Genomic DNA, 72089 nt, shown 5'->3' with positions numbered 1-72089 from the left:
CGTTCCTTTTTCCTTTTAACTTATCCTTATCATAATAACTCAAGTGCAAAAGTGTATTTGATGCAAAAAATGTGTTCGTGTAATTTTACTAATTACTAGTATACGTGCCCGCGCGTTGCGCGGATATTTTTAAATTAAGAATAATTTATAAAATTTCTTATGGTAATTTTTTTTAAAAAAAAATTATAATAATACATTATTACTATTTATATGCTCATATTAACTTAATGTTATATGCAATAATATTTAGAAATATTTTCTCTATCTAAAATTGTCGTCAGATTCTATGTTATATGCAATAATATTCAAAATTTACTGATGAATTCGTATATTTTTTTTTCAAGAATTGATTTCGTAAACTACTCATTAATTATTTTTTTTTGCTATTTTTACATATAAAATAAATGACCAAACAATCAATTTAGTGATATATTCTTAAAGAAAAGACATTCAAACTGTTATCTTTATGATATTTTAAAAAATAGCTTAGAGATAAAAGTTTCTGTAAAAATTAGTCCATCCTTTTTTATTAATATCTTAAAATTGTCTATCAAGTACTAAATTACTTTTTTTCTTTTCCAATCTTCGAAAAAAAACTAACCACCTGTAAGCGTCTAAAGTTTCAATCCTGAAATACAGTAAACATGAAAGGAAAAATAGCAAGCAAACAATAATATTTGTATTTGAATTAATGCGAAGGTTACAATCTTTATAAAATCTCTTAAAGAGATATGCAATCCCCTAATTCTTCTCTACACATATGTTCTTGATTTGGCGGAATACTTGCGGCTCAACACTTGGAGCGAAGTCTTCTTTGTATGCGGAAGACTTGCAGATCACCAATGAAGAGCAACTATGTATTTCTGTGTGTATGTATGTGTGTGTATCTCCTCTTTTGGTCTTATGAAGACCTCTTTATATAGGCTTGAGCTAGGGCTTTAGGGGTATTTTGGTCCGAGCAATTTTGACCCCTGGGCTTGAAGAACATGAGTTGGGCTCATCTTGTCAACTTATGGACTGACCCAAATGTAATTTGGACTTGATTTAAGTCATATAATTTTGACTTAAATATTAATTCGACTTTATTAACCAGTAATTTGACTTGGTCAACGTATCATCAATTTAAGATTTAATCCAAATTTAGTATGGATTTATCAATAAAATTTCACTGTATGCAAATGCCCCCTGCTTCGAGGCTTGTTACGGTGTCCAACTTGTCAAACCTATAAAAACAAGGCTTGAAGTACTCGTGAATTATACATATATGTTTTTTTTGAAGTCTTTCAAAACTTTCCATATTTGATTCCAATGGAATTTTTCATAACTTGATTCCAATGGAATTTTCCATAACTTGATTCCTATAGAAACTTACCATAATTAGGTTCCTAGGAAAATTTACCATAATTTTATTTCAAATATGGTTTTTTCATAATTTGTAGGAATACAATTTATGTACTTTTGATTTCTACAAATACACATGCTCTAACAAGGGTTGATTGTCAACTTGACGCATATCAAACTCAATTTCGTCACTATTTTTCAGTACAACAGACCTGCGCTAGAAAATTCATAACCAGTTGTAGAAATGTCGAAATCATGATTCGTTTGATGTTCCAGAAACTAGAATCAGAGGACTACAACATATCCGAAATTCAAAATCAAAACCCTTCTGAATTGATGGGAATTAATTTTTGAAGTTTGCTATCAATCTGTCTTTTTTTTTTTATAGCTCTATGCAGTCTAGCCAAACCATCTCTATCTTGGTGCAGATGATTCTAAATGACAAACAACTTGATCTATATAAACTAGACATCAAAGTCTACAACATATCCAACAATCAAGGTAAAACTCTTCATGGATTGGCGAGAATTAATTTTTGAAGTTGGTCTTCAATTCTGTCATTATTGTTTTGCAGATTTGTGGAGTCTCACCAAAACATTTGTATCTTGGCGTAGGAGAGCTCGAATGGAGAGCGACTTGATTCTATAGAAAATAGATTCTTAAGTCTTCATGAGTTTACTTCTCTGCATCTTCGCTGAAGAGCCACATATTGATTTTCGTATTGATTGAGAATTTTGTCATCATCTACATGGAGAAAGAACAAAAATCTCTTAAGTCAATATATGACTACATTCATCATGATGATTGCGAGAGCATATGCCACAATTTTCCCCATGCTGTTTTGAAGCTTCGTTCAATTGGCACCGTGAGACACATAATTTTTCCTTTTTTTTTTGTAGGTTTACGATGGATCAAAAATAACATGAATATCATACCATAAAAAATGAGGGGTAATCCATAATTGACGAGAAACCACTTGATGCATCTTTGTTTTGTAGTTGTGATTTTGACGACGAATCATACTTGGTGTAATATTTTAGCTATTGTGGCTTTGGTGGAGATGAACCACACTTCGTGCATCTTCTTTTGTAACTGCGGCTTTGACAACGAACCACACTTGGTGCATTTTATTTTGCATTTGCAGCCACACACGATGCATCTACTTTTGTAATTTCTACTTTGATGATGAACCATGCTTGGTGCCTCTTCTTTTGCAATTGCGGCTTTAGCGATGAACCACTCTTAGTACATATTCTTCTACAATTGCGGCTTAACTTGATGACGAATCATACGTGGATCTCTTCTTTTAAAGTTGTGGCTTTGATGACGAACCACACATGAAATATCCTTCATTTTTTTTGTAGTTATGGTTTCGACGACAAACCACACTTGATATCTCTTCTTTTGTAGTTTCAACTTTGATGATGAACCAGACTTGGTGCCTCTTCTTTTCCAATTGTGACTTTAGCGATGAACCACACTTAGTACATCTTCTTCACAATTGCATCGTGGAACATATTCTTTTAGAGTTGTGGCCTTGATGAAGAACCACACATGAAATATCTTCCTTTTTTTTTTGCAGATTGCGGCTTCGACGACGAACCACACTTGATATCTCTTCTTTTGTAGTTTCAACTTTGATGACGAACCACACTTGGTGTCTCTTCTTTTGCAATTGCGGCTTTAGCGATGAACCACACTTAGTACATCTTCTTCTACAATTGCAGTTTGGATCATCTTCTTTTAGAGTTGTGACTTTGATGAAGAATCACACATGATATATCCTTCTTCTTCTTTTTGCAGTTGTGGCTTCGACGACGAACCACACTTGATATCTCTTCTTTGGAGGATCTTGTTGAGAATTTCTTCAAGTCGTACACAGAGTATGATACTTTAAGATCATCAAAGATGACTAAAGAATCACATGAAAAGGCACTCTCTGATGCGCAATGCCATCTCGATGGCGCAAGTTGTCACATGAAAAGTTGGATGGATCCATGGATAAACTTCAAGCAACTCTAGCAAATGTGGAGAAAGACTTAAAAGCCTTGACTTCCAAGAAAAAGAAGGTCACCGCGCTCATTAACAAGTATCAAGAAAAGCAAGCTAGAAGGGGCAGTTGAGAAAAGTCGCCAGGAAATCATAAGCTTTAAAACTTTTTCCGTAGTTAGATTTTTTTTTTATCTATTTATTTATTTGCTTAGGATTTTCTAATTCTCTCATTATGGTGTAATGGTTCTTCTTTTTTTGAAGCAATAAAATAGTGACTTATATTTCAATAAGAAACTCCTCGTCTTGAACTTTAATTGTTTCTTTCCACGAGCCCCCTTTCCTTATTGAAAATAAAAAGACTCCCCAAGCTAGCATTTATATGAGGATAGCAATAAAACGTTAACTTTTCAGCTTTCTTCAGCTTTGCACACATGAGGAAGAAAATTCATAACGTGGAGTAGGAGCGCCGGAATAATGAGCTTCTTGTTTTGTTGGAAAGATAACTTTGAGATCTTCAATACATATAAAAATCACATCCATAGGATTTACGGATTAATACAGATTTGTCTCCAAATTCAGCTCGAAATCTGTGTGCTTGAATTTTCAGCTTTGCGCACATGAGGAAGAAAATACATAACGTGGAGTAGGAGCGCCGGAATAATGAGATTCTTTTTTTTTTGGAAAGATAACTTCGAGATCTTCAATCTATATAAAAATCACGCCCATAGAATTTACGGATTAATATAGATTTGTCTTCAAAGTCAGCTCAAAATCTGTGTGCTTGAATCTTCAGCTTTCTTCAGCTTTGCGCACATGTGGAAGAAAATTCATAACGTGGAGTAGGGGCATCGGAATAATGAGCTTCTTTTTTTGTTGGAAGATAACTTCGAGATCTTCAATCTATATAAAATCACGTCCATGGGATTTACGGATTAGTACAGATTTGTGTTCGAAGTTGGCTCAAAATTTGCGAGCTTGAATCTTCATTTGAAAGAATTAGCATGATATTCACATGGAGACGTTTTTTTTTTTTATTCTTATGACTGAACCTAGAGTAATAATACTCTAAGCTGCCTACGTACCTCATTGAAGAGGATCAAGTCATTACGTAGTTCAGAGAGTGAACTTTTTTTCTTTCTTTTTTTTGTATCCTAAATTTTGCCTTGGCCGCCTGATCTTAGGCATATTTATATTCCTAAGTGGTCAATATTTGCCCACGAATCGATTAGATTGAAGAATGATCTCTAGTCATTAGCTCAATTTTTGGTGTAACTTGTGATGATTCTGCACTTACACACATAATTAGTTGTTTCAGGAACTCTCAAAGGAATTGGAGTCAACTTGAAGAAAAGAGATGCAAAAGAGCATGAAAAGTGGCTAAGGATGAAGGTCCCCTGGCCAGGCGCACTGCTAGGCACGGCGCGCCAAGGGCCAACATTCTGGGGACTTTCTCAGGCACGCTGAGAGGCGCGACGCGCCAAGACCCAACATTCTAGGGCCTTTCTCAGGCGCCCTGAGAGGTGTGGTGCGCCAACACTGATACAACTAGAGCATGTTCGTGGGGCGATAGAAGGCACGACACGCCAAGGGAATCTCGATTTTTCAAGCTTAAGTTGTGTTAAAAAGGATTCCTAGTTGAAGTAGATTTTGTCTCCAATTCTCCTAAACTTATAAATAGACCCCTTGGGTTCTATTGTAGGGTATTCGACTTTTATTGGGTGTGCAAGAGAAAGTATTCACTTTTGTAATAGGGTTTGATCTTTTAACTCTTCTATTTTTCCGGAAATTGCATGAACTATTGTATTTTCTTATTTTCTAATAGCATGAGTAGCTAAAAGCCTAATTCTGGGGCGTAGCTACAGATTAAATGTTGATTATTTAAGGCTTTATGAATTAATTCTTGGTTGTCATTATAAGTTACTTCTATATTCTTGTTTTAGTATTTTATGCTTGATCACCATAAGATAAATACATTGTCTAATCTTAAAATCGAGAGAGGAGGGATTAGATAGACCAGAGAATATAGAGAGCTCGGTCCACCCATTAGATTGAGGTGATTAGTATTTAGGAGTGACGCCCAGACGAACACCTTGCTTGGTTACGAAATAGGATGAAATATAAATGCTCGCCAGTTAGTCTATTTATCTCCGCTCAACGATGTAGTTAGATAGCTAACTGGGGTAGGCGACGAGAGGCAGATAACCCGGATCATATCATCAACCCTATAAACCAGTAACTTGACAACTGAGATTAATTCTAAGACAATAATATGATACATGATATTCAGTATATGCTGCAGCCCTGAAATTTCTTTAACTTGCTTGAAACATCATATTAAAGTTGTTCACAATTAGTTACCTTCATTTAGTGCATAATTATTAGTAGATAAACAATAAATCATCAACTCTTGAAAAGATTACTTTTTGGATTTTAGTTGTAGAGTTAAGTGAATATATATTGATCATAAGTCCCTTGGGAACAATAACTCATTTCTTAAAGAATCTATATTACTTGCACGGCCGCGTACACTTGTGTGTGCAATTAGGAGCAACAAGTTTTTGGCGCCGCTGCCGGGGACTTAGAAATTAATGCATATTCAATCTTCTTAAGTCTACAATTAGATTATTTGGATATTAATTACTTGATCTTAGCTTGTTTATTATAGGCACTTGATTTTCAGGTCTGGCTCGAAAAGGAGATCTTGTCGATCCCTACAACGAACCTGAAAAAGTTTTACGCCAGCGCAGGAAAATGGCGAATCAAGGACGACATAAAGAATTGGGGTTAGTTCTTCTGGGAAACTTGATGATGATGATCGAGATAACTTGAATAACCCGGAAAACGAAAATAACCAAATGAACCTGAATAACCAAGGAGTACCGCCTGTCGTACCCGTAAGACCAATCCATGATGTGGCAGTCCCACTCACAGCCAATTTGGCATCTAGTATTAGGAAACCTTCACCAGGGGGTAGATTTGAACTAAAGCAGAGCATGGTACAGATCCTCCATTCTAATGGGCAATTCACTGGTCTCCCCCATGAGGATCCTCAAATACATCTTAGGACTTTCAGAGACATTACCAATACATACATCCCAATTGGAGTCTCATCAGACTATGTAAGGTTGACTTTGTTCCCATACTCATTGTTAGGAGTTGCAAGGCGTTGGTTAGACTCTGAGCCACAAAACTCCATCACTACTTGGGATGATCTAGCAAAGAAGTTCCTGAGTCGATTCTTCCCATCCAAGAAAACCGCTAAGCTGAGGGGTGAGATAATAAACTTTTTTCAAAAGCAAGGGGAGGATATGTATCAAACATGGGCGCGTTTCAAGCAAATGTTGAATGCTTGCCCACACCACATGCAAACCAATGAGGTATTTGCTCACACTTTCTTTGAGGGTTTAGACTATAATGCTTGTGCTTTTCTTAATAGTGCAGCAGGTGGACAAGCCCTATCCATAACAAGTGAAGAGTTCTTCGCCTTACTCGATAAACTTTATGAAGGGAACCAAGGGTATGAGGGGGAAATGTCTAGAACCCCAACCCAAAAGGCTACCGGGATCTTAGATATAGACCAAGCTACTGCCATAAATACCAAATTAGATGCAATGAAACATAGCATGGCCTTACATTTTAAACAAATGGCTCTAAATCAGGCACCGATAAACATGGTATAACAGGCAGCAAATTGGTGTGAGGTATGTGGTAGTGGAACTCATGAAATCAAGCAATGTGAGACAAACTTGGATTTCGTAAATTATGTGGGTAATGCGCAAAGGGGTGGAGTGCAACAAAATTATGGTAATACTTACAACCCTAGTTGGAAAAACCATCCTAACTTCTCATAGGGTGGTAACCAAAATCAAAATTAGGCGTAAGAGGTTAACCAATACCGTTCTCAAGGGTCTGGGCAACAATACTACAATCCTAACCAATGCTCAAATCCTAGTGCACCAAAAGGGAGGATGACCAATGAAGAGCTACTCCAAAAGCTCATGACTGAAATAGGGACCAAATTAATTGCTAGAATAGATAAGCAGGATGAGAACATTAGAAACATCCAGATGTCCCAAATGAGTTTAGAGAAACAAGTTGCGCAAGTGGCTAATTCTTTGAACTTGCGTCCCCAAGGTGGGCTGTCTGGTGATACTGAGCCCAACCCAAAGCAATTGCATGCGGTAAGTACTAGAAGTGGGCTGCAATTAGAGGAACTAGCTCCAAAGAAGAGAGACATTGAGGTAAGTCACAAAGAAAAGAAGGTGAAAGAGGTAGTCAAAAGCTCCAATGTTGAGGTACCCGTTCCTCAAACAAAATTACCACCTCCATTTCCACAAAGGCTGAAAAAGTAGAATGAAGATGAATGCTTTGGTAAGTTTCTCTCTCTCCTTAAACAGGTTCACATTAATCTACCTTTGGTTGACATTTTGCAGGGTATCCCGAAGTATGTTAAATATGTGAAGGACATTGTGGCTAGTAAGAGAAGGCTCACAGAATATGAAACTCTAGCCCTTACTGAGGAGTGCAGCTCAAGGATCCAAAACAGACTGCCCAAAAAGTTAAAAGATCTGGGTAGTTTTACTATGCAGATTACAATTGGGCAGAGTGTTCATACCCGGGGGTTGTGTGATTTGGGGGCAAGTATAAATTTGATGCCCTTATCTTTGTATCAAAAGCTTGGATTGGGTAGTCCAAAATGAACCACTGTTATTCTCCAACTTGCTGATAGATCCATTGTTAGGCTAGAGGGGGGTGGTAGAAGATGTGTTAGTGCAAGTAGGTTCATTGATTTTTCCGGTAGATTTTGTGGTCTTAGACTTTGAACCCGATTCTGAAGCTCCATTCATTTTGGGACGACCTTTCTTGGCTATAGGTAGGGCATTGATTGATGTAGCAGCTGGTCAACTAACTACGAGGGCACATGATAAGGATGAGGTATTTGATGTTTACCGCGCTTTAAAATTGCCTTCTATTTATGAAGAGTTATTTGCTATTACTGTGGTTGATCGCATAGTAGAATCACAAGTAGTTGTGCCTGAAAATCCTTTAGAAAGAGTGTTAGTGGATCATGAGATAGAGGGAGACACTGAAGCTCAAGAGATTGAATCATGCTTAAATTTAGCACTAGTAGACACTCGTAGGACTCAAGTGGAGTCACTAGATCGCGAGTTGGGCCCCCCACCAAAGCCATCAATAGAAGAAGCCCCTACGTTAGAACTAAAAACTCTGTCGGCTCACCTAAGGTATGCTTATTTGGGTAGTAATGAAACTTTGCCTATTATACTTTATGCAGAATTGTCTGATTTACAGATTAATGCAACATTAAGGATCTTAAAGTGGAGGAGGAAAGCAATTGGATGGCAGATGGCTGATATTCAATGGATCAGTTCGACGTTATGCATGCACAAAATTTTCATGGAACAGGATCACAAACCCAAAGCACAACATCAATGTCGACTAAATCATGTGATGAAAGAAGTGGGTAAGTCCGGTACAATGTGTTCCCAAGAAGGGAGGTATGACAGTGGTAAGGAATGAAAATAATGAGTTGATTCCTACTAGAACAGTGACCGGGTGGAGAATTTGCATGGATTACGGGAAACTAAATTATGCTACAAGGAAAGATCACTACCCCGCTCCTTTCATTGATCAAATTTGACCGACTAGTAGGGCAGGATTATTGTTTCTTAGATGGATATTCCGGTTACAACCAGATCTTGATTGCACCCGAGGATCAGGAAAAGACCACGTTCACTTGTCCTTATGGCACATATGCTTTCAAATGCATGGCATTCGGACTTTGCAATGCACCGGCAACTTTTCAAAGGTGTATGATGGCTATTTTTCATGATATGGTGGAAGACTTTGTTGAGGTGTTCATGGATGATTTTTCCGTCTTTGGGAAGTCTTTTGAGGTATGTCTTCGAAATCTTAATAAAATACTTGCTAGATGTGAAGACACTAAATTAGTTCTAAACTGGGAAAAGTGTCATTGTTTGGTAAGAGAGGTGATAGTGTTGGGATACAAGGTGCCTAAATCTGGTTTGGAGGTTGATAAGGCTAAGGTAGAAGTTATTGAGAAATTGCCCCCTCCCATTTCTGTAAAAGGTATGCGTAGTTTTCTTGGTTATGCGGGTTTTTACAGGTGATTCATCAAGGATTTTTCCAAGATTTCCAGACCTATGTGCAGTCTTTTGGAGAAGGAGGTGAAGTTCAACTTTGATGATAGATGTTTGAAAGTTTTTGAGATGTTGAAGAGGTAGTTAATTGAGGCTCCCATCTTAATTGTTCCTGATTAGGGATTACCATTTGAACGAATGTGCGATGCAAGCGACGTAGCAGTGGGTGTAGTGTTGGGACAAAGAAAGAATAAAGTGTTCCACTCGATCTATTATGCAAGCAAGACCCTTGACTCTACACAAACTAATTACACAATGACTGATAAGGAGATGCTGGCTCTAGTGTTCGCCTTCGACAAGTTCAGATCGTATTTGGTAGGTACTAAAGTGATTGCTTTTACTGACCATGCAGCTATTAGGTACCTATTCAACAAGAAGGATGCTAAACCAAGGCTGATTCGATGGATATTGCTTCTACAAGAATTTGACCTTGAGATCAAAGATAGGAAGGGTACTGAAAATTAGATAGCAGATCACTTGTCTAGGTTCGAGGATTTTTCCCATGTGAATAAAGGTAAGCAAATCCGGGAAGAGTTTTCGGATGAACAATTAATGGCATTAGATATCTCTCAAGTGCCATGGTATGCAGACATTGTGAATTTGATAGTGAGTGGAGAGTATCCCCCGGGTACAACCAATCAGCAAAAGAAAATGCTTAATCATGATGCCAAGTTCTATATCTGGGATGAGCCATTCTTGTTCAAGCAAGGTGTAGACCAGGTAGTGAGAAGGTGCATTCTGGAATCTGAGGTTCACAAAGTGCTCGAAAGTTGTCATGCTAGCCCATATGGAGGTCACCAAGGAGGAGAGCGCACTGCTCATAAGGTACTACAATTTGGTTTCTTTTGGCCCTCATTATTTAAAGATTTTATTTCTTTTGTGAAGGGCTGTGACAAATGCCAAAGGTTGGGTACTATTTCAAGAAGACATGAGATGCCGCTAAGTAACATTTTGGAGGTGGAAATCTTTGATGTGTGGGGTATTGACTTCATGGGTCCATTCCCACCATCGAGTGGAAACCAATACATTCTTGTGGCTATGGATTATGTCAATAAATGGGTTGAGGCGGTCGCTCTTCCTTCCAATGATTCAAGTGTGGTGATAAAGTTCATAAAGAAGCACATTTTCACTCCAAGGGCATTTATAAGTGATGGAGGTAATCATTTCATTAACCATCTTATTAAAAACTTTCTTACTAAGTATAGTATTCGTCATAAGGTTGCTACAGCTTACCATCCTCAAACGAGTGGCCAAGTGAAGGCGTCAAATAGAGAGGTGAAGCAAATTTTGCAGAAAACGGTGAATGCGCATTGGAAAGATTGGTCTGAGAAATTAGATGATGCGTTGTGGGCATATAGGACTGCGTATAAGACACCAATAGGGACTTCTCCCTATCATATAGTGTTTGGTAAAGCATGTCATCTTTCGACAGAATTAGAACATCAAGCTTATTGGGCAATTAAGAGGTTGAACTTGGACCCCAAACTGACCGGTAAAAAGAGAGTGAATCAGATGCATGAACTTGAAGAGTTTAGGCTCCACGCTTATGAGAATGCCAAGCTTTAGAAAGAAAAGACGAAGAGGTGGCATGACAAGTACATAGTAGCTCGTACTTTCAATCCGAGAGATAATGTACTACTCTTTAACTCTAGACTAAGGTTATTCCCCGAAAAACTAAGGTCAAAGTGGAGTGGTCCTTTCGAAGTGGTCAGAATGACACAACATGGGGCTGTTGAACTTAAAGATAAGACTGGCCTTACGTTCTTGGTCAATGGGCAAAGGGTGAAACAGTACTTTGGTGAGGATTCAGATCGTGATCGGGAGGCTCTTGAGCTAAATGATGAATGATCCAAGTTGCATCGTGCCGCGATGTTAAAGCAAACGCTACATGGGAGGCAACCCATGAACAATATGTAATAGATAGGTAGTTCGTGTTTGAAATTTTGATTTTTATTGTTTTAGCATAGTTTAAATTCATAGAATCTAGGAAGTTCTTTCAGTTCTTAGTTTTAGTTAAATAGGATTTTTCATTATTTGTGACTTAGCTTGTAATAGTGAAAAATGAAAAAAATAGAAAAAAAATTGAAAACACTGAAGCCAGGCGCACTGGCTGGCGCGCCGTGCCTGGAACGAATATTCAGCACCGGTGTTGGGGCGCTACGCTGGCGCGTCGCCCCTCCATCACGCCACCACCCAGATTTTTAAAATCTGGGTTTTCACCTGGATCCAACCCGACCCATTCCCCTAGAATCCCTAAAACTCCCATTCCACCCCATTCTCACCAAATTAAACCACCCACACCTCCCCCATATACTCTCAAATTCCTCTTCTTCCTCCTCCACTCCCTAACTTCCTCCATTAATACCCACTCAAATCTCCTCACTTCCCCAAAACAACTCCTACTCTTCCATAATCCCCTATAAATACCCATCTCTCTCCACTCTTTCTTCCTCCCAACTCCTTTTCCATCTTCTCTTTAACCCACTACCGTACGACCCCTTCACATTTTTCTAAGTTTTTTTTTCTTTTCTCCATTTTTCTCTTCTTAACAGGTTACAATGGCTCCAAAAGCAAAGAGTGTGCCGGGTTCTAAGCGCAGTAGAAAGGGTGAAACATTCAGGTCTAGGAATCGAGAACCAGTTGGAAAATTTGGGAAAAAAGTAGTGGAGCGGTATGGTTGGGAATGGTTTGAGTGTCAGCACGAACCGAAGTATATGGGCGACGAATACGTCCATGAGGTAAGGTTGTTTCCCGTTATTTATCGGACTGTGCTTTAGTTGGGACTGAGATTTATTTTTTATCATCCGGGAGATTGTAATTTGCCTTAATTCGTGAGTTTTATGCAAATTGGCTCACTGAAACTAAATATAAAATTGTTCCTATTAGAGGTAAGGATGTGAAGTTCAATGCTGCGATACTAAATGAAATTTTGGGGACCCCAAATTGTGATTCTGATGTCTTTAATAATTGAAGGATAAACCTCCTTATACGGATATCCGACATACTTTATGTGGGGTAGAGTCCACGGCTAGGTGGGAGCGTAGCAAGGATATTGGGAGGCATAATACCCTTCATTTTGCTAATTTCAATCAAGTTGCTAGGGTGTGGTTAAACATAGTGTGTAGTGTGCTACTACCCACAAAACATCTGACAGAGGTAATAAGGGATAGGGTGGTGTTGGTTTATATGCTGATGAAGGGGATGTCCTAATATGTAGGGGTGATTCTTAGACAAAACATGATGAAATTTAGGAATAATATGAGGTGGCGGTTTTGCTATGGGGTTTGATCACCCGATTTCTGAGGGCCCAGGGTATTGAGGAAGAGGTTGTGGACCTGACCATTGCTTTTCACCCGGATCTAACGGGTAAGCTAGTTGATGTGACGAGGACTAAAGCACTTGACACATCCCATGGACCGGTTCTGTCTGCTCAAGAGAGGCAAGCCCGTGACGATAATGTCATGGCTAGGATGTTTTGGATGGCAGAGTTGCAATTACGGATCGGTGGACGTCCGGTTACTGATGCTGAGATGGAAACAATGGCAGAACGCTATCCTTTGTCTAAGAGTGCTGCGTTTTTGTGCAAGACTAGTCCTGCATTTTTGGAATATTCTCTGTTGTATATAGTTGTTTACTGTTTTATCGAGTCTAGTGTTAGTTTTTAGTGAAATTTTTAAATTGTTTTTTGGGTTCCTCAGCATTTGTTTTCGGTACTTTTACTGAGGATTGTCCCTTTGAACCGAATAGGACTAGTTTTTACTTTATTGAGTCTTAGAGTCGTCTAAGGAGTGACAGTTCCCAATGATGGATGGATGACGACCCTCTTAAGGGCAAATTAGTCACATAGAAGAGTAGGATTGGTAAACTAACTTTGGTCTTTTGAAGCTATGTCCGAATAAGTTAGCCAAGCGTCATGGGTAGTCATATTTGGAAAAATGCAATAGATTGTTGACCTTGTAACTAGCATGTGTTCTTAATTTTTGACTCAAAACAATATGAAAATGGGCTTAATTGTGTAGTAATACCGTAATGCAAATTATATGAGCATCTTAATTGATATATCCTTATATTTGTCATGATGCCATGTGTGGTGAAAATTGATTGGTTCTTGCTTTACTTGATATCTAGAACTTGCCTTATGTGTGTTGAATTAGTTGCTTGTATGACTTAAGGAATGTGATTGAGGCGTTTTTTTTAATAATCAACCAATTCTTGTCTCTACTTCTACACCTACCATTGAAATTATCCCTAGTGAAGCCCCATTGAGCCTTTAGCCTTATTTATTGATAAACCACATGATAAGCCGAAGCCCATTTGTTTGATACCAAGCCTTTTGATCCTATGAAAATCCTTAATGCACTATGTTAAGAAGAAGGGTTGAAAATTGTTGGTTGATATAGTAAGGGTGAAATGCTACATTGTGTGGAAAAGAAACTTCTGTTTTGGCCCTGGTCCTTAGGGACAATGTGCACCTCGACTAAAATTGAGGGTGGCTAATTTAGAACTATGCTCGAAACATTGGCCCTGATCCTATCAAGGATAATGTGTACCTTACTTGGATGTTAAAATCTAGAGTTTGGATGGCTAGTGCAAAGGCATGAAAAAAAATAAAAAAAAAGTATGATGAAAAAGAAATAAAGGGCAAATATGGAGCAACAAAGGGGTATATAGTCATGAAGTGTATGCTAGGAGGAAGGAAAAGCTATGAAGGAGATTGTTGGAAAAATAATAACATGTGCATTAGGGAGGTGTAGTCACTAAAATGATTCTCAAATATTCCATCCTTTACCTTAAGCCGACATTACAACCAAATGAAAGTCATCTTGATTCCTAGAGAAGTATAATGCGAAAGTAAGAACACACTATGGGAAAGCTTATGGTATGTTGAGGAAAGTAAGAATTTCTTTTGTGAGAGTAAGTTGATTGTTTAAAAAAAATAGGCCTTGTCGAGTTTGAAATTGTTGAGTGAAAGGCTTTACTAAACATAAACAAGTGAGGGCATTCGTGGCATGTGTAAGATTATCTAATTGATGTGTTTGTATGAGTTTGCATTAGCTCGAAAAAATAATAAAAGGGTCATACACAATTTATACTATGACGCTGCTTCAAGGATAGTACTTCTTCAAAAAATTTCCATTTATGGGACCAATCCACAAGCCGTCTGCATCCACAATTTTGTAAGCTCCGCTTGAATAGACTTCTTGAATGATATATGGTCCATCCCATTTTGATGTGAACTTGCTTTTCGATTTATGAGATATGATAATTGGTCTTCTTACTGCAAGGACTTGATCACCGACTTGGAAAGACCTTAGGCGAACCCTTTTATTGAAATCACAAGAAAGACAAGCTTGATAGCACTCAAGACTTTGTTGAGCTTCCAACCTTTTCTCATCGAGAGATTCTAACTCTTCAAGGTGCAAACAAGCATTTATTCTTCAGTAAGTCCCTCTTAGATGGCAAGCCTCAATGACGATATTTGTCATTCAAGTGGAAGGACTGCTTCAGTTCCAAAAATAAGAGAATAAAGAGTTGTTTGGGTCGGCGTGCGATGAGTCGTCTGGTATGCCCAAAGAGCTTCTTCCATTCTATAATGCCAATCCCTTTTAGATTTGGAGACGACTTTCTTTAATAAGTTGCACAAGGTCTTGTTAAATGCTTCAGCTAGTCCATTTGTAGCAGCATAATACATTGATGAATTATGTTGCTTGAAGCCAAAAAGGTCGCAGATCTTATCCATCAATTTATTGGTGAATCGCTTTCCATTATCTGTTAGTATATAACTAGGACTGCCAAAACGATAGATGATGATCACCCTGATGAACTTTGCAACATTTTCCTTCTTTACTTCTTTGAGGGCTACAACCTCATCCCATTTTGAGAAGTAATCTATCGCAACCAAGATGTACAGAAGATTTAGGTAGTGGTCCAACCACGTCTAACCCCCAAGCATCAAATGGCCAAGATGCAACAGTCGGATGTAACACATCAGGAGGTTGGTGCATAAAGTTTGCATGAAATTGGCCTGCTTGACATCTTCGAGCATAATCCAAGCAATCATTTATCATTGTTGGCCAATAATACCCCATTCTTTTAATATGGAAGTGTAACTTGGGACTAGATTGATGTGATCGTCCACAATGTGCTTCTTGTATAGCTTGAATCGCTTCTTCTTCCCCCAAACAATGCAAGAGGACTCCCTCAAATGATCTTCGATATAGAGTATCTTTGTAGTAAAGAAACCTAGGAGCACGACGACAAATTTCGGTCTTTATCTTTGGATCTTCTGGAAGTATATTGTAACACAAGTAATCAATCAGAGCATGTCTCCAATAGACTATCTTAGCTTGTGAGATAGCTATAAGATGTTCAAATTTGCTTTCTTCATCCACATCCGGTAGTACTATCCATTTTTGGCAGATAGTGATTTGCACTTGATCATGCAGAGTTAAAATTGAAGCTAAAGCGGCTAAAGCATCAGCTTTCTTATTCTCCTTTCTTAGAACATGTTAAAGAGGTACATATCCGAGCCATCTAATCATTTTTTGTGCATAGTCATGATAGAGACGCAATTTTGGCTTTTTGACTTCATAGCTACCCAACAATTGATTGATCACTAATTCAGAGTCTCCAAAAACTTGTAATTGCAATTGTTTCATATCAACCGCCATTTCAAGCCCAAGTATTAAGGCTTGATATTCTGCAACATTATTGGAGCAACATTGCGTTAAGGTGAAGGAATACGGCAAAATCTCTTCTCGAGAAGTGACAAATATCACCCCAGTGCCAGCTCCTTCGCGATGAGAGACCCCATCAAAATACATCTTCCAAGGCTGTTGAACTTCAACAACCATTGCATCTTCATAAGGTAATCCATCAGTGAGTTCTCAATCATCAGGTATCGGGTGGTCTGCTAAGAAGTCTGCCAGTGCTTGCCCTTTCACTGCCTTTTGAGGAACATACACAATTTCAAATTGCTGAAACTGGAGATCTTGCTAGTCGATCATTGAGGACACGTTTCAACATCACAAATTTGATGGGGTTGGCTTTAGAAATAAGACAGACGACGTGAGCTTGAAAGTAGTGTTTCATCTTCTGAATTGAGAAGACTAAGGCCAAACATAGCTTTTCGATTGGCGAGTACTTCAACTCATTTGGTGTCATCATCCTGCTCAAGTAGTAAAGGGAATTTTATTTCCCTTTGCCATTCTCTTGGGCTAAGAGTTCTCCCACTGATCTTTCTTGAGATGATATGTAAATCATCAATGGCTTTCCAGGAACAGGAGCTGCTAAAACTGGTGATTTTTTCAAATAAGACTTGATGCTCTCAAAGGCATTACTACAAGTTTGGTCTCATTCGAAAAAAGTGCCCTTTTTCAAATGACGGCTGAATGGTTGACACTTTCCTGCTAAATTCGAGATGAATCTCCTAAAATATGCTAGCTTCCCTTGCAGACTCTTCAATTCATGGATGTTTCTTGGCTCTACCATCTTCAGAATTGCATCTATTTTTACTTCATCAATTTCTATTCCTCGATGTCGTACAATAAAGCCAAGGAATTTTCCAGAGGTAACTCCAAACGCACATTTCAAAGGATTCATTCTAAGGTGATACCTTCGTAGTAGATCAAACTCCATCCTCAAGTCTTGCAAGTGTCACATTTTTTTCTTGATTTCACTACTAAATCATCCACATAACATTCAACATTTTTGTGAAGAATGTTATCAAAGATGTTTTGCACAGCTCTTTGGTATGTTGCTCCTGCTTTCTTCAAACCGGAAGGCATTACTTTGTAGCAATAAATGCCCTTAGGAGTGCGGAATGCGGTCAACTCTTCATCCTTTGGCGACATGCGGATCTGATTGTAGCTGGATGAACCATCCATAAAAAGACATCGCCTCATACTAGTAGCGGCATCAATCATAAGCTTAAGGATAGGAAGTGAAAATTCATCTTTGGGACATGCAATATTGAGATCCCTAAAGTCAACGCAAACTCAAATTTGACCATTCTTCTTCCTTACGGGGACAATACTTGAAACCCATGTGGGGTACTTAACTTTATGGATAAAGCCAGCCTCAATAAGCTTGTTAACTTGAGTTTCGATCACGAGAACCAATTCAGGCCTAAAATGCCGTTGAGCTTGCTTGATGGGACGTGCACCGCTTTTCACAGCAAGATGATGGACTGCTACCTTCCGATCTAACTCACGCATTTCTTTGTAACTCCAGGCAAATACATCTTTATACTCTTTAAGTAAGTCAACGTAGGCCTTTTCCTCATCACTCGCCAGTGAAGCATTCACATAAGTGGGTTTTGGATCTTCATCAGTTCCAAGGTTGATTTCTTTCAATGCATCAACTGTCACCTTTACTCCTTCTTCAAGTACGGGTGGTGTATCTTTAGCATCTTCATCTTCTTGAGGTTCTCCATCGTTGAAATATATATGGTAATGCCATGAAACATTCTCCAACTCTCCATCAATTTTAATTGGAGAAAAATATGCCTTTCATCTTGTGTAGTGACATGATATGAAGAGCTAACACTTTCTTCATCTTCATCACGTTGCTTGGTGTAGACCACAACATGTGACTTTGCCTTTAGTACTTCTCCACATGAGACCACAATGTTTGTCTGCCACCTTATTCTAGAAGGGATCAGACTTTGAAATTCTTTAGGAGCATTTTGAGATTTTGGTAAAGCAGATGCTTGCATACTCTTGCTATTTCTCCAAACCTTGTTTTTCTTCCTCAATGGCCCTAACCTCTCAAATACAGAAATCCTCTTCGTTGAGCTTCCACGTGGATCAAAGGCAAAAGGCCATTTGTTAGAATTAGTAGACTCATCTTCCACAGTTATGTAGTTGTTGCTTACCCTTTTTATGGAGATGCGGATAGGTGGAGGTTGTTTGTAGCCCAACCTTTCACATTGTTGCCTCATAGCAGGTTCTGATGGAAGCTTCCCCAATTTTGACGGTTCGTTAAGATCGAATCCAGGTTTTGCTAGCAGCCTGTAAACATTAGGATCAAAACCTTCTTCTGTACGCTTCATTGGGAGTGCTTCATATTGGGGTGATTTAGGGCCCACAAATTTTTCGTGAAGTAATGACTTAGGAGCCACAGACTTCCCAAGCAATTTTGTGGATGACTTCATCATATCAATTCGCCTTACAGGAAGGGTCAAACCTTCCAGCACATTTTCTAGCAACTCGAGAGAGTGTCCCTTGTCCTCTTTTGCCTTTGGGACATAATGAAGAATGGGTGTGACTTTTTTACTTGAAAAAGCACCAATCATGTTAGGCATCTTGTTTGGATTGCCACGCTTTGGATCTTCCTTGTTTGTGACTTTTACCTTACCGATCGCTACCTTAGCCATCTTGTTAAGGATTCCGACATCTCTGGATGCAATGTTATCAACTTTTGTGGAATATTTCTTCAAGTAAAACTTTGCGTTAGCAAAGTGAGCTTCAGCTTCAGTGAATGGATTATCATCTACAATAATCATTTTTGCAACTCCATCCTCATAATACTTCAACATTGGTGGTATGTAGATGGGATTACTTTGTTCTTATGTACCCACGACCGACCAAGAAAAATGTTATATGAAGTCTTTGCATCAATTACATGTAACCACACGCTTGATTGCAACTCTCCGATGGTGAGGTCTATTTTGACGGTCCCTATGGGACCTTTGTCCTCCTTGATTGAATCCTTGGATCATCAAACGACTATCAGTAAGATCTTCTATTGATATCCCAAGCTCTTTCATTGTGCGAATTGGAAGGATGTTGATTCCAGATCCTCCATCGACTAGGATTCTATTCACCCTTTTCTCACGTGCAAAACCAACCACGAATAAAGGGCAATTATGAAATGTGTCACCAAACAGAAAATCATAATCAGAGAATGTGATTTTGGCCATACATGTATTTTCTACTCCAGGAGATGGTTGTGGAGCATCTTTTGGTGATGGACATGATGTATTTTCAACTTCAGGAAACGACTTTGCAGCATCTTTTGGTGATGGACATGATGGAGTTGCATCTTTCGCTTCCTTTTCATCGACATTACAACATAGATCTTTTGTGCCATCGTATGTGAACTTGGTGTAACACCAAATTGGCAAATATTCTCCTAATGTAATGGGTCACCGCAACTCTTGGTAGTGGTGCACCTTTATTTCCTTCTTCTTTGAATGCACGATCAAAGTTTTGGTTTTGGGTCTCCTTACCATCTTTTCCCTGACGTGTTGTTTTGTTGACTCCTTATGCGAACTCACTTTTCTGCGTCTACGGCGAGTCACAAGAGTACAGCCCCAATCATCAAGATCATCTACTGGGTCTTCATCTTGTCTTGTCGATCCCTCTGCTACAAAAGCCACATCACTTAGTATTGGAAAAGATAACAAATTATTTATATCGATGGGCTTGAAGTCTCCAAACTTAATCATTCTTGTCTGATTGGTGTTTGGAATGTCTTGATCCATATTTCCTTCAACAAAATTGCAGGTCATGACTGGATTGGGTAAGTCAGAAGCGACACTGACTTGGTTTGAACTCAATTTCTCATCTTCAAGTTCAATCTTCCCTTCGCGAGCTAAGTCCATGATTTTATCCTTGAAGACGAAGCATTTCTCGATAGGGTGTCCAACCAGCCAGTGATATTTGCAGTATTTTTGATCATCACTCCTCCCTACTTCATCTGGTCGTTTCATCTCTGGTAACTCAAAAAGTTTCATTTCAAGGGGTTCATCAAAGATTGCGGAAACATCTGAGTCAAGAAATGGGTAGCCCTTCCGCTACATTTCCTTCAAGGTGAGCTTTTGATTTGTCCTTCCTTCAAAAGAATTCGCTTTTGCGCTCTGCGTATTGCCCGCCTTTGTGGTGAATTTCACATGAGAGGCATTGACGTTCATGGATTCTTTGTTTTTAGTCTTTGGCAAATATTTTCCCACTTTCTTGAATACTTGCCTTTCTTTGACTTTGCAGAGTTCGTGGATAGGTGGTGCTTCAGTTTCGACCGACGACATGCTCAACTCCATATCATGAGCGCGAGTGGCCAACTCTTCAAAAGTTTTAGGCTTTATGCCTTGCAAAATATAGCGGAGACCCCAATGCATACCTTGAATGCACATCTCTATGCCCAAAGCTTCACTATGTCTATCTTTACAGTTTAGACTTGCATGCCTCCATCGGCTGATAAAGTCAAAGACTGGCTCTTCATTTCGCTGACGTGTGTTTGTAAGTTCCACCATACTTACAGTACGTCTTGTGCTATAGAAGCGGTTGAGAAATTCTTGCTCCATTTGTTCCCAACTATCAATGGAACCAGACTCAAGCTCTGTGTACCAATCGAAAGCATTGCCCTTAAGGGAGCGGACAAATTGTTTGACGAGGTAATCACCGTATGCTCCAGCATTGTTGCAGGTTTCGATGAAGTGCGCAACATGTTGCTTTAGGCTTCCCTTACCATCGAACTGCTGAAACTTTGGAGGTTGATAACCAGCAGGCATTTTCAAACTATCAATCCTTGCAGTGTATGGCCTTGCATATGTCAAGAAGGATTTTGTAGCAACCTCGTACTTGTCTTTAATAGTCCCCATGATGAACTCCCTAATTTGGTTGATCGGGATCGTTCCCTCCGAAGAAACTTGGATCTCTTTAGCATATTCAACTTGTTTTGTGGGGCGATCGAGTACTGTCTCCTGTACTTGCGGACGTTTTCCAGGTGCATGACTTGATTCTTCATCCGTCATGCCCTCCACCCTATCAGTTAGCTTAAAAATTCGAGCATCTTGATCTTGAACATACTTGGTCAAGCCTTCAATAGCTCTTGTCAAACTCACAAGTTGTTCTTCTACAGATGAAGCGTTAGTCACCATTGCGTGCATTACCATAGTAGGTGGCGGAGAGTAGCGTTGATTTTTCCAATGAGATGCAAACATGTTATGTGGGGTAGATCTCATGCTTAAGACATTATTGTCGGCCGAAGCGAAGGACTTCTCGTATGCAGATAGGCTCAATTGGGCAAGAACCCTCTCAACCATTTCGGCGATGTCTTCTTTTGTAGCTTTTGCAGGAGACTTCACATGTTTTGGAGACAAACCAAAGACAACAGCAAATTCGGACGGCACTCATGAGGCTTGTTGTCCTAGAAATTTGGCTTGGTTCCTTGTGATAGGTCTCATGCTTCCCGTAGTAACATCGAGGATGTTTTTGACATCGATGCAGAACTTGGATCCATTAGTTTTTGCAGATGCAGATGCGAATTCAGATGTGAATACAGATGCAGATGCTGATTTCAACACCGATGCAGATTTTGATGCCGATGGAGATTTCGATGCAGATGCGGATATGGATGTAGATCTAGATTTGGATGCAAATGCAGATTTCGAGTTGATCTTCTTGGAAGCCATCTCAGTGTTCTTGAACTTTAACTTTCGAAGAAAAAAGGTGAGAGGTAAAGATTGTCCCACTGGGCGTGCCAATTTGTAAGCGTCTAAAGTTTCAATCCTGAAATACAGTAAACAGGAAAGGAAAAATAGCAAGCAAACAATAATATTTGTATTTGAATTAATGCGAAGGTTACAATCTTTATTAAATCTCTTAAAGAGATATGTAATCCCCTGATTCTTCTCGTCACAGATGTTCTTGATTTGGCGGAATACTTGCGGCACAACACTTGGAGCAAAGACTTTTTTGTATGCGGAAGACTTGCAGATCACCAATGAAGAGCAACTATGTATTTCTGTGTGTATTTAGGTGTGTGTATCTCCTCTTTTGGTCTTATGAGCTAGGGCTTTAGGGGTATTTTGGTCCGAGCATGAGTTGGGCTCATCTTGTCAACTTAATGAACTGAACCAAATGTAATTTGGACTTTATTTAAGTCATATAGTTTTGACTTAAATATTAATCCGACTTTATTAACCAGTAATTTGACTTGATCAACGCATCATGAATCTAAGATTTAATCCAAATTTAGTATGAATTTATCAATAAAATTTCATTGTCTACACCACCCACATATGTTATTTGTTATTTTAATTAACTTAAAAATATTTCCTCATCTCCAATTGAAATAAAAATATTTTTTATCCTTTTTATATTAAAAATAAAGTTATGCACTTTATGTACTATAATAATTATAAATTCTCACAAAAATAAAAGTAAACTACAAATCTAATGACAATAGATTTTATGTCGATAATTTTCTTTGTTTTCTTGAAGTATTTAAAGTTGTGTCATGTACGTCCTCTCACATATTAAGTGAAACTAAAGAGCACTCTATTCTAATTGATTCCTAGCATCAATTTATTTTAAAATCTTGTTAATCAAGTAATACTAGAATTTGGGGAAAAGGTATGATATACCCCTCAAATTTGTCATTTAGAGTTGATATATGCCTCGTTATGAAAGTGACTCATATATACCCCTACTATATACAAATGGCTCACATATATCCTTTTCCTCTAACGAAAATGAAAAACATTAATTTTGTTTAATTTTTAATTATTTTAAAAAATATATATATATATATATAATCCCATCTGGGTATAATTTTATTCAATAGCTACATCAAATAAATGCATTTATCATTGAAATTCATAAATAACCATTAGTAAATTAGTACTTTTCATGTACTCCCATTTTTCTTTCATTTTTGGCATATAAATCACAAAGGGAAGTTGTAATCATTTAAAAAATTAGCTAATATTAAACAAAATACACCCAAGCAGATATCTTGATGAAATTTTAAAAAATACCTTAGAAATAGAAATTTTGGTAAAAGTTAATTCATTTTCTATTAATTTCTTAAAATTGTCTATTAAGTGTTGAGTTGTTTCTTTTACCTTTCCAATCTTCAGGAAAAAAAAATTATGATATTATAAAAACCCAATTTGAAGATGTAATGAGGATTGATATATTTTAAATGAGCGTGACACTTATCACATTACTATTTGCTAAAAATCTACATTATAGAAAGTGTGAAGTTATAACCATCTTCAAAACTTAAATTTTAAATCTTCATCTTTTAATTAATCGTATATGTTTTATAAATAAATTAAAAAAAGTCAACATTGCACATACAAATATATATATATATATACATATATATAAAACTAACCGCGAACATATAACTTTTATATTTTAATTAACTAAAAAAAAATACCTCATCTCCAATTCAAATAAAAATAATTCTTATCTTTTTATATTATAAGGATAAAAGAAATTATGCAGTTTATGTACTATAATATTTATAAGATCTCACAAAAATAATAATTTACTACTAATTTAATGACAATAGATTTTATACCAATACTTTTTGTCATTTCTTGATAGATTTTCTGTTATTTCATAAGTCCTTTGACATACTAAATAAAAATAAAGAGTACTTGACTAAAATTGATTCATAACATCATTTTATTTGGAAATCTTATGGATAAAGTCATATTAAGAGTTTTAAAGATAATTTGATTCCATAATCACATCAAATAAATGCATTTATTATCAAAATACATAAATAATTAACACTAATAGCTATTGATCAGACCTATAGTCGTTATTGGTCATGCTTCACAATAAAGATGATTTAAAAATTTAACATTATTAACACTAAGCACATTGTACTTTCTTATTTATTAGTAAATATTTTTATATTTATATGATTTATGACATCTATATTAAAATCATGTGCTAAATTATCTAATTCAATTGATATGCATAAAGACGCCAACTGCAACAACAATAACAACATACTCAGTGAAATCTCACAACTATTCGATAATATTTGCTTCAAAAATGTTCAAATAGAAAAAGAAGAAAAAATCTTATACGAAACTACATGATATGAAAAGTAAAATTACAAAGTGATTTTTCTCTTACCATCGCAATCAAAGAGAAAGACATCCACAAATTTGAGAAGATCTTTAGAGTTCTCAATAAAAAATGGTTGAGCACTTGATTTTGAGATTTTCCCAATCATTCTTTATCTTTGATAAAATCAGATAAAAAATAAATCAAATTAACACAAAATACAAAATCAATCACTAATTGCCAATTCTTAAATTTTTCAAATAAAAAATAAAATGCAGATTTTATGCATATTATTGGTGTGGAAACATTGTCTACGAATGGACAAATTGTTTGGATCGTTATGATATATATAAATGTATATCAGTGGAGAAAGGGTAGGAAAAAAATCTTTTATGAGAGAGGAAATAAGGGAAGTGGGGGAGTTATGGTGGTTTTCTAATTGTCTTATATTTTTATTTTGTAATTCATTTTATTTTATTTTAATAATTTAAAATTCTTTTTTTTTTTCTATTTGTAACTGCATTACCCTATTTTAAATCTTTTTTATTATATAATCTTAGTATATTTCATATTTAATTAGGAGTAATTAATTTGATAAAATATTTTGTATTTGAAAAATTTAAAACTAAAGAAAAAAATTTAAATGTGACAACAATCTACATAAAAGTATGAAATAAATAATTTTAGTCTATCAAAAAAAAATTGCATTATAAAATGAGTCTGATACTTGCTATTAATTTATTTGTATGCTTAAGGAATTAGTATAAGCAATTTGCATTCTGTTTGCTACAAAGGAGTAGTTGTGGAAAATTATTTTAAATATTTAGTATAAGACATTTGATAATTTCCCACAAAAATAGGATCCCTAACGTACTTACCAAAATTTTTAGTTTACTTTTTTTATCACTTTAATTTTTTTTATTTCAAAACAGTAATTTAAAATTTAAATTCAAATTCAAAGAATAGTAACCAATTTCTAATTTTAGGGAAAAAAAGATTTTTTTTTAAATTATTTCTCATTTATTTGTAAAAACTACTTCAAAATTATTTTTAAAAATAATTAAAATATTTTACTATTTAATGAAATGATTTTTAAAAAATTTAAAATTTATTATTATTATCATCTACATTTTTTTGCTATAAATAAGGAGGTTGTGGAAAGATAGTTAAAAAATTTAAAAAAAAAAAAAAAAAAAAAAGGGAATCACACACGTTATATCACCATATTTTTAGAAAGTTTTTAGAATTATTTATCCTTTAATTGTAAAAAATGATTTAAAATCATTTTAAAAATAAAATGAGTAGTAATTTTATGAAATAAAATGGTGTTGACATGTGTCATAACATAACCGTCTTCATAATACATTTTAACTAATTAAAGTGAATAGAGATCAACATATATCCGTCGTTATATTTATAGGGGATACAGTCCCAGACAGTTCGGACACACGATCACAGGGGAAAAAGAAGAATGAAAAATCAGTTGATACACATGTGGGCATGGATGAGTAAACTATGAAAAAAACAAAAATGAATGCTAAAACAAGAACTGGTTATATTATTAAGAATAGAGCTAAGCTGCAGCAAATAGAAACGAGAGAGCGGAGATACTGAAAGCTCACACGAAACCGTGCTAGCGCCAAAGTAGGCAAGATTTTTCAACGCCAGTGAACAAGAATCTGACTGCAAAAAATTGAAGGAAGACCAAAGTCAGCACATGAAGACATAGTATGCAAAAAAGTGTAAGAATATCGATCATGAAAGAATAAGCATAGTGTAAACCTCATGAAGATGATAGACCTGACTATGATAATGGATAGTGTTGCACTAATTCCAAATACACTGCCAATAGGAGATGGCACAACGAGAAGTTTATATGCCTCATGAGGGAGATTCTGGAGAACGGAAAGTAAAAACAGTCCATGTAGGAAATATATACAAGGCCATAATTCTGCCTACATTGCACTGGTCATTTAATAAATCAAAATCACTTAATAACAGTATCCTAGAAATTACTCAATAAGTTCTTCCGCGTCTGCTGGTAGCAGGCATGGCTAACAGTATCTGCAACACGGTTACATTTTCACTAATTAAAGTAGCTAGAAACTAGTAAAACAGATAGTCCCAGACACATTTGGACACACAACAATCATATTTATACGGAGAAACGAAGTGCGAAAAAATTCAGGAATATTCATTAGATACACATGTGAGAAAATGAATTCTACTAGTCTTTCACTCATTATAAACAAATACAGACTAACAAAAATGACTGACTCAAATGAATTCTACAGAATTACAAAACCTATATCAGTCAAATTTCTTAGAAACCCCAAGTATATATGACTACCCTAATATAAGAAAATTCTTGGATTTCAAAGAAAAAAATATCAACAACGCTTCAACTTTTGCATAATCAGCAATTCAAGCTATGATCCTCAAAATCCGGTATAGAAAGCCCAGATATACATTACAATGTATTATTCTTCAAAGTTAAAATTCCGCGAAATGACAAAAATTTTATAACAAATTACCTTGTTTGTACATTGGCAAACAAAAATATATAAACAGAGTTCTGAAAAATTCCTAAATATATAATTTGTATATACTTATCATGTTTGTGAAAGTCAAGAAGGGGGGTGAATTAAAATTTAATTTAGTCGACTTCCTGTAATGGTCAGTCGACTCACCTGCACGTTAGTAGAATAAATAAATAGTAATAATAACTTGCAGTAAGTAAATAACACAGAGAATTTTTATACTGGTTCGGACTACCGATGTGGTGCCTAGTCCAGTCCCCTTGGGTTACAAGGGTTTTCTTAAGAGCTTGTTGAGAACTTGGGTGTTACAGAATGTTACAATTAAGAGCCCCGTCTGATATGCAAATCAGATCATCTTCTTCGATACAACCTCTACCTGTATAACCTACACTCAGATCTTTCTTTCTCTTTTCTTTTCAATTGTTCACTCAAGTGTGTACACAGTTTTATGAAAGATAAAAGAAGATTACAATATAAGTTCAAGTGAAGTGCGTACTTTACAACTAAGGCTAGGAGAGGATTATATAGTGTTTGAGGACTGCTCTTGTTAAAGAATAACCCAAGGGTATTTCAAATCAAGGATCCTAGTTGAGTCCTTGATTTCGGCTGGTTGATTCATGTCCATATGATCTAGCCGATTCCTTCCTTCTTTGGAGATCTTCTGGTGATCTTGATTCTCTTCCTTCTCTTGAAGATATTTATGTGATCTTGATACTTTGCTAATTTTCCTTCTTTAGAGATCTTCTTATAATCTTGATTCTCTTCCTTCTCTTGAAGATATTTGTGTGATCTTGATACTTTGCTGATTTTCCTTCTTTGGAGATCTTCTTGTAATCTTGATTCTCTTCCTTCTCTTGAAGATATTTGTGTGATCTTACTATTCTTCCTTCTTTTGAGGATCTTCTTGTAGTCTTGATACTTGGCTGATTTGAGTGCCTATCTTCCAGATTACTTCATCCTAGTCAGACGCTAGGATTGTGATTGCTTCAATTTTGTATCCCTTGAATGATGGAGGAGTTGCTTCAGTGAGGGCAACTTGTTTATTTCCTTCTTTAGCATTCTTCCTTTTTGATTCCCATGCTTGATTTAATATAAATCTTCTTTGATTGAGTTCCAGCAATGACATATCTTCTTTGAAAGGCATTGTTATCTTGCAAGATTTGATTTGATTCCTTGAGTTCAGATTGATTTAAATGAATCAATCTTTGGTTAGATTGATTTGAGTGAATCAATCTTCTCCTTAATTGATTGTTGCTGATTTGATTCTTAAAGCATCAATCTGTAGAATTTTGTGTATCTAACACAGATACACTAGTCTTGATTTTCCTGCGACACAAGGTAGTTTGTCATTAGACAAAACATTATATGTTAACAATCTCCCCCTTTTTTATAATGACAAATTTAACTATACGATTTAGTTTAACTTCCCTGTTTATCAATTTTTTGACTCCTCCTTTCTGTATGCTCCCCCTTTATGTATGCTTCTAGATTTTTGTACTCTTCCAGTATAGTTATCTAAATTCTCCCCCTTTGACATAATCAAAAAGGAAAACAAAATAGACAAGAACAACTAGACAAGTAGTAGAGTAAAGAATTTATTGTTGAGCATGGTAATTTTAAGATTTTCAGAATCAACAAACTCAAGCAAGAAATCACCATTTTCAATAAGATCACGAATAAAAAGATGCCCTGGAATGATGCAGAGTATATTTGGATAAACTAATAGCACTATACAATCACAGAATATTGGAACGCCTTCAAAAGATAAGTTGTAGTCCAATGATTGATGCATCACCCAAAGAAGTTGAGTACCACAACTTCCAACTCTAAGATATTTGGATTCAGTAGTTGAAGAGCTATTGAGGTCTGCTTCTTACTATGCTAGGAAATAAGAGATTTTCCCAAGAATTGACATGTTCTACCAGTGATTTTGCTGTATTTTTATCACCTGCAAAGTCAACATCTAAAAATTCAAATAAATCAAAAATTTTAAAGAAAGGATACCATGGTCCCATTTTGGATGCTCCAATAATATATTAGATTGATTCGTTTTACTGCAGTGAGATGCGATTCTTTTGGGGCAGATTGAAACCTTTGCAAACGCTGAACATGATGTTTGATCGACTTGCAGTGAGATATATTAAAGATCCAGTCATTCCTCGATATAGTTTTTCATCAACCGCATTTCCTTGATTGATGAAAATTCCATTTTCTAATTGCTTTATTTGTAAGCTGATCTTTCTCGAATTGATCAAGTTCTTCTTTCATAGCTTGTATCCATGACTCATCCATTTATTTGTTTGAATTCTATTTGGGATACAAGAGCTTCTGGTTCTTGCTTTCGTAGTGAAGATCTAGTCTGAATTTTATCATCTGGTTTTCCCAAGATAAATTTTTCAAGGTAGCTTGCATTGTATCTCAATTCCCTAGGGATAGTGGTTTTGTCAGCTGAGGTAGTCGACTCCACCTCTACAGGAGCTGACTCTTCGGTAACAGATTCGATTGCTTCTACCCAAAAATGATCAGGGAGATTTTGATCCAACAACATTGTTCTTGATGTATCTTGTAAGGAATGATTTTTTTCTTTCCACCTCTCTATTTCGTTGAGGTGATCTGGGTGAAGAGAAATTTTGAGTGAAGCCGTTTTGAGCACAAAAATCTTCAAATGCCTTATTTTCAAATTTGCCATCATGATCACAAGTTGACACGCATCATAGATATGATCCTTTTCAAAGTTCAATTTTGATAGTCTGATAATTCGTTCTAATCTAGATAACTTCTCAAGAGCATGCAAGCTTGTGTGTCCAAGCTTTTGGTGTCACAACCAAGGATCATTAGAAGCTGCAGTAAGACAAGTAAGATTAGATAGATTAACAACAGTTAAGACATATATATTATCAATTTGATCTCCTCTGATGAAAAATTTTCTTTCTGGATGTTTGATTGTGCAACTTGTTATATTGAGGGAAACTTGAAATCAAGTGTCACATAGTTGACTAATGCTGAGGAGATTGTGCTTGAGTCCTTCAACAAGATATACTTCTACTAGATCACATGATGAGCTGAGGGTGATATTTCCAACTCCAATTCCTTCTCATTTTGCGTTATTTCCAAATCTTACAAATCCTCAAGTAATGTTTTTAATAATTTGAAATTTTCTCTCTTTCCACACATGTGTCTGGAGCATCCACTGTCAATTACCCACATTCCTTTCTTGTAGGTTTTTATGGTATTCTCCTGCAAAATAAGTAGATTAATTTATTTTTGGTGCCCAAGTATTTTTGGGTCCTTGAGGGTTAGGATTAACAACTTTTGGTCTCCAAAATCCATTTTCCAGAAGAAAATTTTCTACAGTTAAAAGATTTGTGACCAATGTCACACAAGTATAACAAGAGAAATTAACAGTAGTTTCAGCAGAATGATAAGAGGAATTAGATAAAGATCTGTTGGATCTGTAGGAGCTTTAATTAGAAGATCTCATGTTGAAAGTAATTCTGTTAGACCTGACAAAGCTATGACTATGAGATCTTCTGATATTGTTCAGCTGCACTTTTACTTTTTTCCAGTTCTTCTACTAGTAAGTCGACTTCAATCTGACTTGCTTCGAGAAGAATCTTCCAGACTTTCTTTTCTTGAGCAATCTTATTGTATGCATCAATTACTTTCTGTAATTCATCAGTAACCATGTCCAAAGAGTCTTGTAAGTCATTACAGTTAGAACAGTTAAAAGATCTTACCTCACTTGTTTCACCTAGTGCCATGAAACATATGTTGGCAGTTTCATCATGATCATCTTCGAATGTTTCTCCTTGATCCCAAGCTTCGAGACTTTTTGGATCTTCATTTCTTCGATTGTTTCTCCTTCTCCGTTCTGGACAGTTTTGTTTGATATGTCCTGATTTTTCACAGTAGTAGCAACGATCATCATTCCTTTCATTATTCTTAAAATTTTGTTGGGGTCGCTGCCTTTTTATTTAAGCATTTGTCTCACTCCCTGATTTATGAGAGCCATTCCTTCAATTTTAATATTCATCACTTCTTCTCCAATTTCAGATGTTTTAGCTGTAAATGCCACCGTCTTCTTTTTATTATCCTTGTTGTACCTGTTAATATGATTTTGTTCATAGGCCATCAAGTTTCCTCGTAGTTCATTGTATGTTATTTTTTGCAGATCTCCATCTTCAGGAATGGCAGCTTTAGTTTCCCAAGCTTTGGGTAGACTTCTAACAAGTTTTCTAACTTGAAGTCCATTTGAATACACCATTCCAAGTGATTTGAGTTCGCAGACAATTTTACTGAATCTCGAGAACATGACTTCTATGTTTTCATCCTCGGCCATTTTGAACAATTCATATTCATTCACCAATGAACTTATCCGAGCTTCATTTACCTTGGTGGTTCCTTCATAAGTCATTTTTAGTTTGTCCCATATTTCTTTCGTAGTTTCACATTTTGATATCTTGTCATATTCAGCTCCACTCACTGCACAGTATAACAAACTTATAGTTCTAGCATTAGTTTAAATTACCTCGTGTTGCTCTTTTGTGATATCGAAAGATTCGGGATCAAATGGCTTCTCAGTGCCATCGTTTTCAGTCAATCCAGGAATAGGCTTTGGGCCCTTCTTAATAACTATCCATGCTTGGTGATCATTTGAAGAGACAGATTCTGAATCTGTCTTTCCAATGAGAGTAATGTTGTCCATTGAAGTATGGTGGTAGGTGTGAAGAATGTCCATCTTGAAGTAGAGCACCAAGAATCTGATAGTGTGCCATTGGATCTTTGCTCACGTGTGGTTAAATACTTAAAAGGTGAGACCTGCTCTGATACCAATTGAAAGTCAAGAGTGGGGTGAATTAAAATTTCCTTTAGTCGACTTCCTGTAATGATCATTTGACTCCCCTGCACGTTAGTAGAATAAATAAACAGTAATAATAACTTGCAGTAAGTAAATAACACAGAGTATTTTTATACCGGTTCAGATCACCGATATGGTGTCTAGTCAAGTCCCCTTGGGTTGCAAGGGTTTCCTTAAGAGCTTGTTGAGAACTTGAGTGGTACAGAATTTTACAATTAAGAGCCCCGTCTGATATGCAAATCAGATCATCTTCTTCGATACAACCTCTACCTGTATAACCTACACTCAGATCTTTCTTTCTCTTTTCTTTTCAATTGTTCACTCAAGTGTGTACACAGTTTTATGAAAGATAAAAGAAGATTACAATATAAGTTCAAGTGAAGTGCGTACTTTACAACTAAGGCTAGGAGAGGATTATATAGTGTTTGAGGACTGCTCTTGTTAAAGAATAACCCAAGGGTATTTCAAATCAAGGATCCTAGCTGAGTCCTTGATTTCGGCTGGTTGATTCATGTCCATATGATCTAGCCGATTCCTTCCTTCTTTGGAGATCTTCTGGTGATCTTGATTCTCTTCCTTCTCTTGAAGATATTTATGTGATCTTGATACTTTGCTGATTTTCCTTCTTTAGAGGTCTTCTTATAATCTTGATTCTCTTCCTTCTCTTGAAGATATTTGTGTGATCTTGATATTTTGCTGATTTTCCTTCTTTGGAGATCTTCTTGTAATCTTGATTCTCTTCCTTCTCTTGAAGATGTTTGTGTGATCTTAATATTCTTCCTTCTTTTGAGGATCTTCTTGTCGTCTTGATACTTGGCTTATTTGAGTGTCTATCTTCCATATTACTTCATCCTAGGTAGATGCTAGGATTGTGATTGCTTCAATTCCGTATCCCTTGAATGATGGAGGAGTTGCTTCAGTGAGGGCAACTTGTTTCTTTCCTTCTTTGGCGTTCTTCCTTTTTGATTCCCATGCTTGATTTAATATAAATCTTCTTCGATTGAGTTCCAGCAATGACAGATCTTCTTTGAAAGGCATGGTTATATTGCAAGATTTGATTTGATTCCTTGAGTTCAGATTGATTTGAATGAATCAATCTTTGGTTAGCTTGATTTGAGTGAATCAATCTTCTCCTTAATTGATTGATGTTGATTTGATTCTTGAAGCATCAATCTGTAGGATTTTGTGTATCTAACATAGATATACTAGTCTTGATATTTCTGCGACACAAGGTAGTTTGTCATTATACAAAACATTATAAGTTAACAGTTTGTATATTGACAAGCAAAATATACAAACAGAAATACTCATAGCAAATGAAACTATGGTTATGGATAGTAATTACAAAAACTATAGCTAAGGAGACTAATTCTGTTTAATCTCTTTGCTATTTATGAAATTTTCTTTTTTTTCCAAAGCACTTTTCTGTAAAACTATTTTAAAAAGATGGTTTTAAACGTAACAAGTTTTTAGTAGTAATACCAAATACTCTAAATCCCCATGTCTTTGAAAATTTAATCTTTTTCATTCAACTGAAAAATTATATTTACCTTCAACTCTAAAAAATTATATTTATTCCTACTGCGTAAATCCTCATGTCCCACTTTATTTACCTACCTAATGCCTACGTGTTATTTTTTCCCAATTAAATCTATTAACCCATTTAAACTTTTCAAATTTGACCCACTAAAAAATAAAGGCTTAAGTCATCGATGACCCCTTAAAGTTGTCCACATATTTCATTTAGATATCTGAACTAAGGTCAGTACCTATTGAACACTTAAATTGTTCAAAAAGTGTACCAATTAAACACAAAATGCTGATATGGCAGAAAAAGTGTTTTTCACCTTCTTTTGGCGCGTGAAGACATCTGAAATCATATTTAATTTATTTTAAAAAAAAAAAAACTTACAGTTGGCATTGTAAATAATTTTAAAAAAAATTAATCCAAAAAAGGAAAATCCCCCACCCCCGTCCTCCCCTCCCCCTAATTCCAGTCTTCTTCTTCACTTGTTTTCAAAATCAAACTTATAGTGTATTTTTTTTTTTAAATCAAATAATTGGATCTACTAAAGAAAGAAGAAACAAGATTTTTGAACATTGGAGTAATGAAAATCAACTAATTAGCTCTGCCATGAAAAAAAAATTGGACATTGAAGTATAGAAATTTAGCCGCCAGCTCCATTTCCAGCACCTCCAATCAAACATCACCAATCGAATTAAAATATAAACTCATTTAACTTATAAAAAATAAAATCAAAGAATTCGATAAAATTAATTTGGGTCCTCTTGATTTCTCTTTGCACCCGATTTGAAATAATTACTTTGTTAACAAACTCCGCTTCTTCATCACTCTTGTACGAGTCTCACTTTATATCTTTCTCTCACGTAATAGGTACGGAAAATTGTTGTTATTTTTTTTTAAAATGAGTCTACAAGTAGTTTGAGAAGATATAGAGTAGTTTAAGAAGAGAAATGTTGTCGGAATGAAGGAAGATGAAGAAGAAAGGCGTAGGGTAGAAGAAAGGGGGTGGGGGTAGTGTGGGGCCGGGTAAAAATGTGTTATTATATTCAATGTTTTTATGTTATATTAAAAAGATTGAAAATGTATTTGTAGTAAACTTTTTTTTTAATATAAAAATCATTCTTCCATAATTTTTGGGGCCCACTTGCCACATGTCATCTTTTCATTAATTATTTTGCCACGTCAGCGAGAGTGTATCACACACCTTTTACATTTTTCACTTATTATCAAAAAATGTTTAATAGAAACAAGATTTGAATAGACAAAAGTGTTCAATAGGTATTAACCTTAGTTGAGGTGTCTAAGTGAAATATGCAGACAACTTTAAGGGGCCGTCGATGACTTAAGCCAAAAATAAACTCCAAAATCTTTCTTGTTCTTTTATGATGAATATGATTTCACCATTCAGATCTCATCCAAATTTTGTCATTGTGACATGGTAATAGTTGTTTCAACAATTTCATTGATTACACTAATTTTCTAGTGCAGAAAATTGTTTTTATTACAAATATAAGATAATTACCCGAAATCAGAAAATCAATGTAATAAACAACAATAAATCTCTATACACAGGCGAGGTAATATTGGATTCAGTGATATTAACAACAACAAATGTTTGTTAGTCTGACACAGTACACAATCTTTGCATTGTTAATCCACAGCGACAATGTACTCCCTCCGTTCCTATATATCTCATCATTTTAAATTTTACGTCTTTTAAGAAACTAAGTAAATTTACCATTATATTCATATTTAGTACTTGGGAAAAATGAAAAATATATCCCGAACTATCGTAAATGGTATGCAAATACCCTCCGTCATACTTTTGGGACATTGATACCTCTGCCATCCAAAAATTCGAACATATATGTCATTCACTCTAACGGAAAACTAAATAGGGACACGTGGCGCAATCTTATCCGTTGATTCGATATTTAACAAATGTCGGGTCGGTGGGTAAGATTATGACACGTGGATATCCGTTAGTATAAATGGTATATATGCTCTAGTTTTTGGACGGCAGGGACATCAATGTCCCAAAAGTATGACGGATAGTATTTGCATACCATTTTCGATAGTTCGGAGATATATTTATCCTTTTTTCTTTAGTATTTTTTTGAAGTCAAGTTTTCAATAGGACCCGACCCTGACTCGGGATTTGAGGCCTGACCTGTAGCTTGACCCCCAACCTGATGACTAGACCTCAATTCAGGACACGTGAAACTATAACAATCCAACCCTAACCCAAGCTCTCGTATCCACTTGCTTTTTCTCAATCGTCATCTCTCTCTCATCTTGAATCTCAAGAACCTGTAACATAGAATTCATAGTACAGGTTAATTAGGTCTTCAGGAACTAGAGAGAAAATGTCTTGAGAATATATAAGGATACAAGAGATAATATCTCAAATGGTCACTGATCAATTATGGATAACTTTCTCAGAAAGTTACTCAACTATGTATAGTTATCTTAGAAAGTCATTCAACTATGAATAATTATTTAGAAAGTCACTCAACTATGAATAGTTATTTAGAAAGTCACTCAACTATGTTAGTTTTATTCTGGTTTTCTTTTCTTATTTAAGTTTTTTTTTTTTTAAGAAAAGTCAAAGTATTACCATAAATGCTTGAACTTTTTCTGAAAGGAAAATATAATTTTCTTTCATATTTGATTTATTCTTCCTTAGAGGAAAAGTTTGGAGATCTATAAATTGATGATCTCTATTCTCATAGCATAGCACAATAAAATTCACAATGTAGTCGTTTAGAGAGTTTTGTTTATGGGAGAGATTTTTCTCTCAACAGTTTTAATATTTTCTTTTTATTCATTTTTAATTATGTAGGTCAAATGGTCCTATCATATAATAATATTATGTCTTTTAGTATAGTTTTATTTGTTATCAAATTTATCGTCATATAATTTCCAAATTATAAACTTCTGCATGACGTCCTAATCACTTTCGAACCCAACAAACTATTGATATTTCACATAAAACGTCACCCAACCAATTTAAATAATTTTTTCGTTAAATTTTGTTGGTTTGAAAACTTTATTTTTAAGCTAAATTTCTAAGAAATAATAAAGTTCTCATTGTAATCTTTTTATTGACATGACGCACTACAATTAAGTACTCCCTCTGATTTAAAAAAGAATGAACTAGTTTGACTTAATACAAAGATTACGAAAATAAAGAAGACTTTTGAATCTTGTGGTCTTAAATTAAAGTTATGTCAAATGTACAAAATTGTCCTTTAATCTTGTAGCCTTAAACATACCACGTGGAAAGCTTGAATTAAAATGTTATCAAAAAAAAAAAAAAAGAGGTCATTTTTTTAAACTGACTAAAAAGGAAATGAGGTCATTCTTTTTGAAACGGAGAATATAATATACAGAATACAACAAAATTTAATGCTATAGCTAGTAAAACAAAATTATATCTAAAGTACCAATATAAATTATAAATATAAAAACAAACAACTTAGTTACGTATTTTATATAAGAAAATTAGCTTATAATTGGGTAATCAGTTTATTGGGTCAATGCTTGAACAGTGGACAATTTCATTGTTTCTAATTATATGAGAAAAATTAGAGTAGCAAATTAAGTCGTTATATTTGAGTGATTCTTTTAAATATTATTTTAAATGTATCTAAAATGAAGTCTTGATAAATATATATTTGTATATAATTTTAGTGGGGTGCATCAATAAAATGATTAAAATTGACATTTAAAAAAAAAATTAATATAAAATAAAAATCTCATGTGAACGAAATTTAATGAAAAAATTATTTAGATTGATTTAGTGACTTTCTAAGATAACTAGCAAGGTCATCAAATGAAAAAGTAGAAGCATGGGAGAACGTTCCTTTGGCACAGAGATTTGGATCCTTTGGGATGAGAGTAACAATAGATCTCTTGAGGAGCTGGTTAAAAATACACTTGTACATGTTAGGTCATATTTTCTGTTTGAGCATCCATACGATTCCTGGCAAATAGCAAAAGTTTCAAGAAAAGAGTTACGAAGTTCCATAGACAACTTTTTCTTACGACTGAAAAATCTGTTTCAGGCCAAGCCTTGGGACCAAACATAGTCTTCTTAACTCAGGGATAATGGGGCTGTTCCTCTACTCTTCTTCACTTGAATACTAGATTGTCACCACCAACTTACTATTCTCCCATATTGGACGCACTGCTTCAAAAATTCAGCGACTATACTAGGATGTCATGATCTTCTTTTAGTAAGTACTAAGGTGTCCTTGTTGGAAAACATATATGCACAGCGAAAGCATACTAGAATCTTAATGCTTACATGAATAATAGATAACCAATATTGTTTAAGCTAGACCACATAATCATGCTAGAACACATAAACATACTGAAATTTAATTCGATAAATACCTCTTAAAGCATGAACAGATACCTTCAAGCGAATTCCCAAGTTAGACAGTCCTTCAAGTGAATCTACAAGATAGCCATGGTCTTCTACAGTGATCCCAAGTTCACATCTGAACTCTCTCAATACTTGGGTGGGCAAGTATCGAATAGAAAACTAATCAATCTTTTTCTAGGTTAGGAGAATCTCTATTTATAGAGATTTCTTCCCCAATCCAAAAAGGAGAAGAAAACCCAATTTTCTTGAAAAACAAGAAAAACACACGCTTACTCCTTTTTCCTCTAAGAAATAGGATTCTGAGTTCTAGTTAAATATGGGAACTGGAGGGACCACATAATTAATTACTGAGGCTTCCTATTATGGAAATAATTCCAAATAATTAATTTGAATTATTCTTACCATAATAAATTACAAATCATTCCACTAGAAATTCGTAATTGCACTCCTCTATTTATATTTCATAATTCCCCATTAAACACTTATGTAATTCTCCATGTTAAGATTTCAGATACTAATCAATAAATTAAATTACTGACGAATTTAACTTAATGATTAATTTCCTTTAGAGCACTACTTAACTTATTTCATGTGTCGGATTCATAAATCCACTTGCAAGGTTTGACACGATAAAAACTTATAAGTTTCTCATAAAGGCATATCAATCAATCTCTATAACGAGACATGGATGCCATCAACTAACTTATTATTTCACCAATATATATTATTATCATCCAACTTACCAGACATATCATCTCAGAATCTCACCTTTTAATAAATCAAAACAATAATTAATATATACAGATCATAATAGTTATATCATGATTAAGAATATAAGTACATTTAATAGTTTAGAGAATATGTTTTGTCAATCAGTCTAAAACAACTATCTCTACTCGGTCCCGTTCAATACATACAAAATGCACTAGTACAAGAAGTTGGAACTATACCGTTCCCATAATCAAGATAAATTACATATAATCTTGTGCTACAATCGTACCGATGGCAAGTCCAATTTCCATCCTAGATTGTGAACAAAAAACTTTATACTTAAAAGAACCGATGATTTAATCCTCTGTGTATAAGCTAAAACTCTACACACTAAATCATCTACTATATAAGTAAACAGACACCATAAACGAATATATGATCTATTGAAATTGAGCAAATATTTATTCTATAATAAATATTATTTCTTAACACTTGGTTAATAGTATATATCCCAACAATCTCCCACTTAGACTTTTAACCATCACAATTGTTATAATGTACTATATCTAAATGCATGACTAATAGTACATACCCTAACAATCTCCCACTTATATATTTAATCTTGAAAATTGTTAGAATACTATGTCTAAACACATGATTAATAGTATATGCCCTAACAATCTCCCACTTAGACTCTTAACTATGCATTTACAACTTTCACAAGCATTCCGTTATTTCTATTTTCTCATGCAATTTTGTCTAGTAGTGTTTCGTCGTAACAAATCAATTTTGTACTAGATCTTGAGAGAGCTTCTCATGAAACCTTTCAAGAGTGTACTTCTTTTCAAATCATAAAAGTTCTCTCAAGCATACAAAACAAATCAATCTTCGCTATGATTCTCCCACTACGACTAAGCACTACATAATTACACTTTCATGATCTTGAGTCTTAATATTTTCTTCAAAATCTTTCGATATTGAAATATTAACAACTTTTCATGTAGTGTTCTTCAATTTGCTCAACATCACTTCCACTACTTGAGGTAGTAGTTTTCTTATGTCTAGCAACGTTTCTCCCACTACTTAAATGCAATGGAACGTCATTTCTGACATACCGATTAGATGTTTTTGAGCGTCTGAATTTATAATTGACTTATTTGTTATTTCTTTGTTCAATTCCTGTAAAACTAGTTTACTTCTAGGAACATGATTTTCTAAATGATCCTTTTCTAGAAATCAGACAGTTGCACTAACAATTGTCTTATTTTCTTTAGGACACTATAATAAACCTTCTTTCATTCTTTAGGATATCTAATTAACACACACATTCCGTTCTTAATTTCAATTTTCTTATTCTCCCACTCAACACATGTGCTGAACAATCCTATATCTGAATATGTCACAGATTAGACTTTCGTCAAATCCAACTAGTTCTATAGTTGTTCAAGGTACTGATTTGAAAGAAATTGAATTCAGAATGTGATATGTAGTTATTAGAACTTATCCCAAAAGAAACAAAATAACTAATAGTAAGTCAATAATTAATCTTATCATCTTTATAAGAGTCTATTTCTTTTCTCTTCTACACCAATCTATTATAGAGTGTCTGGTGTAGACAGTTGAAATGCAATTATTCTATAAGATAAGTGACTTATGAGCTTTGAAGAGAGGTTTACGTCACTACAATCAGATTGCAGTGACTTTATATTTTGAGTTTATCAAGACATTTAGACTTACAAAACATCAAAAAATATATCCATATCATGAGTAACCTTCTTGAAAACTCAGAATACTCAAATTCACCTCTTACCCAAATGCTCATTTATTACACAAATCAGAATAGATTAATTATAACTTATCACTACCTCTTTTTCCTTTTCTAAGAGGAAAGGTCTCTTAGTCATTTTTCCTTCTAAACAAGACTCACATGTTGGTAGTGACTTCACTTTCAATGAACCGTTATGTCCATCCATTAACCAACCTTGAAATTTTATTCAGAATAAATGACTTAGATGCTAATGTACAGATAAATTTCATTCAATTTAAAAGGTATTTTCCCTTATGAGACAGACTAATATAATTCAATTCATGAGAGATAATACTAATAAAAGAAGTATGCATCAATATACCACAAGAAATAAAATATTCATCAAACTCAATGATAGGAGAGTTACAAACAAATATATTAAATACTTATCTCTTATCTAGTTAGAAACTGAAAATAATTCCTTCTAATATAAGGTACATGTACAATGCATTCTTTGAATTAATATCTTTATCTCTACCAAAAGAAAAGCTTAAGTAGTACTAAGTGGGTGTGTAAAGTCTATTGAGAATATGAGATATAATACTTTAAGTAGACCATAATATTTCGAATAATCCTAAATAACAAAACTCAGGGCTCATTTATACATATATATCCATGCATCTTGAATAGTCAATCGATGGGATTGGAGAACTACTCATGCAATACACATGTACAATGACCGATTATTCACTCCATAAACTTATACAGACCTAACTCAGTTGGAGAGTCTACTGTTAGTTTAAGTCAAGTGAAAATTCTCTAGTTACATTGATCCAATCCTATATTACTCAGTTTAGGAGAGTTAATACAGATTATCAAAACTAGACGATTAAATACATAGTGACTTGTATCAATTTCATCCGATAGGGAGGAAGGTCTAAGCCAGCACATAAAATTAATACTTCATTACTATTTAATCAAATATGACCAAAAACTCATATAACGATCCAAAAAAAAATTAGTTTCTTACTAGATCGTTCTTATGAATCTACCAAATTTCAAATCAATCAGAGTTCTTTTTTTTTTTTTTCGAATTCCAAAACTATGATCAATTTGGTTGAAAACGTTGTTTGGCCAAAATAGAATTTAAGATTTTCCCGCTCAGTAATTCTTACCATATATAATCATTTTGTGAAATAGATACACGAATTAAGAATAAAGAACAAAATTCTAAAATTCCAAAAGAAAAGCATGTTTATGTATACATTGAATATTAGAATTCAAAAACACACCTCATAAATATCAATGCATCTTGAACAATAAATTTTGATGAAAAAATGACTACTCATGCAACATACATACGTGGTGTCAGATATTCACTTCAACAAATTTAGAACAAAAGCTAACTCAGATGGAGAGTATATGTTATTTTAAGTCAAGTGAATATCATTATCCCTAGATCCATTGATCCAATCAAATATTACTCAGTTTAGGAGAGTCAGTACAGATAATCAAAACTAGAGATTAAACTTTAATGACTTGTATTAATTTCATCCGTTATGGAGGAAGGTCTAAGCCAACACATGAACTTAATACTTCACTAAAATTTAGTCATGAAGACCATAGAGAACAAACTCTATCACCACTATATATCATAGTTGAGTAATTTTTCAGTAAAATTAATTTTTCAAGATACAAAAATTATCTAAAAAAATTATCTGAACGACCTCAAATTACCAAATCACTGCATAACAATGAGTATTTTAAATTTGATCGTTTCTGATGAACCTACCGAATTTCAGATCAATTGGATTTCAAAATTAATATTTATCTCCAAAGCTATGATCAAATTCAGATTCAAACAACTTGAGGAAAAATGAACAGATCTACATCCTTATCATATTCAATTTATGTTAACTCATCACGTGTAATCATGTACCACATATAACATAAATAAAACCAATATAAAGGATGTCATTCATACCAAATCACATTTTAATTTCAGAGAACAACTTTAAAATCATTTTAACGACCTCAAAGAATCATAACTACATAACAATGAGTACTTCTTACTAGGCCGTTATCAATGAACTTACCAAATTTCAGGTCAATTGGAGCATATAAAGAATTTTTATTTCCAAAGCTATGACCAAATTCAAATTCAAGTAATTTAAGTATCTTTAGGAATTAAAACAATATGACATACATTCTTATCACATATCAATTCATGTTAAATAACCATGTGTAAGCATGTTCCAAATTAAACATAAACATAATTGACAAAAAAAATTGATCTTATTATCTATTCAAATCAAATTTTAATCCGACAAACTACCAAATTCATCTAAACGATTTTCGATGGAACCATCAAATTTCAAGTCAATCAAAGATCATAAAAAATCATGACCACCTAAACTATGACCAAATTTGAAAAATAACCGTTTTAGGCATAGTTAATGACTAAAATAACATGATTCACATTTTTATTCTCTTTTGATAATTATCTCATGAGCATAAGACATACGTTGTGTCCTTCCTTTTGCTAAGACACACAACACCTCTTTACAATAAATTGTTTTCTCTATTAATTCACCTGAGAATTCAAGATATTATGTTTTTCCTTTTTGGATCGGTGAAAACCTTTAATATCTCTTCTCATGAATTAATTAAGTGTTACTAACATCTCAAGGTAAATCTCCATTTAAGTAAATAAATATTCACCACTAATATTCACTTATGGCAATTTATACATGATACCTTGAAAATATTCTAATGACTCAAATAAATAGATCACTTTCGTAGATCCTATTTATTAATCATAATTTTCAATTCATGTATTGCTATAATCTGACGTGTATAAATTTTAAGAATTTAATAGTGATTCCAAATAAATAGACCACATTAACAATACTATTTATTAATCACGAATTCTTAACTTTATCCATTTATACAAAAAGAACCAAAAACAATGCTCATATAATTTAATGGAATGGTGTACCAATGGCAGTCACCGCCACTTCACATCCATGAAGTGCATATAGATTATCCCCCTTTTGTTTTACAAAGTTTTGACAAAAGTAAAACAAAGTTAAAACAAGGATATCCGAAGTGGTCGCCGCCAATACACGCAACATTACCTTTTTTAAAAAGATATATAATTCTTGATATTATTTTATGGCATAATTGCAAGAAAGCCATGTAACCTATTTTGAAACAATACAACATATTGTTCGAAGCTGTATACCAAATAAAAATTTGCAGCTTCTCTATATTATAGCCACCATTATTACTTTTTTCTAACTTTGTAGAGGTAATCACCCATCAAGGCACAATAATTATTTTTAATACGCAGTGATAATTTGATATCACAATTACTAATCAACACAAATTGATTTCAAGCAAATAGATGGTAAAAGACAGTATATCCATGTATACGATCAAACACACATACAAATATACATCATGCTATCTAGTTATTAGAGGTAAGCGTGGCTCTTGATGCCAATTGTTGAAAAACATATATGCACAGCGGAAGCATACTAGAATCTTAATGCTTACATGAATAATAGATAACCAATATTGTTTATGCTAGACCACATAATCATGCTAGAACACATAAACATACTGAAATTTAATTCGATAAATACCTCTTGAAGCATGAACAGATACCTTCAAGCGAATCCCCAAGTTAGACAGTCCTTCAAGTGAATCTACAAGATAGCCATGGTCTTCTACAGTGATCCCAAGTTCACATTTGAACTCTCTCAATACTTGGGTGGGCAAGTATCGAATAGAAAACTAATCAATCTTTTTCTAGGTTAGGAGAATCTCTATTTATAGAGATTTCTTCCCCAATCCAAAAAGGAGAAGAAAACCCAATTTTCTTGAAAAACAAGAAAAACACACGCTTACTCCTTTTTCCTCTAAGAAATAGGATTCTGAGTTCTAGTTAAATATGGGAACTGGAGGGACCACATAATTAATTACTGAGGCTTCCTATTATGGAAATAATTCCAAATAATTAATTTGAATTATTCTTACCATAATAAATTACAAATCATTCCACTAGAAATTCGTAATTGCACTCCTCTATTTATATTTCATAATTCCCCATTAAACACTTATGTAATTCTCCATGTTAAGATTTCAGATACTAATCAATAAATTAAATTACTGACGAATTTAACTTAATGATTAATTTCCTTTAGAGCACTACTTAACTTATTTCATGTGTCGGATTCATAAATCCACTTGCAAGGTTTGACACGATAAAAACTTATAAGTTTCTCATAAAGGCATATCAATCAATCTCTATAACGAGACATGGATGCCATCAACTAACTTATTATTTCACCAATATATATTATTATCATCCAACTTACCAGACATATTGACCCATCTCAGAATCTCACCTTTTAATAAATCAAAACAATAATCAATATATACAGATCATAATAGTTATATCAGGATTAAGAATATAAGTACATTTAATAGTTTAGAGAATATGTTTTGTCAGTCAGTCTAAAACAACTATCTCTACTCGGTCCCGTTCAATACATACAAAATGCAGTAGCACAAGAAGTTGGAACTATACCGTTCCCATAATCAAGATAAATTACATATAATCTTGTGCTACAATCGTACCGATGGCATGTCCAATTTCCATCCTAGATTGTGAACAAAAAACTTTATACTTATAAGAACCGATGATTTAATCCTCTGTGTATAAGCTAAAACTCTACACACTAAATCATCTACTATATAAGTAAACAGACACCATAAACGAATATATGATCTATTGAAATTGAGCAAATATTTATTCTATAATAAATATTATTTCTTAACACTTGGTTAATAGTATATATCCCAACAGTCCTATGATTAATAGACATGATAGTACAGAAAATGAAGAAAAAGGAGACAGATAATTAAGCAAATCTCTCCAATGCGAGGAACATGGAAAAAAAAAAGTCATGCTAAAACGTCTTAAAATCGAAATACAAGTACAACAATAAAATGAAACATTACAAAGTTCCATCAACCCATACCATGCTTCAAGATACTTCTTCCTTTCCTTTTTCCTTTTAACTTATCCTTCCCATGATAAAAAAAATATGCCACTCAGGTGCAACAGTGTATTTGATGCAAAAAAATGTGTTCTTGTCATTTTACTAATTATTCTCAACTAAAATCCGATATCATAACAGAATAGTCTTCACACCAGTGAGCGGAGACCAACATATATCCGTCATTATAGGTGATACAGTCCCAGACACGTTTGGACACATGATCACAGGGGAAAAAGAAGAACGAAAAAATCAGGAATAATACACCATGTGGGCATGGATGAGTAAATTATGACAAAATGAATGCTAAAACTGGAACTGGTTATATTTTAAGTATAGAGTTAAGCTGCAGCAAATAGAAAGGAGAGGGCGGAGATACTGAAAGCTCACGGGAAAACCTGCTAGCACCAAAGTAGGCAAGATTGTTCAATGCCAATGAACAAGAGTATCATGAAGGAATAAGCAGAAAGTAAATCTCATGAAGATGATAGACCTGACTATGATAATGAACAGTGTTTGCATCGATTCCAAATACACTGCCAATAGGAGATTGCACAACTAGAAGTATATGTGCTTCATGAGGGAGATTCTGGAGAAGAAAAGTAAATGCAGTCCATGTAGGAAATGTATATTAAACGGGGTAAGATTCAAGCAAACTTTGACAGTGCATAGTATCCAAAATAAGCATTCCTGAAATGTCTAGTTAGAACGAATGTCCGTCTTAGTGGCACAGTTCAGCGGTGATTGAAGAGGCAAGAAGAACATAAGAAGCTTAAGGAAAATGAAAAACAAAAAGGGTAAAAGAAACTAAGAGTTAATATGACCTTTAACTCTCAGGCAAAGATGTTATATAAACCAACAACAGGCTGTACGAAATGAAACACCAGGTTCATCTGCTATACATTTTGTATGCAGAATAATGAGGCCATAATTCTGTCTAAATTGCACTAGTCATTACATAAATCAAAACCACATAACAACAGTATCCTAGAAATTACTCAATAAGTTCTTCCACGTCTGGCAGCAGGCATGACAAACAGTATCTGCAACACGATTACATTTTCACTAATTAAAGTAGAAACTAGTAAAACAGATACAGTCCCAGACACATTTGGACACACAAAAAGGAAGTGCGAAAAAATTCAGTAGATACACATGTGAGAAAATGAATTGTAGTAGTCTTTCATTCATTATGAACAAACAGAGACCAACAAAAATGACTAAATCAAATGAATTCTACTAGTCTTTTGGTATGAACAGAGACCTAAAAAATGATTATATTACAAAATTCTTTTGGTGTTCCTTGACACCAACATATATCAGTCAAATTTCTTAGATATCCCAAGTATGATAAGAAAAATCTTGGATTTCAACGAAAACATATCAACAGCGCTTCAACTTTTGCATAATCCTCAGAAAAATAGGGTTCTTGATTTTCCCCTACCCAGATTCTTGATTTTCCATTCCAGGTTCTTGATTTGAGCTGAGGGTCTCTCGGAAACAGCCTCTCTACCTCTACGAGGTAGTGGTAGGGTCTGCGTATACTCCACCCTCCCCAGACCCCACCTAGTGAGATTTCATTGGGTATGTTGTTGTTGTTGTTCTTGTGACTCTGACTGCAGTACATTGTCAATAAACCTCTTGTACTCAACAGCATCATCTGAAACTGAAACAGTATTACCTGATTACTGATTTGGGGCTTTTCTTAATTGCAGAGATAACAAAACTTTATTCTCCTTTGATTTCAATTGACGAAGAAGAGATTCAGCAAGATAATACTCTTTCATCATCCATTTCCCATTTAAAGAGGGGTCATCATGCTTAAATTTCAAGCTTCTCTTGTACCCAATAATCAGCTTTTCATCCTCATCAAGAATGGGTTTTCTTGTATCTTGCTGTTCCCAAATCCCACCGCTCCTCGTAACTCTGTTGAATCTGTTACTATATTCCTTCTCACTCGTCTTCTTCTTCTTCAATTCAGTGAAGAAATAGTGAGTTTTCATGGAATTCTCTCTAATCAATTCACATGGATCTTTTTCGTAAACATCTGCAAGCCCAATGAATCCTGCATTTTGTTTTCCAGCCACAAATTTCAATTATCGCATTACCAATTCACAATCAGAGGGAGTAAATCCCTTCTCCATTGCTTCTTTCTTTTCTGGACAACAACTAGTGAGTGCTGACTTAGGAGAGGTATTTATATATAATTTTTTTTTATTGATTATATGTAGTAAATTCTTAATTTAACTTTTAAAAAGTCAAGAAAATGCTGCTTCTTCTTTTTTTTAGCAAGTTCTAATTAAATCAAATAGTAATTCTCTTAACTAAGTTGAAAATGAATTGAACATTTCTCTAGTGAGGGTTACTCATTTTATGTGATGTGTAAATTTTTTATTTAAATTAAAATTATAGATTTATTTTTAATTGATTTATAATAAGATGTAGTTAATTTTATAAAAGTCGAGAAAATGTTTCTCTTTTTTTTTTCTCTTTCAAATTACTCTTGTATATGTTAAATGCTATGAATAGATTTTCATAAAAGAATTGGGATAAGGCACAAATATTACTCCGAACCAAATTTGAAATTTCAACGACACACATACTTAGCTAGAGTTTTATTACCTCTAAATTAATTTATTTTATATTATTGTGCTCCTTTTATGCTAACATGGAGTCATGATCCAATTCAATTAGTTGCGATGATCTACTGTTCCGTCACGTGTATAAATATCAAGAAATCAGAGGGAATAAATCGCTTCTCCATTGCTTCTTTCTTTTCTGGACAACAACTAGTGAGTGCCGACTTTGGAGAGGGTATTTATATAATTTTTTTAAATTGTTTATATCTACTAAATTCTTAATTTGATTTTTAAAAAGTCAACAAAATGCTTCCTTTTTTAGTAAGTTCTAATTAAATCAAATTGTAATTCTTAACTAAGTTGAAAAAAGTTGGAAACGAATTGAACATTTTTCTAGTGAGGGGTACTCATTTTATGTGATGTATAATAATTTTATTTAAATTAAAATTATAGATTTATTTTAAATTGATTTATAATAAGTTGTAATTTTACTTTATAAAAGTCAAGAAAATATTTCTCCCCCCCCCCTCCTCCCCCCCTCCAAATTACTCTTCTATGTTAAATGCTATGAATAAATTTTCATAAAACAATTGGGATAAGGCACAAATATCACTCCGAACCATATCTGAAATTTCATAGACACATATGCTTAGTTAGAGTCCTATCACCCTCAAATTTAATTAGTCTATATTACTGTGCTCCTTTTATGCTGACATGGAGCCCTGATCCAATTCAATTAGTTGGAGTGATATACATGTGCCGTCGCGTGTATAAATATTTTTTTTAATTTCAACTTTTCTTCTAAAAGAAAATCTGCTTATTTTCTTTGTCTTGTATTAAAAATAAGTCAATATACATTTTTATATACGGCTACCAAACGAAAGGCTACAGGCTCAAAGGAGTTACTAGTGATATCATATCTGAAAAGACTAAAATTTACAAAACAAATCAAAGAAGCCTACTATCATCTTCTAAACAAAGCATTACTTTTTATTTTGCTTCAATAACATGCAGTGCAAGTTCTAGACTAATATGCAAAACATGAAATATATGTAAACAACCTTACCACACATGACACAAGTCTCAATCAAGATGAATCAATTCTACTTCTAAGATGGACAAGATCATTACAACCTATAAATAAGAATAGGTTATATACAGAGTCACAAACATGAGCCTATGTGCCCAAAAGTCTATTTTAAATTTTCTTCTCCAGCACTCAAAGACAAGTACTCAACTCGGGCCTAAATTGCTAGTATCAAACAAGTCAAAACTTTTTTTTCCTTTTCTCTTCAAAAAAAATTTGAAAGTTAGTATAAAACAAAGAAAATTACCCGGTTCAAAGGGTGCACCCTCGGAAAAGATCCGAAGCGATAAGAAAAACCAAGGAGTGGATGAGATATGCCTCTAAAACTACAATAAAACGAATAATAAAGTTTTTTTTTGAATATATATTTTTTGTATTTATTTTTTAAAAATAAAACCAAAAAAATAAAGAAAATCTTTTTGTATTTTTTTTTTAAAAATAAAATAAAATCTTATGGCATATTCACCCTTAAGCTCACAACTATCGGAAGAATTATCACTCCACACTTAAAATCATATTTTGTCCCCAAAGTAATTTATAGAAAAGAGGAGGAGGAGGAGGAGGAGGAGGAGGAGGAGGAGGCCCCATACAAGCCACTTAGCATTCATAACATAAGAAATAGAACAAAAGAGAGAAAGAGATACATTTCAAATCCCAAGAGTTTTCATAAAAGTAAAGAGGAAGTGTAAGCACTTTGTCTCATTAGTCATCTAGTACATAAAAATGAAATTGGGTCTAGCCCATACATCATGTCCAAAACTGAAAGTAACAAAGCAAACTTGAAACAATGAAAATCCTTCCTCGAAGCATGAGGACTTACCAAAGCTCGAAATCTCTCACATCAATCTCTAGCCACGAAACTGAGAACCCTAACTGTCGGACCCTATATTTGGGTAAATGTAGGCAAAGTACAAAATATGTATCAAGTATGATAGTCATGCATAAAAACATTTGATAAACATGCTTAAAATAGGACATCTCATGACATGCAATGACCAAGCTAAAACATGATATAAAAAGGTTCAAAAGTCTTAAGTCATAAAACATGGTCAATGCAAGCTAACATCTTTAAAACCTTTGAACACATGTGAGACACTTCTTGAAGTAACCTTAGTTCATTATTATTGTGGGAAGTAGCCTTAACCGACATAGAGACCATGTGAGCTATAACATGATCCCCTGGTGTCTCCCACACTGAAATGGGTTGTCCTACTTGCCAAGGTAAGGAACATGAACTTCTAGCTTAGGTGGATCCACTAGCTAATGTCTATCTAGACAATCATCCTATGGGGGCACATATGTAAAGGATAAGGAGATTGCTTCTAGAAACCCGACCTCTACTCATAAGAGAGCTTCCATCTCAATATCCTCTCGGTGCTAAGCATAAATCCCATGAAATAGTCATCTTCTTACTTGTTCTTATTATCCATGGAAGGGCACGTCATCTTGCCAATCCAAGCTAGGTTTCAATAGGATAGCTATTTATCTTTGATTCATTTAGGTGAGAAAACCTTTCAACCTTAGAATCCTTACTATGTGAGAAAACCTTTCACAATCATACTTTCATGTGTATATGAGAAATCCTTTCAACAACACAACAACAACATCATCATTGATACTTCACTCTCAAAGCATCCTTAAAATATTTTCATAAATTTCATAAGAGCATGCATAATTCCATAATTCACCTTTCAAGTTTCAAAACCCACTTTCAATCATCAACATCTAGAAAACATGGGTTAGACATGGGTTCATGTAAATTCATCATAAATTCATGTAACTCGATCAATTCATGCTTGCTTTCATAAAACTCTTCTTTCATGATGCAAGACCCACATTACATGCTCATAACTTAGAAAAAATGGGAATTTCATGGGTCCATGGGGAATCATCATAAAATCATGAGATTAGCTCAATTCATGCATCATAGATCATAAACCAATCAATTTGATCAACAATTAAGAGAACCCATAACATAGAAGAAAACCCTAACTCAAATTAGGGATTTCTAACTTTGAAAATAGGAGAATTTGGGAACTCCATGAATGGAAGGAATCCATGGATGAAATCTATCATTCATCAATGCCAAAAGCTTGTCTTCAAATTCAATGGTGGGATTGGAGACTTGCCTTGAAACCCTAGGTTGGACCCTTCTTCTTCAAGTTTCTAGAGAGAGAAATATTTTAGAGAGGAAGACCTTGATCTTCTTTGGTAAATTTAAGAGAATGACTTGAATGGGTAAGTTTTGGGGTTAAAATAACTTATATAGGGGTTCTAAGTATGGGAAAAATGACGTAGTACCAAGATAAGATAATTAGGAAAAGACCCAACTCCCCTTAACTTACAGCTGACGCGAACCTCCTGATGGAGTCCCACATGAGCTGTAGTGGCAATTGTGGTCCTTGACAAGTGGCTTGGAAAACTCACCCCAAAATCCTATCCCCCTCACAACCCACTCCATGAGCTGGCATGGCTCTCACGAGCCGTCTAGTGGCTCGTGTTGAGGGTCAACCTCAGAAGGGCTACTGCCTCCCCTTCACAGGCACCACCACGAGCCATCTAGGGGCTCGTGGGAGGGGAGCCCCTTTTTGGTCAAACACTTGAAGGCACCATGAGCACCACCACGAGTCGTGGTGCCCTTCACGGCCCGTCTGGGGCTCCATGAAGGTTGACATGGCTCAGTCATGGGCTGGTGACCTTTCACTTGGCTCCTTTGCTAAAGTTCTAATTTCTGGGGTGTTACCTTATCTCCCCCTTTGGAACATTTGTCCTCGAATGGGATCCTAGATATCACAAGAAGAAAAGGACTCTAAACTAGCAACCCATCATGCATGCAACTTCATCTAAATGCACACAACCAAGAAGGAACCTCGACTCCAAGCTAGAACATATTAAAACATCATAAGGAAGATATGAACTAGACCTAGCAGCCCAATCATGAATAGAATCACATAACTGCACATATCCAAGCAGGAAACATCAACTCCAAGCTAAAGCATGTTCAAAATATCATATCATGAAGTCTATATGCAACTCATACTCAAATACACATAAACATGTAGAAATCAATCAAGTTGACTCTTTTTTCTAAAAAATTAAGCTTTTTCATAACCATGCATAAATAAGGAAATCATGGGAATATCGAAGACGCATGACACCAAAAGAGTAAATCAAGAGGAACTCATTACCTCAAGCTAGAGTAGGGTAGAAGGAAAGAGATGAGGATATCGGGAAATCATATCGGCCTCGGACTCCAAGTAGCGCCCTTCACTAATTGATTCCTCCACAACACTTTCACGGAAACGATTTCCTTATTTCTCAACTTTTTGACTTGTCGGTCTAAAATCTCTACCGAAACTTCTTCATAAGAGAGATTCTCCTTAACTACAAATCTTCTAAGGCAACTATAGATGTCGGACCACCAACACATTTCTTCAACAAAGAGACATGGAAAACTGGATGCACCGATGCCAATTCATTAGGCAACTCAAGTTCATAAGCAACCTTACAAATACGTCTCAAAATTTGATATGGGCCTACCTATTGGGACTAAGCTTCCTTTTCTTACCAAACCTCATTACACCTTTGTCACGACCCGAGTCTACACCCTGGAAGCGACACGGCGTACTCGACCCCGAAGGGGTCTTATACAAGCCTCATAGCATTTTCATTGCATAAGATACTTAGAAAATAGTGCGGAATTAAAACTTTTCTTTTATAAAACCAACAATCGAAAACTCATTTATAAAGCAGCGGAATACTATAGTCTCACATGGTAATCTTAGACAAAACTTTGAACAAGAGTAGGGACACAACCATTTACAATGGAAAGCTAAATTAGTCTATAACATGAAATAAAAGAAACTTCTAGAGTACTTGTCCTCGAGCTATGAGGACATACCACTTGATCTTGGAAGAATATCAATCCAAGCACTCCAACCCAGATAGAAGCAATCACTTGCTGAAACCTACACTTGTAGTAAAACATGGAGAAATATGGGTTAGCACAATTAAGTACTAAGTATGATAGTCATGCACAAACATGCTTAAAATGAACATTTTATTTGAAAGTCATGATATATGCCATTTTGATAAAACCTTCATGAACATAACCATAAGAGGCACAATATAAGACATAATCAACACACAAGTCATTTAACCACACATATAACTCATTACCTTCACATTAATCCCTCACCTCAAGTAACCCTTAAGCTATACTTTGTGCAATGTATAGATAGCGTCCCATACCACTATCCACACCAAGTACCACCTTAAGGTCACCAAAGTGAACTTACCATTCAACCTTTCCATCTTCACACCATAATTATACATAATAGACATAAACACTTCATAAGTCATTGCAACACATAAGGACCATTACCTAAGATAACTCTAAGTCATACTTGTGCAATGTGCAAGTAGCATCCCATAATACTACTCACACTAAGTGCTCCTTTGAAGTCACCATAGGCAAGGCATATTCATATACAACAAGTCATAACAAGGAAGTTACTTATAATACAATCCAAGTATAGCATGTATCATTACATTTAAGCATAATTCACATCTTTCATTAACTTCATTACATTAAGAGCACCTTCATTCATTTAGAAATTAGATCAACATTCTTCATTAACATCATCATAAGAGCACATTCATTACATTTAACATTATAAAGGAACACACCACAACCTCTCTCAAAGCCTACTTGTGCAATGCATAGATGGCATCCCATACCACCACCCACACTAAATAGTGCATTCTTAAGAAGCCATAGTTCATTAACATTCTTTGTGGGGGTAAGTCTTAACCGACATAGACCATGTGAGCAATTCATGGAATCCCGGTGTCACCCACACCGGATAAAGGGATTCCTACTTGCTTAAGGTAAGACCATTGTTTTATAGCTTAAGTGGATCCACTAGCTAGACCTATGTGGGCACATAGTTATGGGATAAGGAGATTGCTACTAGATACCCTGCCTCAACTCATAGATGAGCATCCATCTCAACAGATTGTTACTAGATGCCCCACCTCAACTCCCAGATGAGCATCCATCTCATTTCATATCCTCTCAGTGTTTAACATTATTCCCCACGGAATACTTAACATTCATTATTATGGGATAAGAGATTTTTTCTTGATACCCCGCCTCAACTCCCGGATGAGCATCTATCTCAACCCAACATTCATTTATTAGATAACTCAAAGATTCAAATATAAGAATAGTCTTTCAACTAAGAATCCCATATTGTGAGAAAGTCATTTCACAACACGTCAGAATAGCCTTTCAATAAGTACTTCATCATTAACATAATCATAGAACTTCATTCATTATTCATTCATGAGTGTGTGTATGTGAGAATAACCTTTCACATAATCATCATCATTCATACAATTTCCTTCTAAACATTATCATAATACACTCATAGAGGTCACACACATATACATCACATCATAATCATAAATAGTAATTAAACACCTCCACCTTTCAAGTGGGTCAATAGCTCAAGAACAATTCTATTACAACAAATATTTGGGCCATAACTTGCCCTTTTAAGGCCATGATCACAAATCATAAACTCACCGACAATTTACCATAATTAAGACATATATAATGATACAATTCAATAACCCAAAGCAATTTAGACATACTCCATTCATAAGCTTTCATAATCATCAAACCCACTTCATAAAGGCACAATTTAGGAATTGAGAGAATTCATGGGTTCATAGAGTATTTTCATCATAAATCATCAATTAAACATTAATACAATCATAATATGTCATTAATAACCATTTAAAATTTTTTGATGAAAGAACCCATTAGATTGAGTAAAACCCAAGATTTTTGATAACTTGAAATCACCTTTTGATTGGCTCCTTGAATGAAAAGTTAGACAAGGATCAAGACTACCATACCTTGCTATAGATTCCCCACGAAATTTGAGGAAGAAAAACCTTGAATTCACAAACCCTAGCTTCAATGGCTTCCTTCTTCTTCCTTGAGTTTAGAGAGAGAATTTTTGAAAGAAAGAACTTCTTTTGTGTTTTAGAGGAATAAGGCGTAAATGACTTATTTTAGGACTTAAAACTATATTTACTAATGATATAAGCCATTTAAAATTAACCCCACACTTTAATTAAATAAAACAAAACTACCAAAATGACGTTCACTTGACAGCCCCGTCCAGTCACACGATCACTTGGACAGTCCGTGAAGGGGACTACGGCCCGTGGTGGCGCCCGTGGTCCTCTAGGCAGTAGCTCCATTTTGTTGCCAATACTTCATGAGGCCAATGCATGATCAAAGAGCCTCCCACGATCTGTTGTCAACACCACGAGTCATGGTGGAGGTCGTGGTCTAGCCTTAGACTCATGGATGTAAGGCCTTGGAGCCTTGACACCAAGTCACCTCCACGCCCATCTTCACGCCTCGTCATGAGCACCACGACCCGTGGTGGCGCCCATGGTCCCTTGACCAATAGCTCCTCAACTCTACACCATCCCTACCAAGCTAAGACAACCCCATGAGCTTTCCCACGGCCCGTGGTCATGACCACGAGTCGTGAAGTGGCTCGTGAAGAGGAGCCTTGAATTAGCACCAAACTAGGGCATACTGCCTTGCCACCACGGGTCGTAAAGACCCTCTGGTGATGTAAGGCAGTGGCTAGGCCTAGTTTTAAGGCAGCCTTGGACCCTCACCATGGCCTACACCCAAAACCTTAAGCCCTTGCCTTTAACTCTCGATGTTAACCCCCATGTTTAGGCTCTAGTTTAACCTATCATTTTCTGAGTCATTACAACCCTTCGTGGGTGAGATTTTCAAATAGACCCAATCGTCGACTTCAAACTCAATATCTCTTCTTCTAACATCGGCATATGACTTTTGCCAACTTTGAGTCATTTAAAACCTTTTTCTAATAACTCAAGCTTTCTCCATAGCTTTATGTACCAACTCGGGACCTATTAGGGAAACTTCACCCACCTCTGTAACCCTTTGGAAAATAGTAGGTTAAACTAGAGCCTAAATATGAGAGTTAAAAATAAAAAATGACTCCCCATAGATTAGTAGACCATCTAGACTTGAAGTGGAGGCTATAGGAATCAAGGCCAAAGGGCAAGTGCCAAGGAAAAGGGGCCAAGCCAAAGCCAAAGGCCAAGACTACCCCTAGCTTGGAGCACACTGCTCCAATTTCATGGCCATCACCACGTCCAGTGGTCTAGACCACGACTCGTGGGAGGCCTCATGGAGTTGCCTTGGCCATTGAGGAGTAGCCACCAAGTGGCTTAGCTACTGCCTCAAGGTCCACGAGAGGGACCATGACCAATGGTCTTGACCACGACTTGTGTAGCCCCTCGTGAAGATGCCTTTGCAAAGTGAGCTTAAGGCCCCAAGTAGCATAGCTACTGACCCAAGGACCACGAGAGGGACCACGACTCGTGGTCTTGACCACGGCTTGTAGAGTCCCTCATGGGAATGCCTTGGGATTGTGAGCTTGTGGCACCAAGTGCCTAGCTACTGCCCCAACTTCACAAGTGGGACCACGGATCGTGGTACTCACCACGGCCCGTGAAGGTGGCTCGTGAAACCTGGGCGTGGTCACTTAATGAAGGTTAGTTAAGTCTTTTCCTTTTTAAGTCCAGTTAAAGTGGGGTCGTTTTGGGTATTTTTAGGGGTACTATATAAGTTGTTTTTAAGTCAAAATTCCCTAAACTAAGTCATGTTTCACAAACACCCAAATCAAATAAAAGTTCATATTCCTCACAATATTTCTCTCTCTAAAACCCAAAGAAGAAAAAGAGAAGAATTGGAGCTGGGGTTTGAAGGAAATCAAAGCTTCTTCCTCAATTTCTTTGAAGAATCATCCTAAGGTATGGTGGATTTCATCTATGGGTAGCTTTCATCCATAGAGTCCCTTCAAAACTTGATTTCAAAGCTCTCAATTTCCCCAAAAGTTAGGGTTTCAATCTAAGTCATGGATTCACTTTAAAACTTTTTCAATGGTTGATTTATGATGGATTATGATTGAATTGATGATTATTGATGATTTATGATGAATCCCCCAAATAACAAATAAATCCCCCATATTACTAAATTATGATTTCATGATGTGAGTTGATTGATTTTAGAAGCATGTCAATTGATTATGTCTATATTGATTGAGTTTATTGAATCATGATATTCTCCATGTCTAATATAGTAATTCTAGATGTTTGGGCTGAATGTGATTCATGGTCCTTTAAAGGCAAATTATGAGGGTTTGTACATGTTTATGAGAATTGTGTATGAGCTTATGATTCACATAGAAAGTGAAGATTCTATGACTATGGTGTAATTGTGGTATTATTGAAAGATCATTCTCCCCAAACCCTTACACATGACTATGCATGAAATGTTTATGACTATGATAAGGTCGTTGTGTTGATTGAAAGGCTATTCTCATGAACACACTATGAACATGATGTGAAAGTTTTACTCACATATTAATGATTTCAAGGTTGAAAGGCTATTCTCACCTAATGAGTCTATGAGCTATCATGATACCATGTTGGTTTGAGTGCTAAGGCATTCTTTCATGAACATGAATCTAAGTAAAGACTTAACATGAAACTAATGGGAATTATGCTTAGCACCGAGTGGATATAAATATAAGATGGAAGCTTTTACGTCAGCAAATCGGCTTCCTAATGGGTTCCTTTTACGCCAATAGTTCGGGTTCCCAAAACAGTTTTCTCATGATATGGAAAGCTTCTACGCCAGAAGTTTGGGTTTCTAGTAGCAACCTCCTTATCCCGTAACTATGTGCCCACATAGGTCTTTAGCTAGTGGATCCACCTAAGCTAACAAACTAGTTCTATCTTAGGCAAGTAGGATACCTCTTTTTGGTGTGAGAGAGTACACCGGATTCCATGTAGCTCACATGGTCTATGTCGGTTAAGGCTATTTCCCTACATGACAAGAATATGAAGTATGACATGAACATAAACATGAACTATACTTATGACTTCTCAATGAGCTCTACTTAGTGTGAGTAGGGGTATGGAACTTCACTTATGCATTGCACAAGTAGACTTTGAAAGGGGTTGTGGTGTGGTTTTCTTATGCTATGAAGATATGTGAATTTATGCATGTATGATATGGATTGTTGCTAAGAGTGACTTTACTTTCTACAAGCTATGAACATGAATGTTTACTTGTCTATGAGTATTGACTATGGAAGAGGTCAAGGTATGATGTGCACGAACATGGTGGCCTAAAAGTGATACTTAGTATTAGATAGGATTATGGGATCTTGTCTATGCATTGCATATGTATAGCTTAGGGTTGCTTATGAAATGGTTTGACTTATGTATTTACACTATTGTGCATAATGACTCTTAAAGTTGATAAAGTGCATGGTTTCAACTAAATTGTCCCTTTTAGCATATTTTAAGGATTTTTATACATGACTCCATACTTAGTGTAAATTTGTGCTAACCCATATTTTCTACATTTTTCTATAAGTGTAGGGCCCAGTTGTTGAGGTGTTCTTCCTTCTTGATCAAAGCTTGGATTGACTATTCTCCACGCTTTCGGTGAGTCATCATGGTTCGAGGACGAGAGTTGTTCATTTCTAGTTCCTTACTTACTTTCTCTTTAGGGACTATCTTGAAAAAGGTTGTGGCCCTTATTGATACTTGATTGTATTAGATGGTTAATGAGACAATGTCTAGACTTCTATTTGATTTTATGAAAAGGCTTCAATTGTAAAAAGTTTTAATTCCGCATCATTTCTATTACTTATGTTTATGATATGCTAAGGGTTTGTGTAAGACCCCTTTGGGGTTGAGTATGCCGTGTTGCATCTATGGGGTACCCCTGGGTCGTGACAACCTCAAACCACCCTATAGGAGATCTACACCTCCTACCATACAATGCCTCAAATGGAGCCATACCAATACTCGCGTGATAACTATTGTTATATGCAAACTCAATCAAAGGCAAGTGATCGTCCCAATTTCCCTTGATATCAATCACACAAGCTATCAACATATCTTCCAAAGTTTGGATAGTACGCTCCGCTTGCCCATCGGTTTGGGGGTGAACGGCCGTACTGAGCTTAACACGAGTATCAAAACCCTTTTGGAAAGATTTCCAAAACTTAAAAGTGAATTGAGTACCATCATCGGAAATAATGGACAAAGGCACTCCATGAACCTTACCATTTCCCTCAAGTACAATTTTGCATAGACTTCTGCCGAAAAAAATTCTTGACGGGAGTAAAATAAGCTAATTTTGTCATTCAATCTACTATAACCCAAATTGAGTCATTTTGTCGCCGAGTGCGAGGCAAACAACAATAAAGTCCATATTTAAATCTTCCCACTTCCAAGTAGGGATGCCAATGTCTTTGGATAAACCTCCTGATTTCTGATGTTTAACTTTCACTTGTTGACAATTAGGACACTTAGCCACAAATTCCGCAATATCCTTCTTCATCCCATTCCACCAATAGATCTCCTACAAATCACAGTACATCTTGGTAGCTCCTGGGTGAATGGAATACCGAGAACTATGGGCTTCTGACAAGATCTGTTACCTCAATTCATCAACATTAGGAACACAAAAATGACCTTGATATCTAAGCACTCCATATCCCCCTTGGGAGAAAGCCTCAATGGATTTCTTAAGTACCGCTTCCTTTAATTCAACCAAAGTCGGTTCAAGACCTTACTTGGCCTTCACATCCGCCATAAAAGACGATTCAAAACCATTGTGGACCATAACACCACCCTTGGTGGAGTCCACTAACTAAACACCCAATCGGGTCAATCTATGAACATCTTGAACCAACTCCTTCTTATCTTCTTCAATATGAGCAACACTACCCATAGATAAACGACTAAGAGCATCCGCCACCACATTCGCTTAATCGGGGTGATAGAGAACACTCATATCATAATCTTTCAATAACTCAAGCCACCTTCTTTGGCGAAGATTTAGATCCTTCTGATTAAACACATATTGTAAACTTTTACGGTCAGTGAAAACATCGGTGTGAACACCATACAAATAGTGCCTCCAAATCTTTAAGGCGAAAACAACCGCTACTAGTTCAAGGTCCTGGGTAGGATAATTCTTTTCATGAACCTTAAGTTGCCTTGAATCATAGGCAATAACTTTCCCATTTTGCATAAAGTACACATCCTAGCCCAATTATCGAGGCGTCATAATAAACAACAAAACCATCGGTCCCTTCTGGTAAGGTCAACACCGAAGTTGAAGTCAATCTATCCTTCAATTAATGAAAACTCTTCTCACATGCTTCAGACCATATGAACTTAGCCTTATTTTGAGTCAATGCTATCAATGGAGAGGCAACCACAGAAAACCCCTCAACAAACCTTTTGTAGTAACCATCTAAACCCAAGAAACTTCTAATATCCAAAGGGATAGAGGTCTAGGCCAACTCTTGACTGCATCCGTCTTCTTAGGATGTAACTCAATACCTTTACACGAAATAATCTGACCAAGAAAAGCTACAAACCTTAGCCGAAACTAGCATTTGCTAAACTTTGCAAAGAGTTGTTGGTCCTTGAGAACTGGCCACACAATCCTTAGATGATTGATATGATCATCCTCACTTCTTGAACAGATCAATATATCATCAATGAGCACAATCACAAATATGTTAAGATATTATCTAAACACCATATTCATTATATCCATAAAAGTTGGAGCATTAGTCAAACCAAAAGACATCACCAAAAACTCAACATGACCATATCGGGTTTGAAAAGTCATTTTCGGAATGTCATCTTCTTTTACCCTCAATTGGCGATAATCCAACCGAAGGTCAATCTTAGAGAAGTAACTTGCTCCTTGAAGTTGGTCAAACAAATTATCTATCCTTGGAAGCGAATACTTATTCTTAATGGTAACCTTATTCAACTATCGATAGTCTATACACATACGAAGATAACCACCCTTCTTTCTAACAAAAAAGACCCGAGCATCCCATGGAGCGATACTCGGTCGCATGAAACCCTTATCCAACAAATCTGTCAATTATTCTTTCAACTCATTTAGTTCTGTCGGAGCCATTCGGTAAGGAGGAACAGAAATAGGTTGTGTATCTGGGAGAATGTTAATACCAAAGTCTATATCCCTTTCGGGAGGAATACCGGGTAGATCATACGGGAACACTTTCAAATACTCGTTAACAACAGGGACCGACTCAAGAGTAGGGGTTTCAGAATCCACATCCCTCACCCTAAGTAGATGGTAAAGGCAACCATTATAAATCTTCTTTCTAGCTTTAAGACAGGAGATAAACTGACCCTTAGGCATATAATTTCTCCCTTTCCACTCTAGGACAGGCTCATTCAGGAACTGAAACTTGACTACACAAGTTATACAATTAACTAAAGCATAACATGAGTGCAGCCAATCCTTACTGATGATAACATCAAAATCTAGAATTTCAAGCTTTACCAAGTCAACAAAAGTAACTCTATGGGACAAGGAGATGGGACACTTTCTATAGAACCTCTTAGCCATAATAGAATCACCAACCAGAGTAGAGACAGAAAAAGGATCTAACAACATATCCGAAAGAACATCAAATCTCATAGCCACATATGGCGTCACAAAAGACAAGGTAGCACCGAGATCAAGTAAAGCATAAATATCAAGTTGGAAGACTTTCAACATATCGATAACCACATCGGGAGAACTCTCTTGTTCACCAGGAGTCTGGAGTGCAGAAAATCTATTTTGCTTGGGAGCATTGGAACCCGAACCACTAGGAAGAGATTCCTTGCCCTCTCTTCCTTTAGTCGTAAGCATTAGGCAATCCGTCATATTATGACCACTTTTACCACAACTGAAACAACCATCCGTGCCGGCTAGGCACTTACCGTTGTGCTTATTTCCTCACCTTGAACATGTAGACATAGGCAATGAAGGTCCACTACCATTCCCTTCTTGAGGCTTAGGTTTAGGCACCCTCTATTTATTGAACTTAGAAGGAGCATTGGAGGAACCTTGATCGGAAAAACTTTGTTGAAATCTAGGACGACCATATCCATCAGACCTTGCAGGAGAGAAATTACCATCACTGATTTTTTCCCTCTTTGTCTCCCTAGTCTTTTCCTTAAATTTCTCCTATTCGATTTGTTGAGCATGAACTATGAGACGAGAAATGTCCATGTCATTAATGAGCATGGTGGTACAACATTCTTTAACCACCATTTCAGACACACCCGAAACAAACTTACTCATCCTTGCCCTAAGATTGGCAACCAGTGTAGGAGCATATTTAGACAATTGCATGAACTTCAAAGCATATTACTTCACACTCATACTTCCTTGACGAAGGTTGATGAACTCAAGCACCTTTTCCTCCCTTATCTCAAGGGGAAAGAACCTATCAAGGAAAGCAACCTTAAACTTCTCCCAATTGATAGGACCCGCATCTTCCGGTCTCTATTTTTTCCATTGATTGAACCAAATTTGAGCAACACCCTTACGTTGATAAGTGGCCAACTCCGCCTTTTACATCGGCGTCACTCCCATGATCATCAACACTTTGTAGACCTCATCAATGAACTCTTAAGGATCTTTCTCAATCTTAGGACAATGAAACTCTTGAGGATTTATTATAGTGAAGTCCCTTACTCTAGATGCCTCCGTACTCACATTTGGTTTCACGAGAACCGCAACCTCCCTATTGACTTAGGTTGTCATGGCTTGGGCCAATACTTGAAAAGCAGCCCTAAACTCTGCATTAGTCACTTTCTCAGTTAGAGCTTGAAGAGTTTGAGGTATAGCTTCGTGTTCCATATTCTCCCTCACATTTCTTCTAGCATAAGCTCTTCGAGTAGCCATATCCTATAGAGCATCAGATAAGGATTAGGAGAGAGACCTTATAGAGTTAAACTCTATCGCATGACTTTAGAGTAATGAAAGAAGTGGAGTTTCCTAAAAATCTTGTAGCCTCTCATTCATAAATGTGGCTCACTTCATACTCATGAACAAGACTTTACTCGATATAGCTTATAAGACATCCTAGGACCATTCTAAACCTTGTGCTCTGATATCAAGTTTGTCATCACCCAACGTACCCCTAGGCGTAACATGGCGTATAGGACCCGAGAGGCCCTGTATAAGCCACTTAGAATTCATAACATAAGAAATAGAACAAAAGAGATAAGGAGATACATTTCAAATCCCAAGAGTTTTCATGAAAGTAAAGTGGAAGTCTAAACACTTTGTCTCATTAGCCATCTAGTGCATAAGAATTAAATTGGGCCTAGCCCATACATCATGTCCAAAACTGAAAGTAAGAAAGAAAATTGAAAATAATGAAAATCCGTCCTCGAAGCATAAGGACTCACTAAAGATCGGAATCTCTCACATCAACCTCTAGCCACAAAACTAAGAACCCCGACTGTCGGACCCTACATTTGGGGAAATGAAGGCAAAAGTATGTGTTAGTACAAAATATGTACAAAGTATGATAGCCATGCATAAAAATTTGATAAACATATTTAAAATAGGACATCTCATGACATGCAATGACCAAGCTAAAACATGATATAAAAAGGTTCAAAAGTCATAAGTCATAAAACATGGTCAATGCAAGCTAGCATCTTAAAAACCTTTGAACACATGTGAGATACTTCTTGAAGAAACCTTAGTTCATTATTATTGTGGAAAGTAGCCTTAACCGACATAGAGACCATGTGAGCTATAACATGATCCCTCGGTGTCTCCCACACCGAAAATGATTGTCCTACTTGCTAAGGTAAGGACCATGAACTTCTAGCTTAGGTGGATCCACTAGCTAATGTATATCTAGACAATCATCCTATGGGGGCACATATGTAAGGGATAAGGAGATTGCTTCTAGAAACCCGACCTCTACTCACAGAGAGCTTCCATCTTAATATCCTCTCGGTTCTAAGCATAAATTTATCCCACGGAATAGTCATCTTCTTACTTGTTCTTATTTACCATTAAAAGGGAACGTCATCTTGTCAATCCAAGCTAGGCTTCATTAGGACAGCTCTTTATCTTTCATTTAGGTGAGAAATCCTTTCAACCTTAGAATCCTTACTATGTGAGAAAACCTTTCACAATCATACTTTCATGTGTATATGAGAAATCCTTTCAATAACACAACAACATCTTTATTGATACTTCACTCTGAAAGCATCCTTAAAACATTTTCATAGATTTTATAAGAAAATGCATAATTCCATAATTCACCTTTCAAGGTTCAAAACCCACTTTCAATCATCAACATCTTGAAAACATAGGTTAGACACGGGTTCATGGAAATTCATCATAAATTCATGTAACTCTATCAATTTATGAATGATTACATAAAACTCTTCTTTTATAATGCAAGACCCAAATTACATGCTCATAACTTGGAAAACATGGGAATTTCATGGGTTTATGGGGAATCATTATAAAATCATGAGATTAACTCAATTCATGCATTATAGATCATAAATCAATCAATTTGATCAATAATTAAGAGAACCCATAACATAGAAGAAAACCTTAACTCAAATTGGGGATTTCTAACTTTGAAAATAGGAGAATTTGGGAACTCCATGAATGGACGAAATCCATGGATGAAAACAATCATTCCTCAATGCCAAAAGCTTGCCTTCAATGCTGGGATTGGAGACTTGCCTTGAAACCCTAGGTTGGACCCTTCTTCTTTAAGTTTTTAGAGAGAGAAATATTTTGGAGAGGAAGAACTTGAGCTTCTTTTGTAAATTTAAGAGAATGACTTGAATTGGTAAGTTTTGGGGTTAAAATCACTTATATAGGGGTTCTAGGTAAGGGTAAGATGGAGTAGTATCAAGATAAAATAATTAGGAAAACACCCAACTGCCCGTAAATTACAGATGACGCGAACCTCATGATGGAGGCCTACAGGAGTTGTCAAGGATCGTAGTGGCAACCGTGGTCCTTGAGCAATGGCTTGGAAAACTCACCCCAAAATTCTATCCCCCTCACAACCCACTCCAAGAGTCATCATGGCTCTCACGAGGTGTATAGTAGCTCATGTGGAGTGTCAGCCTCAGAGGCGCTACTGCCTCCCTATTATGGGCACCACCATGATTCGTATAGGGGTTCGTGGGAGGGGATCCTCTTCTTGGTCAAAAAGTGGAAGACACCACGGGCACCACCACGAGTCATAGTGCCTTTCACGCCCTGTCTAGGGATCTATGAAGGGTGCCATGGCTGAGTCATGGGCTGGTGACCTTCTACTTAGCTCCTTTGCTAGACTTCTAATTTTCGGGGTGTTACATCAAGTTCATGAGATGCACAGAAGAAAGGACGATCTCATTCTCAAAGGTAAAGAAAAAAGGAGGATGTGCAACGGCTGAATCTAAATGAAAGAGAACTCTAGATCTTTGGGAAAATATCTCAAGCATCTCAGAAGAATCTGAATGGCATGGAAATGTCTATTTTACTAATTCTCTAAAAGGAGGAGACAAGTATGAAAGAAGGAACCAGGTCACTGACAGGTCAGGCAGAAGAAAAATTGTTGATTGTGTGATAAAGAAAACTCTGGGTGTCTTGGGAAATTTCTTAAGTGATTCAAATGAATATGAACACCCTGATGGTGCTTACATGCTTGCAAAGTCAGATGATGGAGATGACAATGAAGAGGTAACCCTATCTGACTTTAAGCAAAATGTGAATAACTTTTCCATTAGAAAATTGAGAAAGCTAGTTGTTGTACTAATTGATTCGATCAGTGAGCTAATCACTTAGAAGGATCTCTTAAACAATAGCCTAGACATCTTTCAAGATGAAAAAAATTCTCTAGCTACCCAAATATATGATACTGAAAAATAAATGGTTGTTCTAGAAGCTGAAAATCTAGAACTGAAGGAAAAGATAAAAAGGGTGACTACAACGATTTCTAAAGGAAAGAACGAGACCATCAGCTTACAACTTGAGCTTGAAAATATGTTGTGCAGTGCTGAAGCGAATATGCAATTGGCTCTAGAAAGAAATTTTGTGTTGGGGAGGGACCTGGTTCGTGTAAAAGAGGAACTGAACAAATTCCTCAAATGAACCACTTCTTCTAAAATGCTTGCAAATTTAATCAGCAGCAGTAGAAGAGGGCTGGGTTGTGAGAAGATAGATCCCCCATACAATCCTCACAACAACTATGTTTCTGTTGTTGATAATTTACTATGTGTGCATTGTGGTCAAAATGGACATCTTAAGAAAAACTGTTTTGTCTTGAAAAAACATGAAGAAAGTTTTTCAAATTATTCTAAACAGAGAAACAAGCAGAAAATGGGACTTGGTCGTGCTTCTGGTCTTGATTTGAAGAAAATCAGTCTGCCTTAGTGGACAAATAATTTCCTTATCACTCATTTATTTGCTTACTAGGAACTCCATCTCAAATGGGTTCCTAAGACTAACAAGTGATTTGATGTGCAAATGAGAGGAGGTAATATCCATCAATGTTGGTTCATGAACAGTGGATGCTCAAAGCACATGACTGGGAAAACTAAAAAAAAACTTCCTCTCTCTCAAGGCACTTCAAGGTGGAGGTGTCTCTTTTGGCAATGGCAAGAAAGGATATTCTTGGTATAGGGAGGACTTGAAAGTCTGTAGAACACTCTATTGAAGTTGTATACTATGTCAATAGGTTGAAGTTGAATCTTCTAAGTGTTTCACAGATTGGTGATAAAGGAAATGAGTTAAGTTCTTATCAAATAAATGTGTGGTTCCATTTTGATCTCTTGGATGGTGATTTTGATAGAAAGGAGATGCAAGAACATGTATACTGTTGATCTAAACACTGCTCGTAGTAACATCCTCACTTTACTTAGTGCTCAAGGTGAGAACACTAATCTAGGATACAGTAGACTTGGTCGTGTGAGTTCTTCTCTACTGAATAAACTTGTGTCAAGTGACCTGGTTCACTATCTGCCAAAGATAAAATTTGTAGATGACAAAGTTTGTGATACTCTTGCTAAGGGAAAGTAAACCAGCTCATCATTCAAGTAGAAGAAGCAAGTGAGCACCATCATACCTCTTGGGCTGCTCCATATGTATTTGTATGGTCTAGTGAAGATTTAAAGCAGATAAGGAAGGAAGTGTATATTTGTGAACGTGGACGACTTCTCAAGGTTCACTTTGACTATGTCTCTATATGACCAACATGTCTGATCAGGTAAATCCTCAACAAAACTCCTCATGAATTTCTCAACAATGGAAAGCCTAAATTGAGTTATCGAAAGGCTTTTGGTTGTAAATGTTTGGTTCTGAACAATAGGAGGGATGATATTGGGAAGATTGATCCCAATAATGATGAAAGAGCATTTGTGGGATATTCTTCCTCCAAGGCTTATCGGGTGTATACAAAAATATGTGCATTAAAAAAATGTTCATGTGATTTTGATTTGTCTGGAAGAATTGAGAAGTTACAAAATAAAGAAGATTCTGAGATGAAAGAATTGCTTTAGATTCAGAGAGATTTTCTAAACATTGAGATTGCTTAATAATATCCTCTTCACGAATCTAGCAATCCCAAAGAAGATGATGCAGATGATGAACCTGATGAGGGACCTGGTTTGGTAGATAATACTGAACAAAGATAATGCAGTTCAAATTGATAATGCGAATTCTAAAGGTGAGAATGAAAAAACCGATCAAGCTCAGTTTGAAAGATGCAAGTATGACACTTGGTTCCCCGATCAGCTGACAAGTTGTCCAAGTTCCTCTTCAACAATGGTTTCAAAAGAGGTAAAATTGACAAAATCCTCTTTTTGAAATCACAAGGAAATTAATTGCTAATTATTCAGGTATATATCGATGATATCATCTTTGGAGCAACCTTTGAGGTGTTGTGTGAAGAGTTTGTTGCACTCAAGAGTAGTGAGTTTTGAAATGAGCATGATGGGAGAATAAAGTTTCTTCTTGGAGCTGCAGATCAAGAAAACTTGTAAAGGTACCTTTGTTTGTCAAGAAAAGTTCAAGAAGTTGTTGAAGAAGTTTTATATTATGGATGCCAAGACAATTGATACTCCCATAGAGACCAACTCGAAGTTGGATGCTAATGGATCTGGTCCAGATGTAAATGACACAAGTGTTGAGATTTATGAAAGATTCCAGGCTTTTCCAAAGGAATCACATTTGAAGCTGCTAAGAGAATCCTAAGACATTTGAAGAAGACAAGGACCTGATTCTATTTTGTCTATCAGGAGACTTTTTTTTATTTAAAGGAATATGGTGAAGTTGATAATGTTGGGTATCAAGTTAATAGAAAGAGTACCTCGGGAATGACTTATTTTATGAGCTCATATCTCATTTCATGGGGACTAAAAGCAAGATTCGGTTGCTTTTTCAACAACTGAAGCAGAGTATGTAATAAATGCAGCTTGATGTGCTCAACTCGTAGTAGATGTAGCTTGGTGTGCTCAACTTCTGTGGATCAAACAACAGCCTGAAGCTCTTAGAAGATAAATAAATTAGAGATTAGGGATATTGAAACTTGACTGACTGGATCCTACCTGAATCAATCAACCGTCCCATGACTATGCAAAGGGAGCAGGTATCTTTGTTTTTCAGTTATGTATGTTTTAACAAATTGAGTCTTATACCTTTTGTAGGTATACACACACATTGCACAAGTGCTGAAGGAAAAATGGAGGTCAGGAAAGATATATGCAATTACATTCAAACTACAGGGAGACCTAGTCCATTCTCGAAGGTTAGCACTCTTAACATTGCAACTGTTGCAATTACCACGTGTCTGCCATCCAGGTATCTGACCATTGTCCCATTATTTGAATACCAAGTGACAGTTCCTTTCACTTGATACACCCTTTCACCTCTTTTATATTCCATTTTTTTCGATCTCCCCTAAAAATTAAAACCCCTTCCAAACTTAGAAATTTTCAAAACCCTCTTTTCTCCTCTCTCAAAAACACTTCTAAATGTCTAAACCCTTTGTACCTATGATGAGTCTGAGATTTGGACTCATTTAGGGCTTTATTTATATAGATTTAGTGTCCTCAAATGCTTATTTTGTGCCAATAACTGATGTAAAACCCTTGATTTCCAGGTATATGGATTGAGGAACAAAGCAAGGACACTAATTTGCAAAAAGGAACGAAACAAGCTGAAAGAATGAAGAAAAGCAAGTCTGGTGATCGCCAAGTCCACTTGGCGAGTCGTCGAATGGCTACTTGACTGCCTAAAGTTCCAGTGTGCCAAGCCTTGAAGGAAAGAACCAAGTTGGCGAGAGAAAAGAGCAGTCGGCGGACAGCCGAGTGGTTCCGCGATGCAGTGTTGGATCACTCAAAGTTACAGACCCTGAAGATGCTAAAGGCCAAGGCAGAAGGGCGATGGAAATGACCAAAGGGCAGATCGCAGAGTGGTTCGACGAGCCCGACTTACTTTGCTGAGTGACTCTTCGCAGCATATTTTTGGCTACTATAAATACATTTTTGAACAATTAGTTTAGTATCAATTACTCTTTAGAACATATTTGAGACAAGTTTTCTCTAGTTTTCCTTTAGCTTTGAAGAATTGAAGTTTTTCACTTTTGAGAAATTGAAAGTGGGCCTTTGAAATTCTTAGAATTGGACCATTGTAAAGATGAAATCAATCTTACCCAATTGATGGAAACTCAATTTGGTAATGATTTTTTTATTTTTTATGATGTCTAGCTAAAACCCCAATTCTTGGGGGTGTGATTATGAGCTGGTTTAGCTTATGGGAATTGTTAATTGTTAGCTTAAATGCTATTTAGAAGTGAGTTCAATCATTAATTGTGGTTTAATTTAAGAATTGTAGTTGCAAATGCAGTTCTACCCTTGTGTTTTTGGCTTGCTCGAGAAAGAGGTCTTAAAAACTAAGATTATTGATTGATGGTCTGTTGGTATTGGGTTGTCATGGGTTCAGCTTGAGAGGGTGAATTTTTAAACCCTTTTCCACACATTCAACTTGAGAGAGTGAATGGACTAAGGTGTGGAATGTTCTTAATTTGCATGCTTGTTGATGCTTGAGAGAAATCGACTTGATTCGGGGTAAATTATTCGAGAGAAAGTTAACCTCCTCTATAGTCTAGCTTACTCACTAATATTTGGATATTTTATTATAGTTGTAATTACCCATTTGTCTATATTAGCCTATCGAATCACATCCCAAGAAACCATCTCATTATTGTTATTTCATATTGATTACCACTGTTTGTAGTTGATAATTTCAAATCAAAGCCCCTCATTTGACATTCGTGTTACCCCCTTGTTTGAATTATGTCTTTATTCAATAATTTCTATTCCTATGACTGATTTGATCATATTTGTACTTCACAATTGAATCTTAAACACGTACTGCTCCTTGTGGGATTCTACCCCAACTTATTTAGTTGGGTTACATACTGATTAACAATCGTTGAAGCTTAGAATTGGATGAAGTGTCTTTGAAACGTCATTAATCAACCTACTGGATGAAGAAATTCTTGAGTGTGAAGAGGGACTTGGTTCAACAAGCAAAAAGAAGAAGGTGGAAGAGATGATGTCCAAAAAGGAAAGGGTTGATATTTTGAGAACTCAAAGCATTGCAAATGGGAGGGTGTCAGACCTTGAAATGAAAAACAAAATTCAGAGTGGGAACCATTTGTTTCAGGTCACTTACATGTGTTGCATGAGTCAAAAGTGAGGGATTTCTATTACAACATGATTGTTACTGATGGGAATATAAATACTTAGGTAGGCAACTATTCCTTCCTTCTGAATGAGGAAATTTTGGGAGACATTATGAATATTTCTAGGGAAGGGACCAGGTTGACTGCTGGAGGATCTGTCTTACAACAGTTTACTCAGAAAATCAACAAATTCCAAAATCTCAACGGTACCAGTGTTCCCAAGAAGCATCTTAAAAGGAAATATCAATTGTTCTTGGAGTTTGTTAATAAAGTGTTGTTGCCTAGATTAAAAAAATGAAATGGTTCCTCGGTTATTGATCTGTTCATCTTAGAGGCCTTGAGTAAGTTTGAGTTTACCAATCCTTCTGTCATAATGCGAGAATACATGCACAAGATCATATCCACTAAGGATGGTAAATATTACATGAGATATGGGTACCTTCTGACTTGAAATGCGAATGTGTGGAAGTGAAGATAGGGAACAAGAGTAATGTGTCTAAGTCGTTGGTGGAACATGAGAAAATCAAGCTTGCATTGGAAGTTATGACATCTGCTCTTGCTAACATGGATATTGAAATAATTTGCCTAAAGGCCCAGCTTTTGAAAGCATAATCAGAGGGACCAGGTTGAGAAGAACTGGCAGCCCTGAAGGTTCAACATGAATCCCGAGCAACAAAGAATGCTGAACCTCAAGAGAGACTTCTGAAAAACCTGAGGCAAATGCTCTCTTAATATTACCCTTGTTCCTAAGCCCCTCTTCCTAAATTCCCGTGTCAGTCCTCGTTCATCCTTTTCTATTAAAGCTCAGTGGGCATTGTCCTGGCTCTCATTCGTAATAAAATTTGCAATGATTTGACTGCTGATCTTTTATTTATGAATGAAAAAGGTCATGTTTATAATGACTTGTCTCATTACTTTATGCACTTTTAATCATGCTCAGTGTTGCCCAAGTTACCTGAAGAGTCATGCTGATAGGGGGAAGAAGTTGAATAAGTTTGTCATCATCAAAAAGGGGGATATTATTTTGGAGCTAATGTTAAGTTTTGATGATTTAACAAACTTCAGGATCTAACATGGGACCAGATCCAAGAAAGACTCAGTCTTCTGGTATTGGGACTGATGATAGGGGAAATAAACAAAACAAAAGGACGGAAGTTAGAGTGGCTCGATATTAGTTTGCCATCATAAAAAAAGAGGGAATTGTTATTTTAAGTTGATTTAAAGTTTTGATGATTTAACAAACTTCCAGATCTAACAAGGGACCTGGTTAAGGAAAGGTTGCAGACACGAAAAAGTCAAAAGACAGTTGTCTAAAAGCTGTCACATCTGACATGGTTGGTGCATAGCTTTTCAAAGTAGCAGGTTCTCAGCCAATGGCCTTATCCGAATATAGTCTCTTTCTAATTTGGCAAACAAAGTTTTGAATTTCTGAAAATTCATAAGCTCACAAAGAAAAGGTCATCTTCAAGGAACAACACTGCTCATGCTCAACAAGGGACCTGATGGAGTGTCGAAGTGTCTTTGGTGTATTTGAGTTGTGTGTCTTATGTTCTTATAGTGTAAATCTACTCC

General features: G+C 35.7%; 1 pseudogene; it reads right to left on the bottom strand.

Moving 5' to 3' along the window:
* Window positions 1–46751: 46751 nt before the first annotated feature.
* Window positions 46752–47306, bottom strand: LOC125809283 (uncharacterized; annotated as a pseudogene).
* Window positions 47307–72089: the final 24783 nt, after the last annotated feature.

This window comes from Solanum verrucosum, unplaced genomic scaffold (genome assembly GCF_900185275.1).
Source record: "Solanum verrucosum unplaced genomic scaffold, falcon-dt-bn FXZP01000062.1, whole genome shotgun sequence".
Lineage (NCBI taxonomy): Eukaryota > Viridiplantae > Streptophyta > Magnoliopsida > Solanales > Solanaceae > Solanum > Solanum verrucosum.
This window is presented reverse-complemented; position numbering and strand designations above follow the sequence as displayed.